General features: G+C 43.9%; 1 protein-coding gene across 1 annotated transcript; it reads left to right on the top strand.

Moving 5' to 3' along the window:
- Positions 1–37,874: 37,874 nt before the first annotated feature.
- On the top strand, positions 37,875–40,585 carry LOC109771743 (chitin elicitor-binding protein). The gene is made up of 4 exons (XM_020330443.2): positions 37,875–38,680; positions 39,692–39,809; positions 39,920–40,110; positions 40,194–40,585. Exons 1-4 carry the CDS (start codon positions 38,011–38,013, stop codon positions 40,325–40,327), a joined length of 1,113 nt encoding a protein of 370 aa, XP_020186032.2. The 5' UTR covers positions 37,875–38,010; the 3' UTR covers positions 40,328–40,585.
- Positions 40,586–72,089: the final 31,504 nt, after the last annotated feature.

Here is a 72,089-nt window from a genome sequence, read left to right on the forward strand (position 1 = left end):
CTTTTATGCCATCCAGAAATTCTACATCATTTCCAATCAACAATATGTCATCCACATATAATATTAGAAATGCTACAGAGCTCCCACTCACTTTCTTGTAAATACAGGCTTCTCCAAAAGTCTGTATAAAACCATTTGCTTTTATCACACTATCAAAACGTTTATTCCAACTCCGAGATGCTTGCACCAGTCCATAAATGGATCGCCGGATCTTGCACACTTTGTTAGCATCCTTTGGATCGATAAAACCTTCGGGTTGCATCATATACAACTCTTCTTCCAGAAATCCATTCCGGAATGCAGTTTTGACATCCATTTGCCAAATTTGATAATCATAAAATGCGGCAACTGCTAACATGATTCAGACAGACTTAAGCATCGCTACGGGTGAGAAGGTCTCATTGTAGTCAACTCCTTGAACTTGTCGAAAACCTTTCACAACAAGTCGAGCTTTGTAGACAGTAACATTACCGTCAGCGTCAGTCTTCTTCTTGTAGATCCATTTATTCTCTATGGCTTGCCAATCATCGGGCAAGTCAACCAAAGTCCATACTTTGTTCTCATACATGGATCCCATCTCAGATTTCATGGCCTCAAGCCATTTCACGGAATCTGGGCTCATCATCGCTTCCTCATAGTTCGTATGTTCGTCATGGTCAAGTAACATGACCTAAAGAACAGGATTACCGTACCACTCTGGTGCGGATCTTACTGTGGTTGACCTACGAGGTTTGGTAGTAACTTGATCTGAAGTTACATGATCATCATTGCTACCTCTTGAGCATGCGTTGGTTTTCCCTTGAAGTGGAAAGGGTGATGCAGCAAAGTAGCGTAAGTATTTCCCTCAGTTTTTGAGAACCAATGTATCAATCCAGAAGGAGATAACACACAAGTCACCTAGTACCTGCACAAACAATCAAGAACCTTGCAACCAACGCGATAAAGGGGTTGTCAATCCCTTCACGGTCACTCGCAAAAGTGAGATCTAATAAAGATAGTAGGATAATATTTTTGGTATTTTTGTTGTATAGATTGGAAAGTAAAGATTGCAATAGTAAACGAGATGCGATGTAAATAAAAGATATGCAATATAATAGGAAAGAGACCTGGGGCCATAGGTTTCACTAGTGGCTTCTCTCAAGATAGCATATAATACGGTGGGTGAACAAATTACTGCCGAGCAATTGATAGAAAAGCGCATAATTATGAGAATATCTAGGCATGATCATGAATATAGGCATCACGTCCGTGTCAAGTAGACCGAAACGATTCTGCATCTACTACTATTACTCCACACATCGACCGCTATCCAACATGCATCTAGAGTATTAAGTTCATAAGAACAGAGTAATGCATTAAGCAAGATGACATGATGTAGAGGGATAAACTCAAGCAATATGATATAAACCCCATCTTTTTATCCTCGATGGCAACAATAAAATACGTGTCTTGCTGCCCCTACTGTCACTGGGAAAGGATACCGCAAGATTGAACCCAAAGCTACGCACTTCTCCCATTGCAAGAAAGATCAATCTAGTAGGCCAAACTAAACCGATAATTCGAAGAGACTTGCGAAGATATCAAATCATGCATATAAGAATTCAGAGAAGAACCAAATATTGTTCATAGATAAACTTGATCATAAATCCACAATTCATCGGATCTCGGCAAACACACCGCAAAGAGTATTACATCGAATAGATCTCCAAGAACATCGAGGAGAACTTTGTATTGAGAATCAAAGAGAGAGAAGAAGCCATCTAGCTAATAAATATGGACCCGAAGGTCTGTAGTAAACTACTCACACATCATCGGAGAGGCTATGGTGTTGATGTATAAGCCCTCCGTGATCGATTCCCCCTCCGGCGGAGCGCCGAAAAAGGCCGCAAGATGGGATCTCATGGGTACAAAAGGTTGCGGCGGTGGAAAAGTGGTTTCGTGGCTCTCCCCAATGTTTTTATGGTATAAGAGTATATATAGGTGAAAGAAGTACATCGGTGGAGCTCCGTGGGGCCCATGAGGGTGGGGCCGCGCCTACCCCCCTGGGCGCGCCCTCCTGCCTCACGGAGTTCCAGACTTCAACTCCAAGTCTTCTGGATTGTGTTTGTTCCAAGAAAGATCCTCGCGAAAGTTTCATTCTGTTTGGACTCCGTTTGATTTCTTTATCTGCAAAACACTGAAATAGGCAAAAAAAACAGAAACTGGCACTGGGCCTTCGGTTAATAAGTTAGTCCCAAAAATAATATAAAAGAGCATATTAAAGCCCATTAAACATCCAAAACAGATAATATAATAGCATGGAACAATCAAAAATTATAGATACGTTGGAGACGTATCAATCATCATTAGCTTCCTCACTAATTGGTGTAGGGATCACAGGAACTGATTTCTGTGATGAACTACTTTCCAATAAGGGAGCAGGTACAGTTACCTCATCAATTTCTACTTTCCTCCCACTCACTTCTTTCGAGAGAAACTCCTTCTCTAGAAAGGATTCATTCTTAGCAACGAATATCTTGCCTTTGGATCTGTGATAGAAGGTGTACCCAACAGTTTTCTTTGGGTATCCTATGAAGACACATTTCTCCGATTTGGGTTCGAGCTTATCAGGTTGAAGCTTTTTCACATAAGCATCGCAGCCCCAAACTTTAAGAAACGACAACTTGGGCTTCTTGCCAAACCACAGTTCATAAGGTGTCGTCTCAACGGATTTAGATGGTGCCCTATTTAACGTGAATGCAGCCGTCTCTAAAGCATAACCCCAAAACGATAGCGGTAAAAGAGACATCATAGATCGCACCATATCTAATAAAGTGCAGTTACGACGTTCGGACACACTGTTACGTTGTGGTGTTCCGGGTGGCGTCAGTTGCGAAACTATTCCGCATTGTTTCAAATGAAGACCAAACTCGTAACTCAAATATTCTCCTCCACAATCAGATCGTAGAAACTTTATTTCCTTGTTACGATGATTTTCCACTTCACTCTGAAATTCTTTGAACTTCTCAAATGTTTCAGACTTATGTTTCATCAAGTAGATATACCCATATCTTCTCAAATCATCTGTGAAGGTCAGAAAATAACGATACCCGCCGCGAGCCTCAACATTCATCGGACGGCATACATCAGTATGTATTATTTCCAATAAATCTGTTGCTCGCTCCATTGTTCCGGAGAATGGAGTTTTAGTCATCTTGCCCAAGAGGCATGGTTCGCAAGTACCATGTGATTCCAAAAGTCCATCGGTATGGAGTTTCTTCATGGGCTTTACACCAATATGACCCAAACGGCAGTGCCACAAATAAGTTGCACTATCATTATCAACTTTGCATCTTTTAGCTTCAATACTATGAATATGTGTGTCACTACTATCGAGATTCAACAAAAATAGACCACTCATCAAGGGTGCATGACCATAAAAGATATTACTCATATAAATAGAACAACCATTATTCTCTGATTTAAATGAATAACCGTCTTGCATCAAACAAGATCCAGATATAATGTTCATGTTTAACACTGGCACCAAATAACAATTATTCAGGTCTAAAACTAATCCCGACGGTAGATGTAGAGGTAGCGTGCCGACGGCGATCACATAGACTTTGGAACCATTTCCCACGCGCATCGTCACCTTGTCCTTAGCCAATCTTCGCTTAATCCGTAGCCCCTGTTTCGAGTTGCAAATATTAGCAACAGAACCAGTATCAAATACCCAGGCACTACTGCGAGCATTAGTAAGGTACACATCAATAACATGTATATCAAATATACCTTTCACTTTGCCATCCTTCTTATCCGCCAAATACTTGGGGCAGTTCCGCTTCCAGTGACCAGTCCCTTTGTAGTAGAAGCACTCAGTCTCAGGCTTAGGTCCAGATTTGGGCTTCTTCACTTGAGCAGCAACTTTCTTGCCATTCTTCTTGAAGTTTCCTTTCTTCCCTTTACCCTTTTTCTTGAAACTAGTGGTCTTTTTTACCATCAACACTTGATGCTCCTTCTTGATTTCTACCTCCGCAGCCTTTAGCATCACGAAGAGCTCGGGAATTGTCTTATGCATCCCTTGCATATTATAGTTCATCACGAAGCTTTTGTAGCTTGGTGGCAGTGATTGAAGAACTCTGTCAATGACACTATCAACCGAAAGATTAACTCCCAGTTGAGTCAAGTGATTGTGGTACCCAGACATTTTGAGTATATGTTCACTGACAGAACTATTCTCCTCCATTTTGCAGCTGTAAAACTTATTGGAGACTTCATATCTCTCAATCCGGGCATTTCCTTGAGATATCAACTTCAACTCCTGGAACATCTCATATGCTCCATGACGTTCAAAACGTCGTTGAAGTCCCGGTTCTAAGCCGTAAAGCATGGCACACTGAACTATCGAGTAGTCATCAGCTTTGCTCTGCCAGACGTTCATAACGCCCGGCGTTGCTCCTGCAGCGGGTCTTGCACCTAGCGGTGCTTCCAGGACGTAATTCTTCTGTGCAGCAATGAGGATAATCCTCAAGTTACGGACCCAGTCCGTGTAGTTGCTACCATCATCTTTCAACTTAGCTTTCTCTAGGAACGCATTAAAATTCGAAGGAACAGTAGCACGGGCCATTGATTTACAACAACTTAGACATGCAAAATACTATCAGGTACTAAGTTCATGATAAATTAAAGTTCAATTAAAGTTCAATTAAAATTCGCCGTTTGACTTTCGTTGCTTCATTTGATTCGATTCTTTTTGCAAACCGGATTTCTTAAGTTGAACTTTCTGGTTAGATCTTTATTTGAGTTTTACCTGTGCATTAGATTAGTGCTTATTGTTTGCTTGTTTGTTTGCAATAGAGTACCCGGAGTGCGCCGCTTGCTACTTCGAATCTCTAACTTTCACGGATCATCAGCAAGGCAAGTAACACTTTGATCATACCTCTTTTACTACCCAGTTTTATTGCATTAGACAAATCCTCAAACAATTGCATGATTAGGATCTAATTAAATTGTGGGTATTGGGAAGTAGTTGAGGTAGTACCTATTACCTGTTTTGTTATCAAACCTTGGGAGTTACTTCTACGTTTGCTCATATTGCTATGCTATGCTAGTAGACGTGGATTGGGTTTGAGTGTTACCATGACAGATGTGAGATTGTTAATTAATGGTCAACCTTAAGGTGGCAACTAAAACTCACATCTGGGTGGATTGAGGTACCTGGGTATTCCAGGATTGCCTGTTTTTCTTTTGGACCGCCACCCAGGTTCAAAGGGATCATGAGATTATTCATGATAGAAACTTCCGTGTGTAGCCACAAGCTATTATGGGCTCTAGCATAGTTGATTAAGTTGTGTGAACTCTTACAGTGGTAGACTAGCAGATGTAGGGGATGTAGGTGTACCGGTCTACCCATCGTAAGGTGCTAACGCTTCTGAAAGACTGTGTCTCGATCATCCGTTTCTCAAACATCATGTAGTGCGAGAATCAAGCAGAGGCGATCGAGTCTTGTGGGGAAAAGTGCACAAACCTCTGCAGAGTGTACAATCTAATCATGGTTAGCCGTGTCCCCGGTTATGGATATCTTGAGTATCTAGTATTTGGATTATCATGTGAATCTCATCATGTTACTCTAATTAATTCTGTTGGGTTAATGATGATACTTAATTGGGATTGGGAATGCTGTCAACCATTCTCAATGTTTAACAACCACCATGATAGTTAAATAAAATTTATTCCTTTGCAGTAGGGAAAAATTGGCTTTCGCAAAACTGTAACCATAGAGCCTTCTACCAGCCATATATGCATGTAGTGATAGCATCATTCTGTTCATTACTCTCTATGTGTTACATTGCCAGCATATTCCATGTGCTGACCCGTTTTCGGGCTGCAACGTTTCATGTTGCAGACTTTTCAGACGACGAGTAAGGTGCCTTAGGTCGTGGTCTTATACTCAGTGATGCCATTGGAGTTGATGGACTCACTCATCTTCCAAGTCTTCCGCTGTTATCGTTTTTAGATGGCCTTAAGCCATATTTGTCATACTTATTTCTCTCTTGAGATACTCGTTGTAATAAGTGTGTGATTGCTACTCTGTTATAAATCCTCCATTTGTACTATGCGTGTCAGCATTACTGATCCAGGGATGACACTGGTGCACAGCAGCACAGACTGTTTGAGGTCTGGTCGCTACAAAGATGGTATCAGAGCACACGCTGACTGTAGGACACGACCACTAAGCTTAAACCCTAGAACACTACTCTCTTCTCATTTCTGACTCCTCTCCACTTTCTACTCTTTTAGGAATGGCGGATGCAAGGACCAAGTTCATGCAACCGGATGAAGATACACCTTTTGGACAACACTTGAAGGAAGTCACTAAGTACCTGAACATTGGAATACCAAGCTTCATCGGGACTTACAAAGCCACACTACCAGAAGAGGAGGGCTGGAAGATTCAAGTTCAAGTTCCAGGAAGGACGTTTACGCCAGTCACTGAACCTAGAGAGTTTTCCTTTGATGCACCAACCTGGAGTTTAGGGAAGAGCATGGCAGCCCACATCTCTATGGGACGCATTGCAGAAGTCTACCACAGGGAGCTTAAGGATACTATTTATCAGATTTGTGGACGCCGAGATGAGCAATGGGAGATGATCAGCACCAAGAAGGATGGATCAATTGCAGCTTTCATCCAGGAGCAAAACCAACACATTCGTCGCCAGGAGAACCAGATCTGCACAGACATGATAGATCTGAAGAAGGCATTGACCAAGATCACGGAGTTGGAGGAAGAACTCAAGTCTACGCGCGATGGATATGAGGAGGAGATCGCCACGTTGTTGGAAAAGAATGACGACCTGATAAAGAAGATCGGAGTATTCATGGGAGACCCAGCACCAGGAGGAGAAGATGACGATTCTACTTGCCCGGATAACTACATCATCATCGACGACACCGACTCGGACCCCAGTGAAAATGACTTTGTTGATGAAGCTGGAGCAGATATCATGGAGTCTTCGACTGATCAAAATTTCTAGTAGACCACCATATCAGTAGTAGTATTTCCCCCATGTATATAGTATAGTCCGAGCACTTTGTAACGATAGTTAGATCGATTGTATGCCTTGTTTGATTGACTGATATTGTTTGTGTTTGTCTCATATGCATATGGGTAGTGTTTTCCCTCTAGACCTCATTCTATTCTAAATTCTCATCTTTTCTAAACCTATCAGATGCCTCCGAGACGCGACACCGGATTTGTTTTCCCACCGGAGATCACTCAGTTGATTCAGCAGCAGAATGCCCTGATGCAAGTGTTAGTACAAAACCAAGGCAACAACAACAACAATCCACCACCACCTGTTGATCACTTAGCCCGTTTCTTGAGGCTAAATCCGCCGGTGTTTTCCAGCAGCACCGAGCCGATTGTTGCAGATGATTTGGTCCGCAAAGTTGGAAGGGAGTTGACCACTGCAGGATGCACAGATGCAGAGAGAGTGCGATTTGCCGCACATCAGCTTGATGGACCCGCAGCATCATGGTGGGAGAATTACACAGCCACACACCCTATTGACACTGTCACATGGGACCAGTTTCAGCAAGCTTTCCGTACTGCCCATGTTTCAGCAGGAGCTATGGCCATGAAGAAGCGTGAGTTTCGCAACCTACGCCAAGGAGGACGCACCGTAGGCCAGTATGTGGAGGACTTTAGTAAGTTAGCACGTTATGCTCCAGATGACGTTGCTACAGATGCAGCCAAGCAGGAGAAGTTTCTGGAAGGACTGAATGATGAGCTGAGTATGCAGTTGATGGTAGCAACCTTCAACAACTACCAGGAATTGGTAGATAGAGCTCTCATGATTGAAGGGAAGCAACAGCAGATTGAAAACCGTAAGAGGAAGTATGGACAAGGGAAGTACAATTCTGGAGCTCAGCAGAAGGCACGTTTTACCCCGAAATCGGGAGGACAGTTTCAGCATACCCATGGAGGAGGTAGTTCGCACAACCATAATGGCCCCAAGAATGGTAATGGTAATGGAGGAAGCAACGGCCAGAACTGTACCAACCCTTCAACCCCAGCTAAGAGAGACCCGAGCCAAGTCACTTGCTTTAAGTGCCAGAAGACTGGACATTATGCCAATGAATGTCTGGAAGCCCAGAATGGAAATGGCAATGGAAGCTCTGGGAAGAAGCCGAACCCTTTCAACAAAGGACATGTGAACCACGTTAGCGTGGAGGAGGTTGAAGCTCAGCCAGATGCAGTAATAGGTATGTTTTTGGTTAAGTCATTTACTGCACTCGTTCTTTTTTATACTGGTGCATCGCATTCATACATATCAAGGGGATTTGTGGATAAGTATAAACTGCCCACCAAGGTTCTTAAAACACCTATGTTAGTAAGTTCACCAGGAGCAGAGTATATGGCAAGCCAAGGATGTTTTCAGATGCCATTGGCCATAGGTAGGCATGTTTTCCCCTCAGACTTGATAATCTTGGAGTCGCAAGGTTTGGATGTGATTTTGGGTATGGATTGGCTATCGATGTACGGAGGAAACATCGATTGCGCCAGTAAGACGATTATGCTTACCACCCCAGAAGGGAGAAGGATTAAGTATGTATCCCGGCATGTGCCGAAGAGGACTCAAGTAAATTCCTTATCAGGAGTTGTACAGGAAGAAGTACCAGTGGTGAAGGATTACCCGGATGTATTTCCAGAAGAGTTGCCAGGCATGCCACCAGATAGAGACATAGAGTTTTGATTGAACTTTTGCCAGGCACAGGGCCGATATCTAAGAGACCGTACAGGATGCCCGCTAAGGATTTGGAAGAAATTAAGAAGCAGATTAAGGAGTTACTGGATAAAGGCTATATTCGCCCAAGTTCTTCACCTGGGGGATCACCCGTACTTCTAGTGGAGAAGAAAGATGGATCGTTGAGGATGGTTGTTGATTATCGAGGATTGAATGAAGTGACCATCAAGAACAAGTACGCACTGCCGATGATCAATGATTTGTTTGACCGATTACAAGGAGCTAAGGTATTTTCCAAGATCGATCTACGATCAGGATACCATCAGTTAAAGATTCGAGAGCAGAATATACCTAAGACGGCTTTTACCACCAGGTATGGGCTATATGAGTATACCGTTATGTCATTTGGTCTGACTAATGCACCTGCCTATTTCATGAACCTGATGAACAAAGTGTTTATGGAGTTTTTGGATAAGTTCGTCGTAGTGTTCATTGATGATATTTTGGTCTACTCAAAGAATGAAGAGGAGCATAAGGAACATTTGCGTTTGGTACTTGAGAAGCTCAGAGAACATCAGTTATACGCCAAATTCAGCAAATGTGAGTTTTGGTTGAAGGAAGTTGGATTCCTCGGACATGTTATATCCGGAGAAGGAATAGCAGTAGACCCCACCAAAGTCGACACTGTGACAAACTGGGAATCATCTGCATCAGTTGGAGAGATCCGGAGTTTTCTTGGACTTGCAGGATACTACCGGAGGTTCATTGAGAATTTCTCGAGGATTGCTAAGCCCATGACAGAGCTGTTAAAGAAGGACACCAAATTCAATTGGACTGAGGAATGCGTAGCTAGTTTCCAAGAGTTGAAGAAACATTTGGTTACATCACCAGTGGCGATTCTGCCAGATCAACGCAAGGATTATGAAGTATATTGCGACGCTTCACGTCGAGGACTTGGAGCAGTGCTAATGCAGGAGGGAAGAGTTGTTTCATATGCTTCACGACAACTTAAACCCCATGAGAAGAATTATGCCACCCATGATTTGGAGTTAGCAGCCGTAGTGCATGCATTGAAGACATGGAGACATTTTCTCATCGGAAACCACTGTGAGGTGTACACGGATCACAAGAGTTTGAAGTACATTTTCACGCAAAAGGAGTTGAATCTCAGGCAAAGGAGATGGTTGGAGCTCATTAAGGATTATGATATGAGATTGCATTATCACCCCAGGAAGGCTAACGTAGTAGCAGATGCGTTGAGCCGCAAGAGCCATGTCAACACACTCGTGACCGGAGAGTTACCAAAATTATTAGCCAAGGATCTTCGCGAGCTATGTTTGGAGATAGTTCCAAGAGGCTATTTAGCAACGTTGGAGATTCAGTCTACCTTGATGGAAAAGATCAGAAAAGCTCAGAAGACAGACAAGGAGATTGACGAGATAAAGGAAAGGATGAGCAAAGGAAAAGCCAAGGGATTTCGTGAGGATGAGCACGATACCTTATGGTTTGAGGACCGCGTTTATGTGCCCAATGATCCGGAGATCAGGAAGTTGATCTTGCAAGAGGCCCATGATTCACCGTATTCGATTCACCCAGGAAATACCAAGATGTATTTGGATTTGAAGGATATTTTCTGGTGGACCGGAATGAAGAAAGATATTGCAGAGTATGTAGCAGTTTGCGATGTATGTCAGAGAGTGAAGGCAGAGCATCAGAAGCCAGCAGGATTGCTACAGCCATTGCCGATACCCGAATGGAAGTGGGATAAACTAGGCATGGATTTTATCACGGGATTGCCTAGGACTCGTTCAGGCTATGACTCAATATGGGTTGTAGTCGATCGTTTGACGAAAGTAGCTCATTTCATCCCAGTGAAGACCACTTACACCAGTGCTAAGTTGGCAAAGATATACATGACCAGGATCGTATGTCTGCATGGAGTTCCGAGGACCATTGTATCAGATAGAGGAACCCAGTTTACTTCAAAGTTTTGGAATCAGTTACATGAAACTTTGGGTACCAGGCTAGAGTTTAGTACAGCCTTTCATCCACAGACAGACGGACAGGCCGAGAGAGTCAATCAGATTTTGGAAGATATGCTGAGAGCTTGTGCGCTAGATTATGGATCTAGTTGGGACGACAATTTGCCGTATGCAGAGTTTTCTTACAACAACAGTTACCAATCCAGTTTGAAGATGACCCCTTTCGAAGCTTTGTACGGAAGGAGGTGCAGAACATCCTTGTTGTGGAACGAAGTTGGAGACCGCCAGTTGTTTGGACCAGATTTGATTAAAGAGTCTGAACGGAAAGTGAAGTTGATTCGCGATAGGCTCAAGGTAGCCCAGTCCAGGCAGAAGAGTTATGCGGATTCTAAACGCAAGGAGACAGTTCATGAAGTCGGAGACAGAGTTTATCTTCGTGTATCACCACTTCGAGGAGTGAAGCGCTTTGGAGTTAAAGGAAAGTTAGCGCCACGTTTTGTCGGACCATACAAAATTTTGGAGCGTATGGGAGAAGTTGCTTACAAACTGGAATTGCCTGAAGGATTGTCAGGAGTTCATGATGTATTTCACGTTTCCCAGTTGAAGAAGTGCCACGCAGGGATGGCTGAGATACCACTGAGAGATACGGTGCCATTGGAAGCGATTCAGCTGGATAGTGACTTGACCTATGAAGAGAAACCAGTTAAGATTCTTGAGTATGCCAGCCGAGTCACCCGCAGCAAGGTTATCAAGTTTTGCAAAGTTCAGTGGAGTCACCATACCGAGGACGAAGCCACCTGGGAGCGAGAGGAAGATCTACGGAAGAACCACTCTCACCTATTTTCTAGCCAACCCGAATCTCGAGGGCGAGATTCATCTTAAGGGGGGTAGGTTTGTAACATCCTAAATTTTCAATTTGGAATGTTATACATTAGATCATCATTGCATAGCATATTTTATTGCATTTTGGCAAAATCCTCGAAAATCCTAAGCAACTCAAGGACCCTCGGAGAGAGTTGGGGAATTTTTCGCGGTTTTCATATTTGATTTTTATCAAATAATGAAACGAGGATTTTTGGTTTAATTTATTTTTCTCTCCGAAAAATATTTCATGTTAAAATAAATGAGAGGAGAAAATATGACTTCTCCAAAATAATTGAAATATTGGAGGAAAAATATTAAAATCAAATATTTGATTTTATTCGGATTTTATTTGCAATTTTAATTGCATTAGAAAATTGCATGTTTTCAAAACTGCATTTTTGGGCCAAGAAAATGTTCATCTCGTTCTAATTATTTTAATTAGACGGCGAAAATTTGTTTTGGCATTTTTGGATTTTTATTTATTTTTCTATGATTTTTCTTAGGTTCGGCGAAATTATTTTTAAAAAACGATCCCGAGCGCGCCGACTGGGCTGAAGCCCAGCCGACGGCCCAGCTGCCCCGCCCGAGCCGTCTCCCTCCTGGAGACCTAGCTCCCGCCGCCGCCCGAGTCCCGGTCGGGGACGACGCCGCCGCCGCCTTACCCCTTCCCTACGGCACCCCCCTCCTTATATACTCCCCAGCCCCGCCGCCCTGTCCTCACCTCATCCCGACCCCGCCCCGCACCCGACGCCGCCCGGAGGAGCCGCGCCGGAGCCGCCTATCACCGCCGCCTCGGGAAGCCCTGACGCCGCCGCCCGCCGCCCCTCGCCGTCGCCCGTCGCCTCCCTGAGCCCCGCTGCCCCTCGCCGCACCTCCCGAGCCCCGCCGGAGCCCGTCCCGAGCCCCGCCGGAGTTGCCCCGACGAGGTAGCCGCAGCCGCCGCCGAACCGTCCGGTTTTGTTTAAAAACCGCCTCGGTTTATTTATTTTTTGAAACCCTAGATTTTTTTATAGATCGGTTTATTTTTTTCGGTTTAGTTACTTAGTGAACGTTCACCGATCCGTTCGTTTTAACGAACGTGTTCACCGGTTAGCCGCAGTTAACGAACGTCCGTTCGTTTGACGGTTCGTCAGTTTTCTTTTTCGTCGGATTTTCCGCGATTTCCCAGATCGCGATTTCTGATGTGTTTTTCGTTTTAGTTTATCTTTTAGCTTGTTTATCGGAATCAGGCGATTCAAGCGCCTAGAGTTTCGTCTCGAAATTCTCTTTTCATTTAACCTATTCAAACAAGTTTTTGCTACTGTAAAATTTGACTTAGATCCAGATTAGTAAACGAAGCCTGTTTCCTTCGCCGTTTGACTTTCGTTGCTTCATTTGATTCGATTCTTTTTGCAAACCGGATTTCTTAAGTTGAACTTTCTGGTTAGATCTTTATTTGAGTTTTACCTGTGCATTAGATTAGTGCTTATTGTTTGCTTGTTTGTTTGCAATAGAGTACCCGGAGTGCGCCGCTTGCTACTTCGAATCTCTAACTTTCACGGATCATCAGCAAGGCAAGTAACACTTTGATCATACCTCTTTTACTACCCAGTTTTATTGCATTAGACAAATCCTCAAACAATTGCATGATTAGGATCTAATTAAATTGTGGGTATTGGGAAGTAGTTGAGGTAGTACCTATTACCTGTTTTGTTATCAAACCTTGGGAGTTACTTCTACGTTTGCTCATATTGCTATGCTATGCTAGTAGACGTGGATTGGGTTTGAGTGTTACCATGACAGATGTGAGATTGTTAATTAATGGTCAACCTTAAGGTGGCAACTAAAACTCACATCTGGGTGGATTGAGGTACCTGGGTATTCCAGGATTGCCTGTTTTTCTTTTGGACCGCCACCCAGGTTCAAAGGGATCATGAGATTATTCATGCTAGAAACTTCCGTGTGTAGCCACAAGCTATTATGGGCTCTAGCATAGTTGATTAAGTTGTGTGAACTCTTACAGTGGTAGACTAGCAGATGTAGGGGATGTAGGTGTACCGGTCTACCCATCGTAAGGTGCTAACGCTTCTGAAAGACTGTGTCTCGATCATCCGTTTCTCAAACATCATGTAGTGCGAGAATCAAGCAGAGGCGATCGAGTCTTGTGGGGAAAAGTGCACAAACCTCTGCAGAGTGTACAATCTAATCATGGTTAGCCGTGTCCCCGGTTATGGATATCTTGAGTATCTAGTATTTGGATTATCATGTGAATCTCATCATGTTACTCTAATTAATTCTGTTGGGTTAATGATGATACTTAATTGGGATTGGGAATGCTGTCAACCATTCTCAATGTTTAACAACCACCATGATAGTTAAATAAAATTTATTCCTTTGCAGTAGGGAAAAATTGGCTTTCGCAAAACTGTAACCATAGAGCCTTCTACCAGCCATATATGCATGTAGTGATAGCATCATTCTGTTCATTACTCTCTATGTGTTACATTGCCAGCATATTCCATGTGCTGACCCGTTTTCGGGCTGCAACGTTTCATGTTGCAGACTTTTCAGACGACGAGTAAGGTGCCTTAGGTCGTGGTCTTATACTCAGTGATGCCATTGGAGTTGATGGACTCACTCATCTTCCAAGTCTTCCGCTGTTATCGTTTTTAGATGGCCTTAAGCCATATTTGTCATACTTATTTCTCTCTTGAGATACTCGTTGTAATAAGTGTGTGATTGCTACTCTGTTATAAATCCTCCATTTGTACTGTGCGTGTCAGCATTACTGATCCAGGGATGACACTGGTGCACAGCAGCACAGACTGTTTGAGGTCTGGTCGCTACAAAGATGGTATCAGAGCACACGCTGACTGTAGGACACGACCACTAAGCTTAAACCCTAGAACACTACTCTCTTCTCATTTCTGACTCCTCTCCACTTTCTACTCTTTTAGGAATGGCGGATGCAAGGACCAAGTTCATGCAACCGGATGAAGATACACCTTTTGGACAACACTTGAAGGAAGTCACTAAGTACCTGAACATTGGAATACCAAGCTTCATCGGGACTTACAAAGCCACACTACCAGAAGAGGAGGGCTGGAAGATTCAAGTTCAAGTTCCAGGAAGGACGTTTACGCCAGTCACTGAACCTAGAGAGTTTTCCTTTGATGCACCAACCTGGAGTTTAGGGAAGAGCATGGCAGCCCACATCTCTATGGGACGCATTGCAGAAGTCTACCACAGGGAGCTTAAGGATACTATTTATCAGATTTGTGGACGCCGAGATGAGCAATGGGAGATGATCAGCACCAAGAAGGATGGATCAATTGCAGCTTTCATCCAGGAGCAAAACCAACACATTCGTCGCCAGGAGAACCAGATCTGCACAGACATGATAGATCTGAAGAAGGCATTGACCAAGATCACGGAGTTGGAGGAAGAACTCAAGTCTACGCGCGATGGATATGAGGAGGAGATCGCCACGTTGTTGGAAAAGAATGACGACCTGATAAAGAAGATCGGAGTATTCATGGGAGACCCAGCACCAGGAGGAGAAGATGACGATTCTACTTGCCCGGATAACTACATCATCATCGACGACACCGACTCAGACCCCAGTGAAAATGACTTTGTTGATGAAGCTGGAGCAGATATCATGGAGTCTTCGACTGATCAAAATTTCTAGTAGACCACCATATCAGTAGTAGTATTTCCCCCATGTTTCGCCTCCCAACCTTTTACCTCAAGGGTAATGTCAACAATAATAATTCATGCTCAAATATATTTGAATGGCCATATATGCTTAGATCTTTCCATCACATGATGCTTGCCAACTAAAGAGTAGGTTGGAATGAGAAGGAATACTACTGACTCTTGCATAAAAGTAAAAGATAGGCCCTTCGTAGAGGGAAGCAGGGATTTGCAGAGGTGCCAGAGCTCGAAGCAAAAACAGAGATGAAAATAATTTTGAGAGGTATGGTTTCATTGTCAACATAACGACCAAGAGTTCCTGATATCTTCCATACTACATACATTATAGGCGGTTCCCAAACAGAAAGGTAAAGATTTTACTCCCCCTCCACCAACAATCATCAATCCATGGCTTGCCCGAAACAACGGGTGCCTCCAACTAACATCAATCCTGGGGGAGTTTTGTTTGCAATTATTTTGATTTGATTTCGATCTTTTGATCATGGGACTGGGCATCCCAGTTACCAGCCTTTTTCTCGTGAATGATGAGCGGAGTCCACTCATCGTGAGAATAACCAACCTAGCATGGAAGATACTGCTAGCCCCTAGTCGCTACATGAGCGATTCGGGCATACAAAACAGATTATTATTTGAAGGTTTAGAGTTTGGCAGATGCAAATTTACTTGGAACGGCAGGTAAATACCGCATATAGGTAGATATGGTGGACACTCATGGAAGAAACTTGGTTCAAGGGATTTGGATGCACAAGCAGTATTCCCGCTTAGTACAGATATTTTGGCTAGCAAAGGATTCTAAATAGCAAGCACCACATGTTAGAGGATCCAAAACAATATAACTTATACAAATATACCCAAGCATATTTCATTATGTTGTCTTCCTTGTCCAACTTCAATGAATTTGCTCAGGTTTGAAAATAATTAATGGGGCTCACAATCATAGAAGATGTCCAAGATAGTATATTTATATGTGTAATCTTTCTTCCTTCAATATTCTTCATGAATTGTTCAAGTGACCAATACAATGTTTGCTAACCTTCAATAAATTTACCACCTCTACTTCTTATATGTGAAGGTATTACTCCCCATGGGATAAGCATATGAAACATATATAATTTCAGATTTATGACATTCAAATTATTCAACCATTTACTCATAGGATATAAGTGAAGCACACGAGTAAAAGACAAACTACTCCAAAAAGATATAAGTGAAGATCAATGAGTAATTAAATAATTATGTAGCTATGTGAAGACTCTCTCTTATTTAAGAATTTCAGATCTTGGTATTTTATTCAAACAGCAAGCAAAGCTAAAGAAAATAAAATGACACTCCAAGCAAAACACATATCATGTGGTGAATAAAAATATAGCTCCAAGTAAAGTTACCGATGAACGAAGACGAAAGAGGGGATGCGTTCCGGGGCATCCCCAAGCTTAGGCTCTTGGTTGTCCTTGAATATTACCTTGGGGTGCCTTGGGCATCCCCAAGCTTAGGCTCTTGCCACTCCTTATTCCATAGTCCATCGAATCTTTACCCAAAACTTGAAAACTTCACAACACAAAACTTAACAGAAAATCTCGTGAGCTCCGTTAGCGAAAGAAAACAAAACACCACTTCAAGGTACTGTAATGAACTCATTCTTTATTTGTATTTGTGTTAAATCTACTGTATTCCAACTTCTCTATGGTTTATAAACTATTTTACTAGCCATAGATTCATCAAAATAAGCAAACAACACACGAAAAACAGAATTTGTCAAAAACAGAACAGTCTGTAGTAATCTGTAACTAACGCAAACTTCTGGAACTCAAAAAATCCAGAAAAAATAGGATGACCTAAATAATTTGTTTATTGATCTTCTGCAATTGGAATCAATATTTTATCACGTTCTGGTGATTTTTAACAAATTTTTTCGTGAACAGAAAGTTTCTGGAATTTTCAGCAAGATCAAATAACTATCATCCAAGAAGATCCTATAGGTTTAACTTGGCACAAACACTAATTAAAACATAAAACCACATCTAAACAGAATCTAGATGGATTATTTATTACTAAACAGAACCAAAAAGCAAGAAACTAAAATAAAATTTGGTTGCCTCCCAACAAGCGCTAACGTTTAACGCCCCTAGCTAGGCATGATGATTTCAATGATGCTCACATAAAAGATAAGAATTGAAACATGGAGAGAGCATCATGAAGAATATGACTAGCACATTTAAGTCTAACCCACTTCCTATGCATAGGGATTTTGTGAGCAAACAACTTATGGGAACAATAATCAACTAGCATAGGTAGGCAAAACAAGCATAACTTTAAAATTTTAAGCACATAGAGAGGAAACTTGATATTATTGCAATTCCTACAAGTATATATTCCTCCCTCATAATAGTTTTCAGTAGCATCATGAATTAATTCAACAATATAACCAGCACCTAAAGCATTCTTTTCATGATCTACTAGCATAGAAATTTTATTACTCTCCACATAAGCAAAATTCTTCTCATTTGGAATAGTGGGAGTATCATAAGAGACTTGAATACTATAAATTGTTTCCACATTAAAAAGAGTAATGTTCAGAGAAAGGGTACTCATAATTATGACAAGTTTTATAAATATAATCATCACTACTCTTTATAGCATAAGTTTCATCACAATAATCATCATAAGTAGCAACTTTGTTCTCATCATAATCAATTGAAACCTCTTCCGAAATAGTGGATACATCACTAAATAAAGTCATGACCTCTCCAAATCCACTTTCATAAATATTATAAGATTCAACATCCTCCAAAATAGCGGGATCATTACTTCCTAAAGTTGACACTCTTCCAAACCCACTTTCATCAATATAATCATCATAGGTAGAAGGCATGCTATCATCATTATAAATTTGCATATCAAAACTTGGGAGACTAAAAATATCATCTTCATTAAACGTAGCATCCCCAAGCTTGGGACAAACATTAATTGCAGCAAATATATTCTCAAAAACATCATACTCCTCAAACATAGCATCCCCAAGCTTGGGCCTTTTCATATCATAAGCATAATCACTCTCATCATTAATAGTATGGATAGCACCAATAGTATAGCAATTATCATATTCTTCCAAGCAAGTGCAAAAAAGATTTTCAAGATCATAAGGAGTATCATTATCTTCCCAATCATAATCATCACAACAAGCAATAGGCATAACGAGATCATCATCAAGTGCATCATCTTCATTTTCATGAGGCACAACAATAATAGGAGCAACATTATTTGGGAGAGATATCTTTTTACCTCTCTTCCTTTTTCTTTTCTTCTTCTTCACCTCATGTGTGGGTTCAATCCTCTTTTTGGAGCTCCTTATTAATGAGATTGGTTGAATAGAAGGCTCCTCCTCGTTACCTGATTCATCATAAGAAATAATAGGAGAATATTTGGAAGTCTCTTCCCTTTTGTTAGCATTCTCTTCATCTTCTATTTGTTTTCTTTTCTTTATGTGGTTGGCAATATAAGGATTTTCAATGCAATTCACCGTGTAATACATATAAATTTACTCTAGATCAAAATGAAGAACTCTATCAAGGGCAAATTCTGGAATGTCCTTAGTTATACGTTTCATTTCTTCATAACCCAAGAGCAAACTAAAATCAACTCATCACAATTTTTGGACACGATACGATCATGAAACAATTTGCATTGGGTACTGAAATGATCACGTTCATTGCAAAGTTCACAAGTACGGCTAAGAAAGTTTAAATTTTCAGCACAAACATCTAGCCTCTCTTGCAACCATTTAGTTTCTAAGTGCTTATGCCTCTTGCAATATCTATCTTCCCTATTTGGTGTGTACTTGCAAACCCAATGCACTCCACAAAAATTGACATGTTTATAGGAGACATTTTCATCATAACTAGTGTAATCATCATTAGTACTATGGATATTCAAGGAGTTCATACTAACAACATTGCAATCATGCTCATCGTTCAAAGATTTAGTGCCAAACATTTTAATGCATTCTTCTTCTAACACTTTGGCACAATTTTCTTTTCCATCATACTCACGAAAGATATTAAAAAGATGAAGCGTATGATGCAAACTCAATTCCATTTTTTGTAGTTTTCTTTTATAAACTAAACTAGTGATAAAACAAGAAACTGAAAGATTCGATTGCAAGATCTAAAGATATACCTTCAAGCACTCACCTCCCCGGCAACGGCGCCAGAAACTGCTTGATGTCTACTACGCAACCTTCTTCTTGTAGACGTTGTTGGGCCTCCAAGTGCAGAGGTTTGTAGGACAGTAGCAAATTTCCCTCAAGTGGATGACCTAAGGTTTATCAATCCGTGGGAGGCGTAGGATGAAGATGGTCTCTCTCAAACAACCCTGCAACCAAATAACAAAGAGTCTCTTGTGTCCCCAACACACCCAATACAATGGTAAATTGTATAGGTGCGCTAGTTCGGCGAAGAGATGGTGATACAAGTGCAATATGGATGGTAGATATAGGTTTTTGTAATTTGAAAATATAAAAACAGCTAGGTAACTAATGATAAAAGTGAGCGTAAACGGTATTGCAATGCTAGGAAACAAGGCCTAGGGTTCATACTTTCACTAGTGCAAGTTCTCTCAACAATAATAACATAATTGGATCATATAAATATCCCTCAACATGCAACAAAGAGTCACTCCAAAGCCACTAATAGCGGAGAACAAACGAAGAGATTATGGTAGGGTACGAAACCACCTCAAAGTTATTCTTTCCAATCAATCCATTGGGCTATTCCTATAAGTGTCACAAACAGCCCTAGAGTTCGTACTAGAATAACACCTTAAGATACAAATCAACCAAAACCCTAATGTCACCTAGATACTCCAATGTCACCTCAAGTATCCGCGGGTATGATTATACGATATGCATCACACAATCTCAGATTCATCTATTCAACCAACACATAGAACCTCAAAGAGTGCCCCAAAGTTTCTACTGGAGAATCACGACAAAAACGTGCGCCAACCCCTATGCATAAGTTCATGGGCGGAACCCGCAAGTTGATCACCAAAACATACATCAAGTGGATCGATAGCATACCCCATTGTCACCACGGGTATCCCACGCAAGACGTACATCAAGTGTTCTCAAATCTTTAAAGACTCAATCCGATAAGATAACTTCAAATGGGAAACTCAATCCATTACAAGAGAGTAGAGGGGGAGAAACATCATAAGATCCAACAATAGTAGCAAAGCTCGCGATACATCAAGATCGTGCCAAATCAAGAACACGAGAGAGAGAGAGATCAAACACATAGCTACTGGTACATACCCTCAGCCCCGAGGGTGAACTACTCCCTCCTCGTCATGGAGAGCGTCGGGATGATGAAGATGGCCACCGGTGAGGGTTCCCCCCTCCGGCAGGGTGCCGGAACAGGGTCCCGATTGGGTTTTGGTGGCTATAGAGGCTTGCGGCAGCGGAACTCCCGATCTATTCTGTTCCCCGATGGTTTTAGGGTATATGGATATATATAGGCAGAAGAAATACGTCAGGGGAGCCACGAGGGGCCCATGAGGGTGAAGGGCGCGCCCCCCTGCCTCGTGCCTTCCTCGTTGCTTTCTTGACGTGGACTCCAAGTCTCCCGGGTTGCTTTCTTTCCAAAAATAACTTCTCCAGAAGGTTTCATTCCGTTTCGACTCCATTTGATATTCCTTTTCTTCGAAACACTAAAACAAGGGAAAAAACAGGAACTGGCACTGGGCTCTGGGTCAATAGGTTAGTCCCAAAAGTAATATAAAAGTGCATAGTAAAGCCCAATAAACATCCAAGATGGATAATATAATAGCATGAATACTTCATAAATTATAGATACGTTGGAGACGTATCACATATCACATCACATCATGCCCTGCAAAAACAAGTTAGACGTCCTCTACTTTGTTGTTGCAAGTTTTACGTGGCTGCTACGGGCTTAGCAAGAACCGTTCTTACCTACGCATCAAAACCACAAAGATTTTTCGTCAAGTTTGTTGTTTTAACCTTCAACAAGGACCGGGCGCAGTCACACTTGATTCAACTAAAGTTGGAGAAACAGACACCCACTAGCCACCTGTGTGCGAAGCACGGCGGTAGAACCAGTCTCATGAACGCGGTCATATAATGTCGGTCTGGGCCGCTTCATCCAACAATACCACCGAATCAAAGTATGACCTGCTGGTAAGCAGTATGACTGTTATCGCCCACAACTCTTTGTGTTCTACTCATGCATATAAATCTACGCATGGAACTGGCTCGGATGCCACTGTGGGGGAACGTAGTAATTTCAAAAAAAATCCTAGAAACACGCAAGATCTATCTAGGTGATGGATAGCAACGAGCGGGAGAGTGTGTCCACGTACCCTCGTAGACCAAAAGCAGAAGTGTTAAGTAACGCGGTTGATGTAGTCGAACGTCTTCGTGATCCAACCGATCAAGTATCATACGCACGACACCTCCGCGATCTACACACGTTCAGCTCGGTGACATCCCTCGAACTCTTGATCCAGCTGAGGCCGAGGGAGAGTTCTGTCAGCATGACGGCGTGGTGACGGTGATGATGAAGTTACCGGCGCAGGGCTTCGCCTAAGCACTACGACGATATGACTGAGGTGTAAATCTGTGGAGGGGGGCACCGCACACGGCTAAGAAATCAACTTGTGTGTTCTAGGGTGCCCCCCACCCCCCGTATATAAAGGAGGGAGGAGGGGAGGGCCGGCCGGCCCCTAGGGCGCGCCCCAAGAGGGGAATCCTACTAGGACTCCAAGTCCTAGTAGGAATCCACCAAGAGGGAGAGAGGGGGAAGGAAAGAGGGCGCCCCCCCCCTTCCCTTGTCCAATTCGGACTGAAACGGGGGGCGCAGCCTGCCCTAGCTTCCTCCCCTCTCTCCAATGAGGCCCATGGTGGCCCATTAATTCCCCCAGGGGTTCTAGTAACCCATTCGGCACTCCGGTTTGACCCGAAACCATCCGAAACATTTCCGGTGTCCGAATAACATGGTCCAATATATCAATCTTCATGTCTCGACCATTTTGAGACTCCTCATCATGTCTGTGATCTCATCCGGGACTCCGAACAACCTTCGGTACATCAAAACACATAAACTCATAATACTGATCGTCATCGAACGCTAAGCGTGCGGACCCTACGGGTTCGAGAACTATGTAGACATGACCGAGACTCATCTCCGGTCAATAACCAATTGAGGAACCTGGATGCTCATATTGGCTCTACATATTATATGAAGATCTTTATCGGTCAAACCGCATAACAACATACGTTGTTCCCTTTGTCATCGGTATGTTACTTGCCCGAGATTCGATCGTCGGTATCACCATACCTAGTTCAATCTTGTTACCGGCAAGTCTCTTTACTCGTTCCATAATGCATCATCCCGCAACTAACTCATTAGTTACATTGCTTGCAAGGCTTATAGTGATGTGCATTACCGAGAGGGCCCAGAGATACCTCTCCGACAATCGGAGTGACAAATCCTAATCTCGATCTATGCCAACTCAACAAATACCATCGGAGACACCTGTAGAGCATCTTTATAATCACCCAGTTACGTTGTGACGTTTGATAGCACACTAAGTGTTCCTCCGGTATTCGGGAGTTGCATAATCTCATAGCCATAGGAACATGTATAAGTCATGAAGAAAGCAATAGCAATAAACTAAACGATCATAGTGCTAAGCTAACGGATGGGTGATACGTCTCCAACGTATCTATAATTTTTGATTGCTCCATGCTATATTATCTGCTGTTTTGGACAATATTGGGCTTTATTATCCACTTTTATATTATTTTTGGGACTAACCTATTAACCGGAGGCCCAGCCCAGAATTGCTGTTTTTTGCCTATTTCAGAGTTTCGCAGAAAAAGAATATCAAACGGAGTCCAAACGGAATGAAACCTTCGGGAGCGTGATTTTTGGAACGAACATGATCCAGGAGACTTGGACCCTACGTAAGAGAAGCTTCCAGGAGGCCACGAGGTAGGGGGCGCGCCCACCCCAAAGGGCGCGCCCTCCACCCTCGTGGGCCCCATGTTGCTCCACCGACGTACTTCTTCCTCCTATATATACCTACGTACCCCCAAACGATCAGATACGGAGCCAAAAACCTAATTCCACCACCGCAACCTTCTGTACCCACGAGATCCCATCTTGGGGCCTGTTCCGGAGCTCCACCGCGGGGGCATCCATCATGGAGGGCTTCTACATCATCACCATAGCCTCTCCAATGAAGTGTGAGTAGTTTACCTCAGACCTTCGGGTCCATAGTTAGTAGCTAGATGGCTTCTTCTCTCTTTTTGGATCTCAATACAATGTTCTCCCCCTCCCTCGTGGAGATCTATTCGATGTAATCTTCTTTTTGCGGTGTGTTTGTTGAGACCGATGAATTGTGGGTTTATGATCAATATTATCTATGAACAATATTTGAATCTTCTCTGAATTCTTTTATGTGTGATTGGTTATCTTTGCAAGTCTCTTCGAATTATCAGTTTGGTTTGGCCTACTAGATTGATCTTTCTTGCAATGGGAGAAGTGCTTAGCTTTGGGTTTAATCTTGCGGTGTCCTTTCCCAGTGACAGTAGGGGCAGCAAGGCACGTATTGTATTGTTGCCATCAAGGATAACAAGATGGGATTTTTATCATATTGCATGAATTTATCCCTCTACATCATGTCATCTTGCTTAAGGCGTTACTCTGTTTTCATGAACATAATACTCTAGATGATGCTGGATAGCGGTCGATGAGTGGAGTAATAGTAGTAGATGCAGGCAGGAGTCGGTCTACTTGTCTCGGACGTGATGCCTATATACATGATCATACCTAGATATTCTCATAACTATGCTCAATTCTGTCAATTGCTCAACAGTAATTCGTTCACCCACCGTAAAATACTTATGCTTTTGAGAGAAGCCACTAGTGAAATCTATGGCCCCCGGGTCTATCTTCATCATATTAATCTTCCAACACTTTGTTATTGTCTTTGCTTTTTACTTTGCTTTTATTTTACTTTGCATCTTTATCATAAAAATACCAAAAATATTATCCTATCATATCTATCACATCTCACTCTCGTAAGTGACCGTGAAGGGATTGACAACCCCTTATCGCGTTGGTTGCGAGGATTTATTTGTATTGTGCAGGTGTGAGGGACTCGCGCGTAGCCTCCTACTGGATTGATACCTTGGTTCTCAAAAACTGAGGGAAATACTTACGCTACTTTGCTGCATCACCCTTTCCTCTTCAAGGGAAAACCAATGCAGTGCTCAAGAGGTAGCAAGAAGGTTTTGTGGCGCAGTTGCCGGGGAGGTCTACGCAAAAGTCAACATACCAAGTACCCATCACAATCCCTTATCTCCCGCATTACATTATTTGCCATTTTCCTCTCGTTTTCCTCTCCCCCACTTCACCCTTGCCGTTTTATTCGCCCTCTCTTTTTCGTTCGCCTCTTTTTCGCTTGCTTTTTGTTTGCTCGTGTGTTGGATTGCTTGTTTGTCATGATGGCTCCAGATAATACCAAATTATGTGACTTTACCAATACCAACAATAATGATTTCCTTAGCACTCCGATTGCTCCTCTTACCGATACTGAATCTTGTGAAATCAATGCTGCTTTGTTGAATCTTGTCATGAAAGATCAATTTGCCGGCCTTCCTAGTGAAGATGCCGCTACTCATCTAAATAGCTTCGTTGATTTGTGTGATATGCAAAAGAAGAAAGATGTTGATAATGATATTGTTAAACTGAAGCTATTTCCTTTTTCGCTTAGAGATCGTGCTAAAGCTTGGTTTTCGTCTTTGCCTAAAAATAGTATTGATTATTGGAACAAGTGCAAAGATGCTTTTATCTCTAAGTATTTTCCTCCCGCTAAGATCATCTCCCTTAGAAACGATATTATGAATTTTAAGCAACTTGATCATGAACATGTTGCACAAGCTTGGGAGAGGAGGAAATTAATGATATGTAATTGCCCTACTCATGGTTTGAATTTGTGGATGATTATACAAAAAAATTATGCCAGATTGAATTTTGCTTCTAGAAATCTTTTAGATTCAGCCGCGGGAGGCACTTTTATGGAAATCACTTTGGGAGAAGCTACTAAACTCCTAGATAATATTATGGTTAATTATTCTCAATGGCACACTGAAAGATCTACTAATAAAAAAGTGCATGCGATAGAAGAAATTAATGTTTTGAGTGGAAAGATGGATGAACTTATGAAATTCTTTGCTAGTAAAAGTGTTTCTTCTGACCCTAACGATATGCCCTTGTCTACTTTGATTGAGAATAATAAAGAATCTATGGATGTGAATTTTGTTGGTAGGAATAGTTTTTGTAACAACGCGTATAGAGGAAACCTTAATCCTAGGCCTTATCCTAGTAATTCCTCTAATAATTATGGTAATTCCTACAACAACTCTTATGGAAATTTTAATAAGATGCCTTCTGAATTTGAGACTAGTGTTAAAGAGTTTATGAATTTGCAAAAGAATTTTAATGCTTTGCTTGAAGAGAAATTGCTTAAAGTTGATGAATTGGCTAGGAAAGTTGACAGAATTTCTCTTGTGTTGATTCTTTAAAGCTTAGATCTATTCCTCCTAAGCATGATATCAATGAGTCTCTCAAAGCCATGAGAATTTCCATTGATGAGTGCAAAGAAAGAACCGCTAGGATGCGTGCTAAGAAAGATTGCTTTATGAAAGCGTGTTCTTCAAATTTCTATGAAAATAAAGATGAAGATCTAAAAGTTATTGATGTGTCCCCTATTGAATATTTGTTTTGCAATATGAATCTTGATAATGATGAGACTGAATATGATCCACCTTTACCTAGAAGGCGTTCCAAAAATTCAGAGTTTTTAGATCTTGATGCTAAAATTGATAAAAGTGGGATTGAAGAAATCAAAACCCTAGATGTTGCTAAACCCACTATTTTGGATTTCAAGGAATTTAATTATGAAAATTGCTCTTTGATTGATTGTATTTCCTTGTTGCAATCTATGCTAAATTCTCCGCATGCTTATAGTCAAAATAAAGCGTTTACTAAACATATCGTTGATGCCTTGATGCAATCTTATGAAGAAAACTTGAGTTGGAAGTTTCTATCCCTAGAAAACTTTATGATGAGTGGGAACCAACTATTAAAATTAAGATTAAGGATCATGAGTTCTATGCTTTATGTGATTTGGGTGCTAGTGTTTCCACTATTCCCAAAACTTTGTGCGATTTGCTAGATTTCCGCGATTTTGATGATTGCTCTCTAAACTTGCACCTTGCGGATTCCACTATTAAGAAACCTATGGGAAGAATTAATGATGTTCTTATTTTTGCAAATAGGAATTATGTGCCCGTAGATTTTATCGTTCTTGATATAAATTGCAATCCTTCATGTCCTATTATTCTTGGTAGACCTTTCCTTAGAACGATTGGTGCAATTATTGATATGAAGGAAGGGAATATTAGATTCCAATTTCCATTAAAGAAAGGCATGGAACACTTCCCTAGGAAGAAAATAAAATTACCATATGAATCTATCATGAGAGCCACTTATGGATTGCCTACCAAAGATGGCAATACCTAGATCTATCCTTGCTTTTATGCCTGGCTAGGGGCGTTAAACGATAGCGCTTGTTGGGAGGCAACCCAATTTTATTTTTATTTTTTTTGCTTTTTGCTTCTGTTTAGGAATAAATATTTGATCTAGCCTCTGGTTAGATGTGTTTTTATGTTTTAATTAGTGTTTGTGCCAAGTTAAACATATAGAATCTTCTTGGATGATAGTTATTTGATCTTGCAGAAATTTTCAGAAACTTTCTGTTCACGAAAACAATTATTAAAAATCACCAGAACGTGATAAAATACTGATTCCAATTGCTTCTGATCAATAAACAAATTTCCTAGGTCGTCCTATTTTGGCTGAATTTTTGGAGTTCCAGAAGTTTGCGTTAGTTACAGATTACTACAGACTGTTCTGTTTTTGACAGATTCTGTTTTTCGTGTGTTGTTTGCTCATTTTGATGAATCTATGGCTAGTAAAATAGTTTATAAAACATAGAGAAGTTGTAATACAGTAGGTTTAACACCAATATAAATAAATAATGAGTTCATTACAGTACCTTGAAGTGGTCTTTTGTTTTCTTTCGCTAACGGAGCTCACGAGATTTCTGTTGAGTTTTGTGTTGTGAAGTTTTCAAGTTTTGGGTGAAAGATTTTGATGGATTATGGAACAAGGAGTGGCAAGAGCCTAAGCTTGGGGATTCCCATGGCACCCCCAAGATAATCTAAGGACACCAAAAAGCCAAAGCTTGGGGATGCCCCGGAAGGCATCCCCTCTTTCGTCTACTTCCATCGGTAACTTTACTTGGAGCTATATTTTTATTCACCACATGATATGTGTTTTGCTTGGAGCGTCTTGTATGATTTGAGTCTTTGATTTTAGTTTACCACAATCATCCTTGCTGTACACACCTTTTGGGAGAGCCATACATGATTTGGAATTTATTAGAATACTCTTTGTGCTTCACTTATATATTTTGAGTTATATAGTTTTGCTCTAGTACTTCACTTATATCTTTTAGAGCACGGTGGTGGATTTGTTTTATAGAAACTATTGATCTCTCATGCTTCACTTAGATTATTTTGAGAGTCTTAAATAGCATGGTAATTTGCTTAAATAATCCTAATATGCTAGGTATTCAAGATTAGTAAAAACTTTCTTATGAGTGTGTTGAATACTAAGAGAAGTTTGATGCTTGATGATTGTTTTGAGATATGGAGGTAATAATATCAAAGTCGTGCTAGTTGAGTAGTTGTGAATTTGAGAAATGCTTGTGTTGAAGTTTGCAAGTCCCGTAGCATGCACGTATGGTAAACGTTATGTAACAAATTTGAAACATGAGGTGTTCTTTGATTGTCCTCCTTATGAGTGGCGGTCGGGGACGAGCGATGGTCTTTTCCTACCAATATACCCCCCTAGGAGCATGCGCGTAGTGCTTGGTTTTTGATGACTTGTAGATTTTTGCAATAAGTATGTGAGTTCTTTATGACTAATGTTGAGTCCATGGATTATACGCACTCTCACCCTTCCATCATTGCTAGCCTCTTCGGTACCGTGCATTGCCCTTTCTCACATTGAGAGTTGGTGCAAACTTCGCCGGTGCATCCAAACCCCGTGATATGATACGCTCTTTCACACATAAACCTCCTTATATCTTCCTCAAAACAGCCACCATACCTACCTATTATGGCATTTCCATAGCCATTCCGAGATATATTGCCATGCAACTTTCCACCATTCCGTTTATCATGACACATTCATCATTGTCATATTGCTTAGCATGATCATGTAGTTGACATAGTATTTGTGGCAAAGCCACCGTTCATAATTCTTTCATACATGTCACTCTTGATTCATTGCATATCCCGGTACACCGCTGGAGGCATTCATATAGAGTCATACTTTGTTCTAGTATCGAGTTGTAATCATTGAGTTGTAAATAAATAGAAGTGTGATGATCATCATTTTCTAGAGCATTGTCCCAAGTGAGGAATATAAAAAAAAAAGAAAGGCCATAAAAAAAGAGAGAAGGCCCAAAAAATGAGAGAAAAAGAGAGAAGGGACAATGTTACTATCCTTTTTTCCACACTTGTGCTTCAAAGTAGCACCATAATCTTCATGATAGAGAGTCTTTTGTTTTGTCACTTTCATACACTAGTGGGAATTTTTCATTATAGAACTTGGCTTGTATATTCCAACAATGGGCCTCCTCAAGTGCCCTAGGTCTTCATGAGCAAGCAAGTTGGATGCACACCCACTTAGTTTCTTTTGTTGAGCTTTCATACATTTATAGCTCTAGTGCATCCGTTGCATGGCAATCCCTACTCCTTGCATTAACATCAATCGATGGGCATCTCCATAGCCCATTTATTAGCCTCGTTGATGTGAGACTTTCTCCTTTTTTGTCTTCTCCACATAACCCCCATCATCATATTCTATTCCACCCATAGTGCTATGTCCATGGCTCACGCTCATGTATGCGTGAAGGTTTATAAAGTTTGAGATTACTAAAGTATGAAACAATTGCTTGGCTTGTAATCGAGGTTGTGCATGATGAGAGCATTCTTGTGTGACGAAAATGGAGCATGACTAAACTATATGATTTTGTAGGGATGAACTTTCTTTGGCCATGCTATTTTGAGAAGACATAATTGCTTAGTTAGTATGCTTGAAGTATTATTATTTTTATGTCAATATGAACTTTTATCTTGAATCTTTCGGATCTGAATATTCATACCACAATTAAGAAGAATTACATTGAAATTATGCCAAGTAGCACTCAGCATCAAAAATTCTGTTTTTATCATTTACCTACTCGAGGACGAGCAGGAATTAAGCTTGGGGATGCGTGATACGTCTCCAACGTATCTATAATTTTTTATTGCTCCATGCTATATTATCTACTGTGTTGGACAATATTGGGCTTTATTATCCATTTTTATATTATTTTTGGGACTAACCTATTAACCGGAGGCCCAGCCCAGAATTGCTGTTTTTTGCCTATTTCAGAGTTTCGCAGAAAAAGAATATCAAACGGAGTCCAAACGGAATGAAACCTTCGGAAGCGTGATTTTTGGAACGAACATGATCCAGGAGACTTGGACCCTACGTAAGAGAAGCTTCCAGGAGGCCACGAGGTAGGGGGCGCGCCCACCCCCCCAGGGCGCGCCCTCCACCCTCGTCGGCCCCATGTTGCTCCACCGACGTACTTCTTCCTCCTATATATACCTACGTACCCCCAAACGATCAGATACGGAGCCAAAAACCTAATTCCACCACCGCAACCTTCTGTACCCACGAGATCCCATCTTGGGGCCTGTTTCGGAGCTCCGCCGGAGGGGGCATCCATCACGGAGGGCTTCTACATCATCACCATAGCCTCTCCAATGAAGTGTGAGTAGTTTACCTCAGACCTTCGGGTCCATAGTTAGTAGGTAGATGTCTTCTTCTCTCCTTTTGGATCTCAATACAATGTTCTCCCCCTCTCTCGTGGAGATCTATTCTATGTAATCTTCTTATTGCGGTGTGTTTGTTGAGACCGATGAATTGTGGGTTTATGATCAAGATTATCTATGAACAATATTTGAATCTTCTCTGAATTCTTTTATGTGTGATTGGTTATCTTTGCAAGTCTCTTCGAATTATCAGTTTGGTTTGGCCTACTAGATTGATCTTTCTTGCAATGGGAGAAGTGCTTAGCTTTGGGTTCAATCTTGCGGTGTCCTTTCCCAGTGACAGTAGGGGCAGCAAGGCACGTAATGTATTGTTGCCATCAAGGATAACAAGATGGGGTTTTTATCATATTGCATGAATTTATCCCTCTACATCATGTCATCTTGCTTAAGGTGTTACTCTATTTTCATGAACTTAATACTCTAGATGCATGCTGGATAGCGGTCGATGAGTGGAGTAATAGTAGTAGATGCAGGCAGGAGTCGGTCTACTTGTCTCGAACGTGATGCCTATATACATGATCATACCTAGATATTCTCATAACTATGCTCAATTCTGTCAATTGCTCAACAGTAATCCGTTCACCCACCGTAAAATACTTATGCTTTTGAGAGAAGCCACTAGTGAAATCTATGGCCCCCGAGTCTATCTTCATCATATTAATCTTCCAACACTTTGTTATTGTCTTTGCTTTTTACTTTGCTTTTATTTTACTTTGCATCTTTATCATAAAAATACCAAAAATATTATCCTATCATATCTATCACATCTCACTCTCGTAAGTGACCGTGAAGGGATTGACAACCCCTTATCGCGTTGGTTGCGAGGATTTATTTGTATTGTGCAGGTGCGAGGGACTCGCGCGTAGCCTCCTACTGGATTGATACCTTGGTTCTCAAAAACTGAGGGAAATACTTACGCTACTTTGCTGCATCACCCTTTCCTCTTCAAGGGAAAACCAACGCAGTGCTCAAGAGGTAGCAATGGGTCTTGTCCATCACATCATTCTCTAATGATGTGATCCCGTTCATCAAATGACAGCACATGTCTATGGCTAGGAAAGTTAACCATCTTTGATTAACGAGCTAGTCAAGTAGAGGCATAACAGGGACACTCTGTTTGTCTATGTATTCACACATGTACTAAGTTTCCGGTTAATACGATTCTAGCATGAATAATAAACATTTATCATGATATAAGAAAATATAAATAACAACTTTATTATTGCCTCTAGGGCATATTTCCTTCAGTGGTCGTACAAAAATATTGTATCTCAAACACACATTTAAAGGAAACTTGAAGAAGCAAAAGGTTGTAGATAAAGACCAATTTATTTTACAATCAAGGGAAACAAAAAAAAACACTAAATTTGATTTGAAAGTACCATCGACTTTATAAGTAATTTGAATTTTCTGCTTTTGTCTATTTTTATTTGTTTATTGAATTTAATTTATTTTTTGGTAAATTGGGAATATGTTGTTTTAAGACTACTCTAGTATTTTCCATTTTTGTGATTTTTTAAAGTTTTAATTAGCATATTTTTCTTTATTTCTTCATCATTTATTGACACTTTTTTTGTTCCTGTGTGACCCATATATTTCTGAAATTCATTTTTGGAGCAAATGATGATGTGATAGTGATGTGGCCCACATGTTGGCCATGTGTCCATCAAGACCACTTTAAGGGACCAAAATTAAACGCTTATTAAAGTTCAAAGGAAAAGCATCCCAATTTAGGGTTGAGAGATAAATTTATGTTCAAAGGAAGTTAAAGGACAACAAATAAAGTCGTTTATGTTTGATATGCCAATATCGTTTATTCAAGGTTGCACCTACAATTTTCAAGTATCAAAACTAAATATATAAGAAGATAGATGTGCAAAAGCTCCCCCACCCCCCCCCCCCCCCCCCGCCCCAAAAAAACTAGCACAACAACTATAAGGGCTTTTCTCCAGTCTGTCGAAAATCTATGAGAAATGAACTTACATTTTCATAATACTAGAGGGTACCCTGCGCATTGTCCCAGGAATTGGTTGATGAAAATATAAGAACCAAAATTGAAAATGCATATGACTTATTATATTTCATCTCTACTACTATAGTACACACTTCTTTGAATATTTGAATCAACCTTCTTCTAGCCTGTTTACCCGCAACTTACAGAACAGATTCATCTGTAGCCGTCCACTCTATTAGATCGAACGGCCCATGTCTCCTGGATTCGCCACCCACGTGATCCCGCCAAACCTGGAAAAATGAGTCGCCCTTCTGGAGAACTCCACAACACACGGCCGCCTTCCAGCAAATCGATTGCCGCCACCAACCTCCCTCCTTTCATCTCACGGTGGTCTGCTGAAGCCTCCCCTGATGCTCTCTGTACGCAATTTCTCTAGCCCGTGCGTCACACACCACCACCTCCACCGGTTCATCCCCTCAGTCGACACCCCCAGAACATGTGAATTACCTCCACCTCCAGATTGCAGATCCACCCTGTCTCCTTGCAGGTTCTGACTTGCTTTGAAATTCCTGGTGAGTCCAGGCTCACGGGAGCTGAACATCCTTCTACGGCCAGCTGGCCACAAGCAAGCTAGCCCATCCTTTTCTGTTACTTTGGGAATTTTGTGACGATTTTTTCTATGAGAATGTTGCCAAGTGATTCTTCTTGCCAATGTTGATGTGATATACAGTTATACATATCCACTGGTCTGGTTGTAGCTTGCTGATTTTTTCGACTTTTCTTGCACGCAAGGTGTTTGTATTTTTGTCCAAACTGCTATCTGTTGGTAGACCATAAAAGGCAGTGCTATATGAACATAAAGCACATGTCCTCATTGTGTTTATACTCATAGCTATTTGTAAATTTGTATATGCTTTAGTTAATTTTCTCAGATTTAGCAACCTAAAAAAATCATGTAATGCTTATACCGTAGGTCGTGTGCTTATAGCAATCAAGAATCGAAGTCATAACCACAAGCCATCCAGTAAAATCCACAATATGGAAGGCCATGTTCTTGCCAAAGATATTACAAATGTTCACTGGACGAATCAATGTGCGTGTTTTTTTTACTGGCGCCTAATTATTATCCTTATCGATCTTTGCCTTGATATACCATGTGTTTTTGTGCTGTTTTGTTTGGTGGGGAAATAGTAGATGTCGCTGGAAAGCATAAAGATCCTTTACATGAAACCAGAAGTGCTATGAAAATGAATTCTTATCATCCTAAGCATTTCCGCGACCGGGATAGATCTGCAAATGACTTCATATCAGAGGGAAGCCTATTTGCAAAGAAATAGTGATTATAAAAGAATGAGACGTGAGTCCAGTACAAGCTGTAACAATGCACAACCAGCTGCACAGTAGGAAGATTCAAGAGCTAATAAGAACATATACATGACAGGTTTCAGTCATTAGCTTGTCCTTGTGAATGTTCTAGACCAAAAGATCTATTTGCGTGGTACTAGATTCTAGCACATACAATACTTAAATCTATAGATTTACCACTCCTTTATGAGTTATAGCATATAACAGAAATCTAGCAACAGAAGTGAGCACATGTATTTTTTATGATATAGAGCCGTTAGGCTTCACATGTATGTGCAAGATACAAATATTTTTCAGTTTTAACATAGAACAGAAACATCCTATTAACAGAAGTGAACGCATTCCTTTTCTAAATGAAGAGCATTCTTTACTCATTCGGAATCAGAGTTACAGAGTCATTGCAAGCCAACTCAACAATGGTGGGACATGCTCCATCCATAGATTAGTAATCCTAATTTGATGTCCAAATGATGGAGAATGCTAGGAGAAGATTACATTTGAACAAATTTTGATCCCATGATGTGACTTACCACTTTGAGAATATTAACTTTGAGTTTGTAAAGTAAGTGTTAAGCAAAATTACTCTTGACATGTTTTGGAAATTAAAAAAAAAACAATTTGTTCAGGACCACTGTAACTCGGCAAGAGGTTGTGAAGCTAAAACTCCATAGACAAAGTGCTTGGCTTGTACTTAAATTTTTTTTGTTTGCATAAAATTGTAATGAACATTGCACACGTGCAAAGCACGTGCCTTCGACTAGTTATATATAGTTGTAAAATATTTATTGAATATAAGTAGAATAATTGAATGGAAAACACTTTCCCATGCATGGTTGATGTTGAGGTGGGGTTTTCACATCCATGATTGCATGTTGAGGTGGGCTTATCTTATTCATAATTAAATGGTAAGATGGCATGCTTGCATGTTGAGATAAATAAGTTGGTGGTGATGACTCTCTTTGGTGCATAGGATTCATATTATATGAACAGAAATAATACGATTCGATAAATTGCAAATCGGCTTGGTTGTTCTCACAAGTAAATTGCCTGCTAGAAATTTTGATCTCAAGTAGATTTAAAATCTGAACCCAAGCATTAAATTTAGAAAAAGGCCCATTTTACTACCCTGAACAAAGTCGATAGTTCACATAACCCGCAGAAGTTCAAAATGGTTCACTTAACCCCTTCATAAAACCAATACCGTTCAACAATCAGCCAAAGTGGATTTGGTCAGGTGATTTTGCTGAGTTGGACTCGGTCAAGGTTGTTTTGTTGACCGTAGGGCCTCCTGCTCCTTCCATGTGTAGCCTAGGGCCTCTCCGGCCGGCAACGCACGTGGCCTGGCCACCAGCGGCGACAGGTGTGGGGAGCTGGGGGTCACCGGCGGCGACCAGTACGTTGGGCTGGGGCTGAACTAGGAGCACCGTGGCTCATTCTTTCCCTATCTCTCTCAGATTCGAGCACCGGATCAAGTACCACAGAGCGCCACCAGCCGTCGACGTAGCCACCGGCGACCCCTCGCCAAACCACTATGTCCAAAGCCTCCAAAATCTCACGCCGGTCCTCTGCACCAAAGGATTCAAGCCCATACTCCCGGAGTCAACCCATCGGGTTGTCTTCTCCGACTGCAGCCACTGGACACTGATGAATGCTTTGTCGCACATAGACGAGCCCCAGCCTAGCCTTCACCACCGTTAGACTCGCGGTGAGCCTCTCTCGGTTCTTCCTCTCCTTGAGAGCTAGCACTCGTGTTGTAGTTGTCGTCCACGCAAGCTCAGCGTCGCCGTTCTCCTCATTGCTGAGCTCCCCTTGTGTCGTTATGCTACCTACAGTACCCCCATAGGTCCGTAGATTTCGCCCAGCTGCTTAGTTCGCTTGGGTTCGTGCCGTAACACCGACGTTGTCAGAGCAGTGCCTCTGCCGCCGCTCAGCTCCTGTTGACGTATAATGTGCTGCCTAGTCTCTTCCATCAGATCGGTCTTTTGGTTGCATTGGCTAGAGCATGCACTTCTACATGGTATCGGAGCCAAGAGGTCTTGAGTTCAAGACCCGGCTGGCGCAATTAAATTGCAGCCCACTTTCGGTCCACGTTTAGGCCTGAGGGAGCCGCACGTGAGGGGGAGTGTTGACGTATAATGTGTTGCCTAGTCTCTTTCATCAGATCGGTCTTTTGGTTGCATTGGCTAGAGCATGCACTTCTACAGCTCCATCAGTAGCCTGCTTCCAGCCATCCCATGGCCTCCTACAAACACCCATGGATGCGCGCGAGCGCAAGCTATGCCTTGGTAGCCTCCAATGCCACCGTCGTGGCCTCCGGCGGAACACCGCCATGATTTGAGGTCGTCGGCAGTTAACCCCGACCGTGCAGACATGCGGTGTCATTAGTTTTGGTTGATTAAGGTTAGTTCGAGACAGTGACATGTGGGTCCCCCACTGTTAATGTAGTTAGGGCTAAATAAATACCCTGTTAGTTTATGTGCCACTGAGATGTGGGCCCCATGTGTCATATTTGACCAGCACAGTCAGCGTTGACCGGACCCAGCAGTCAGTGAGAGTGGCGAGGAGAGAGGGACTCACCTCAGGTCCTAAATATATGTTTCCTAAAGCATGATCATTGGAGCTTAAGACCGAAATCTCCGGTCTCATCCACAAACTCCATTTCCCTTAATAAGTTAAACCATTGCAATTCATCTGTTCCATTTGCACGGGGGGAGGGGCTACCACTTCAACTTGTTCCATTTGCATGGTGGAGTCTTGCAAGTCTCCTAAAGCATGATCATTGGAGCTTAAGACCGAAATCTCCGGTCTCATCCACAAACTCCATTTCCCCTAATAAGTTAAACCATTGCAATTCATCTGATTGATCAGAAACAATCAAGTCCAGCAGCTCTTTCCTAGAGGCTTGCAAAGATGGAGGGATACTATCTTTGAGCTGAGGGCAAAGATAGAACATGCATGATGCTCACTGGTCTGGGTAGCATTGGAGCTAATTTCGAGTCCACGTCTGTAAGCAGGCCAAATACAGAGGTAATCTGGTGAAAGATAAGCCATTCACACCATCTTGGATTCATAGCTCTGATTTGCACCCAGACTTGTTGCGCCTTGGAATGGTCATGAATCCCGGCTTTCAACACTTGTACATTTACCATCACATCCTCTTTGACAAGACCAAAGCAAGCATAACCTGAGAGCGAGAGCTGTGGAGGCAAACCAAACAGCCCCTGTTTTGGCACGGATCACGTGCAGTTCAGTGCAGAGTATCGTGTATTTTGTGTGTGTGTGTGTGTTTTTTTGATAAAACGAACAGCTGAGCTTGGTGGAACGGAACAAAGGCAAACATTGGTTTGGTATATAAATGCGATGGATGCCCGCTTGTGAGAGCAATGGAGTCGGACGAGTAAAAAACAAGGGGGTTTGTTATTACAGTATCGTTTACCGGTGGTACGATCGATGTTGTTGGCCTCGAGGTTTGGACGGTTCGTATGATCGTGTGCGTATGGGCACGAATCTTTCTCTCTTTTTTGCTCGCCCGACGGACAGCCGGTTTCAACGGGTCCTGCCTGTTCTTGGGGGGCGGCCTGCATAGGACCATGCATGGATGCGCCGTGCCAAGTGCGTGTCGATCCCTGGTGCCACAGAGTTCCTTTGGTAAACAAACGTTGACGAGTACATACGATCAGCTACAAGTGCTCGTGGCGGAGAGGCCAAGCACGGTGCACCCATGCATGACATTAACATCACGGTGCCACGCGGACATTAACATCACGAATTCATTTCACCCGCAAAAAAAAAACATTACGAATTCATTTATTTTATTTACGATCCACTTCCTGTTTGAAATACTACTCGTAGTACTACTACAAGGCGCAGCGTAGTGTACAAACTTGGGGCCTTTCACGTAGGGTAGGAGGAAAACTGCAATAAATGGACGCCGATATGAGGAAAGGCCGCGCCTGCCTGCCACCGTGCGTGACAGGCGGCAAGTGCTCCGGCCAGTGGACGCGCGCGCGCGGGGCCCACTTGCTACAAGCCCATGCCGGCCTACACCGTGCGACCAGAATCGCACGGCCCTGGTTTGATCACCCGTCAAACCAGGCAATGACCACCCCACCGCCCACCTCGCCCCCGCGTGCCGCCGTGCAGGCGCACTGCCCCACGCCACGGACTCTCTCACCGCCACCCCACCGCTCTCCTCCTCTACCTCCGCGCCATTGCGCCTCCCCAACATTTAAACAGCCACGCCAAACAAATCCACACACGCCGCCCCGTACTGCTCCACTGTACCACCACCACCCGCACTGCTGCAACACAGTCCCACTCTCCCACTATCCCCCAGCTCCAGCTCCAGCCGAGCTAGCTCCCATCGCCGCCACGCCGGCAATGGCGACCCCGTGCCCCCTCCCCGCCCTCCTCCTCCTCACCCTCGCCGCGCTGTCCCTGTCCCTGTCCCCCACCCCGGCCGCGGCGGCGCGGTTCGCGTGCAACGCCACGGCGCCGCGGGCATCCACCTGCCAGGCCCTGGTCTCCTACTCCCCGCCCAACGCCACCACCCTGGCGGCCGTCCGCGCGCTCTTCCAGCTCCGCTCGCACCGGGCGCTGCTCGCCTCCAACAACCTCCCGCCCTCCACGCCCACCACCGCCCCGGCCCCGTCCCCGGTCCGCGTCCGCCTGCCCTGCCTCTGCTCCGGCGGGGCCGGCGCCACCTTCCAGCGGCCCACGTACAAGGTCCGCGCGGGCGACACGCTCGACGCCGTGGCCCGCGGCGCCTTCGCGGGGCTCGTCACCTACCGCGACATCGCCGCCGCCAACAACGTGTCCGACCCCAACCGGGTCGCCGTGGGGCAGGAGCTCTGGGTGCCCCTGCCCTGCAGCTGCGACCCCGTCGGGGGGGAGCCCGTCGTGCACCTCACGTACGTCGCGCCTGCCGGGAGCTCCGTCGCCGGGATAGCGGAGGAGTACGGGACCACGGAGGAGACGATACTGGCGCTCAACCGCATGCCCGACGCCAAGAGCCTCCTCGCCGGCCAGGTCCTCGACGTGCCGCTCCGAGGTAATGCCGCCACAAAGATCTCTCTCCTTTTGCTATGCATTTTCGCCTCCTCTTTTTGTGTTGTTCTGTTCAGTGATAAACCGTTAGGATATCTCTTCTTTTTGCGATAGTTTGCTACTGATTGTACATTGTGCTTGTGCTATATGTAGTTCTTTATTATTGGTGCATCCAACAAATTATAGGATGCAATGGCGGTTGCTGATGTGAAGCTGCATCTATCAAACATTTTCTGAACTCTTTTTAGGTTCTTTCTGCTGGTAAAAGTGGAGGGAGCCATGGAGGTGCTTTGCCAACACAAAGTTGAAAGTTCTATCTCTTTTCTTGACCCTCTTTGACTCTTTGTAGATTGTAGTACGAGTAGTAGTACTTTTTCACAATGTCCCGAGGTTGCTTTTCAGATTGTTTGCCCTGAAAAGTTGTGCTTGTGATGGGCAAAAAGGGGGTTTTCTACCTTGCAAGTTGCAACACATATCATACTACCTTGGTTCAGATTAGAGTCTTGGATATGCTGCCACTTGAATCTGAAGTTATGAACAGTTAACATTTCCCGTATGGTATGGTTGATTCCAGGAGGTTAACCCATCTTCTTTCTCTGAGGAAAAAATTGGACCAAAAGAATTGTAGTACTACTAGCCGGGTTAAATTATCGTAGCAGGACCAAATGACTCAGTCAAGAATCTGTCTGTCTTTTAATTTGCAAGTCATTCAATATGTTCATACATATGCGACCTGGTTAATTTGCGTTCTCCCATTCATGACAATGCCTGTATATGTTGAGATGCTCGTTACAGTTTACTTTCTGCTCTTTATCTCTCTGAATTTGACTGAACTGCTGTCATCAAGCTTAACCTGTCATAGTGTCATGAACGTTGTAACGCTTCCGCAAGTTAATACTCTCCATATCATATACTTTTTGTTTGCGAGGGACATCGTATACCTTCGAATTGTACAGTTACTCATACAGAGTTCAGTTTAGGAATTCTGGTTTAACATACCGTGATACTTGTGCAGCTTGCTCTTCTGCCATTAGCAGCTCGGCCATCGACCGCAACCTCCGCGTCCCGAACGCGAGCTACATCCTCACGGCCAACAACTGCATCATGTGCGGCTGCAGCTCCACCACTTGGCAGTGAGTAACTTCGTGGGCTAGTCAGCTTCTTGTCATTCCTACTAAATCATAATGTACATGCCACTGAAACTGACGAAATCTGAACTTGGCAATGCTCTGAAAATGTTCAGGCTGGACTGCCAGCCGACGCAAGGGTTGACACCCTCCTGCCCGGCGGCGAAATGCGGAGACCTGTTCCTGGGGAACACGTCGACGTCCGCGACCTCGACCTGCGAGAGCACGACGTGCTCCTACGCCGGCTACACGAACAGCTCCTCGTTCACCATCCTCGCCAACCTCACCACCAGCTCCGTGTGCAACGGTGAGCGCTAGCCATTAGCTGTACATTTTCATTGTTGTGTACAAATGCCATTGTCATTGACACCGGCTTGTTGGTTGTGGCAGCTGCTGGGATATCGCCGGCCGCGCAGCCGTCCCACTCCTTGGCGTCCAGATTGGGGTCGCCGGCGCGGTGGTCGGAGCTGATCGTCGGGCTCCATGTCGCTCTACTGTGCCTCGGGTTTCTGCGCCGTGATTGAGTAGCAATTCAGATTCTTGTCGCTGGACGTGTAGTTCTGTCTTGTGAGTAATTTGGGACGCGCTGCATGTGCATGTGCGGCTCCGGTTTGCAGGATGTGTTAGAAGGCAGACGTTAGGGGAACACTCGCTCTGTGTTAGAAGGTGCTCGTAGATCAGATCGGGGCAGATTTGTAGTGCCGAACAGTATTTCCAGCGTTCTTGGTTTTGGCCTGGTGTTATCACTGTTTTGCTATAAAATGGGGACCCTCTTTGTTTTAGGATTTCGCTACAAACCGAACTCCAGGCTTTTAACCATCCGAACTCCACGCTTTTAACCATGACAAATTAAACGTGTTTTTAGGATGGCAATTCCTTTTAGCAAGCATGGCAATTCCTTCAGTTTTTGGCAATGATTTGCTATGCTTCTTAGAGGGAATTTTCATCCTTGTGTCAACATAATTTGCCATTAAAAAGGCGTTCACTATGGATTCTTCGCGATTAAAGACACATAAGAAATTAGATTCGGGGAGATAAGTGGCTAGTCAATGCTAGACTCAGAGAACAATATCTGGCTCTATATAATATTGTACATCATGTTGAAAATATGAGCAAATTATGATGAGATTTAATCCGAATAAACACAAAATAAATCAAGACAGCAATAACACAGATTTCATTAATCATGCGGACTAGCATAGTAGATGAACAGACCGAATCTAAGGCATAGACCAGAATCATGAATTCTACCATGATCTCGAACAAGAGGGATAAAATCACATACGGTGCAATGGGAGCAGAACCGTTGGCACTGGCGTTGTCGCCCATGTCGTTGAGGAAGAGGTTGGCGAGGTCGGGGAAGAAGTCGTCATTGCCAGCAGTCGCGCGAGTGCGCTTCCAAAAACCTGATCGTCCCTCTCCCGTAAAGGATCACGTGAGGCGGGGTTCAGGAGGCCTGTTGTCCCTTCTCACGGTGCACGCCGGAAGGAGGGATGGAGAAGACTTGCGTGGCGGCGCAATGATCTGAAACGGTGCGAAACCATATGATGCGACGGCGGCTAGGGTAGACGTCTGTCTTACTATATAATGCGGGCCGGGTAGGTCGTGGGAGTAAACCCCATGCCCAAGTCGTGATCCAAAAGAATCGGAACGATTCCGTAATTAACGCGTCTGTTAATTATTAATTAATGACGCATTACTTTTCCCGAGCATCAAAAATATAGATAACGTGCATAGCTTTGTTCTCGACTCGGCTTATTCCCGAAACGCAAGTGCGGCGCGGTGAGGAGGAGGAGGGGCACGCGTGTAGGTCTCCTCTTCTCATGCTCATATAAGTGTTAGAAGAGTTCACCTTATGAAGAGGTGCAACTCCCATTCAACTTCCGGGGTGGAACCAAACTTTAGTCCCACTCACACCACTCACGGCCATGCATGAATGGGCCATGAGAATTTCAGATTTTTAATTGGGCTTTGGGCCAAAGGCCTACTAACAAATTTCAACAATCCCTCACAAAATCTCATTGGCACATGTCATCATTTAGTTCCAAAACATTGTTTATATACCGGTGTTTAGTGGAGACTGTTAAGTTGAACTTTCACTTAGAATTTTATGCTACACTAGACCACAACTTGAATAGTGGACTATGCCTTGAACTACAAGTTTTCTGCGGGACTAGTTTCACACAAATTCTTGACCGATATTGGGCTGCCGCAAGGTTTTCCCGCGGGTGGAGCATATACGTCATACTCCAGGGCCTTTCATGAAATTTATTAGAGAACACCCAATTCTCACACACTGCAACGTTTAACAGTCAAATTCATTTAGGTATGTTCCTCAAGAGATGCTCTGCAGGACAGCATCTCTGTTTACTAAAATAAGCCACTCAGAATACAATAAGATAACTATCAACCTGCCATGCAGATCAGGAGAATATTGCATCTTCACGGAGTGGGATTATTAATATTGGGATACTCTCCTCTTAGCTGACCAACAGCTTGTCTCCCACTTCTACTTCATGGGATCTCTGATCACTTAGAGTGGGTTACCACTGTGGACAACTCATACAGTGGGTCTCAAACCCATCTCCATCGAGCATTATCTATCACATTACCTGATAAACCCTTTGTGAAGGGATCTGCCAAGTTTTTTGAAGTTTGGATATAATCCAACATAATAACTCCGGATTTCTTCAATTTCTGACAGATATTAATCTCCCCTTCACATGCTTCGGGGACTTAATATTATCCTTAGAACTGTTTATCTTAACGATCACAGTTCATCGGGATAGGGGGTATTCGTTTTTCAACCATAGGTAAGTCCATCAAGAGCTGATGAAGCCACTCTGCTTCAACAGTGGCAATGTCTAATGTTGTGAGTTCTGCTTTCATAGTTGACCTCGTTAAGATGGCCTGCTTGCAAGACTTCCAGGAAACAGCGCCGCCACCAAGTGTAAAAACATAACCACTTGTGGCCTTAATCTCATCAGCATCAAATATCCAGTTTGAGTCACTATAACCCTCCAGTACGCTTGGATACCCGGTGTAGTGAACCCCATAGCTCGCAGTGCCTTTCAAATAGCTCATAACTCTCTCAAGCGCATGCCAATGATCATCTCCCGGTTTTGACACAAACCGGCTCAGTTTGCTCACAACAAACAAGATGTCAGGCCTCGTGGCACTCGCCAGATACATAAGCGAGCCAATAATCTGAGAATATCATAGCAATCCGTCGATTCTTTCGAAGTAACGCACTAGCATCATATGGGGTTGGAGAGGGCTTGTAGTCAGTATACCCAAAACGACTCAAGACCTTTTCCACATAGTGAGATAAGCAGTGTAATCCCACCATTCTCATCCCTCAACAACTTGATGTTCGGAATAACATCAACTACTCATAGATCCTTCATCTCAAAACAGCGAGATAAGAAATCCTTAACCTCCTTGATTAAATCAAGTTTGATTCCAAAGATTAGTATGTCATCGACATACAGAAAAAGAAAACTCCTTCGCCCCCACCATGGCGATAGTACACACACTTGTCACCTTCGTTTAGAACAAAGCCTGTAGCAGTTAATGTTCTTCCGAACTTCTCATGCCACTCCTTAGGAGCTTGTTTAAGGCCATATAAAGACTTTAATAACTTGCACGCCTTTCCTTCCTGACCAGGTACTAAAAAACCATTTGGCTGATCCATGTAAATTTCCTCGTTCAACTCTCCATTGAGGAAAGCCGTCTTAAGGTCCATTTGATGAACGAGAAGACCGTGTGAGGCAACCAATGATAGTAGCACCCGAATAGTGGTTAGTCTAGCCGCAGGTGAGTAAGTGTTAAAGAAGTCTTCTCCTTCTTTCTGGGTATAACCCTTGGCCACAAGCCGTGCCTTGTACTTTTCAATCGTACCATCAGGTCTAAGCTTGAACACCCACTTACATCCTACAGGTTTACACCCATAAGGATGATTAGTGATTTCCCAGGTTCCATTAGTTAAGATGGAATCCATCTACCTACGGACAGCTTCCTTCCAGTAGTCAGCATCAGGAGATGCATAGGCTTCTGAAATAGTCCTGGGTGTGTCATCCACGAGGTACACAATGAAATCATCACCAATGGACTTTGCAGTCCTCTTATACTTCTTGAGCTTGCGTTGGTTTTTTCCTTGAAGAGGAAAGGGTGATGCAGCAAAGTAGAGATAAAAGATAGACTGCACTTGTTCTTTTCTTGTAACTTCAACGCCAGAATTTGGAACTATCTCCAGATTGACTGGTCTGGTGGCTCCAATGTCCATCAGTGCATCACATTGGCTAGGAAGAGATTTGCTAGAAGCTTCTTTTTTGAGGTGGTCTTCACAACTGCTTGGAACATATGGATTCTTAGGAATGGCAGGACCTTCAGAGGGGAAAGAGCTACTTCTAGTGCGTGGTGTGGTAAATTTGTACATGATCTAACCCTGCTCTCTCATAGGGTCAAGGCTCATATTAGACCTCACCTTTTAAAATGGTTGGAGGAGCTTCACTGAGCTTTGTAATACATAGGTAGGTTTAGGTGAGTTTGGACTCTTTAACTTTTCTCCTTTTTAGCTTAGCTTGTACAGTTAACTTGTATTGGACTTTCTTTGTTTGAATAAAAGACTATGGGGCAGTGCCCTGCAGTAGTTAGTCAAAAAAAGTAGAGATAAGTATTTCCCTCAGTTTGAGAACCAAGGTATGAATCCAGTAGGAGACAACGCACAAATCACCAATACACGCACAAACAATCAAACACTTGCACCCAACCTAATAAAGGGGTTGTCAATCCCTTCACGGTCACTTGCAAAAGTGAGATCTGATAGAGATAGATGAAACTAAACAAAAGGTAAAGTAAATGTTTTTGGGTTTTTTGGTTTATGGAACGGAAAGTAAAAGATTGCAAAATAGTAGATCGGAAACTTATATGATGGAAAATAGACCCCGGGGCCATAGGTTTGAAGGAAATATGCCCTAGAGGCGATAATAAAGTTGTTATTTATATTTCCTTATATCATGATAAATGTTTATTATTCATGCTAGAATTGTATTAACCGGAAACTTAGTACATGTGTGAATACATAGACAAACAAAGTGTCCCTAGTATGCCTCTACTTGGCTAGCTCGTTAATCAAAGATGACGATTTATTATGAGTTATGTGATTTGATGACCGAAGTTTGTTCGGAATCCCGGATGAGATCACGAACATGACGAGGAGTCTCGAAATGGTCGAGACATAAAGATTGATATATTGGACGATGTTATTGGGACACCAGATGAGTTCCGGGAGGTACCGGATAATTATCGGAGTGCTGGAGGGTTATCGGAACCCCCCGGGGGAACTAATGGGCCTCGATGCGCCTTAGTGGGAAGAGTGGAAGGGCCAAGAGGGGCTGGCCGCCTCCCCCCCTTGGGTCCGAATTGGACTAGGGGAAGGGGGCGGCGCCCCCCTTTCCTTCCCTTCCCCCTCTTCCTTAGGTGGAAACCTACTAGGACTTGGAGTCCTAGTAGGATTCCCCTCTCCTGGCGCGCCCTAGGGTGCTCCCCTGCCCCCTTCCTCCCCTCCTTTATATACGGGGGCAGGGGAGCACCCCAGAACACACAAGTTTCTCTTAACCGTGTGCGGTGCCCCCCTCCATAGTAACACACCTCGATCATATCGTCGTAGTGCTTAGGCGAAGCCCTGCGCCGGTAACTTCATCATCACCATTGCCACGCCGTCGTGTTTACGGAACTCTCCCTCAGCCTCAACTGGATCAAGAGATTAAGGGACGTCATTGAGCTGAACGTGTGCTGAACGCGGAGGTGCCGTACGTTCGGTGCTTGGATCGGTTGGATCGCGAAGACGTTCGACTACATCAACCGCATTACTAAACGCTTCCGCTTTCGGTCTATGAGGGTACGTGGACACACTCTCCCCGCTCGTTGCTATGCTTCTCCTAGATAGATCTTGCGTGATCGTAGGATTTTTTTTTGAAATACTACGTTCCCCAACAAGGTTTCACTAGAGGCTTCTCTCAAGATAGAAAATATTACGGTGGGTGAACAAATTATTGTCGAGCAATTGATAGAAAAGCGCAAAGTTAAGATATCTAAGGCAATGATTATGAAAGATAGGCATCACGTCCGTGTCAATTAGACCGACTCCTGCCTGCATCTAGTACTATTACTCCACACATCGACCGACTCCTGCCTGCATCTAGAGTATTAAGTTCATAAAGAGCAGAGTAACGCATTAAGTAAGATGACATGATGCAGAGGAATAAACTCAAGCAATATGATGTGAACCCCATATTTTATCCTTGATGGCAACAATACAATACGTGCCTTGCTGCCCCTACTGTCACTGGGAAAGGACACCGCAAGATTGAACCCAAAGCTAAGCACATCTCCCATTGCAATAAAAACCAATCTAGTTGGCCAAACTAAACCGATAGTTCGAAGAGAATTACAAAGATATCAAATCATGCATATAACAATTCAGAGAAGATTCAAATAATATTCATAAATAAGCTGATCATAAATGCACAATTCATCGGATCTCGACAAACACACCGCAAAAGAAGATTACATCGGATAGATCTCCAAGAACATCGAGGAGAACATGTGAAAGATCGTGGATGTCGCCTAGAGGGGGGGTGAATAGGCGCTTTAAAATAATTACGGTTTAGGCTTGAACAAATGCGGAATAAACCTAGCGGTTAATTTGACAATCACAAAACCTACAACAACTAGGCTCACCTATGTGCACCAACAACTTATGCTAAGCAAGATAAACAACTAAGTGATAGCAAGATATATGACAAGAAACAATATGGCTATCACAAAGTAAAGTGCGTAAGTAAAGGGTTCGGTTAAGAGATAACCGAGGCACGTGGAGACGACGATGTATCCCGAAGTTCACACCCTTGCGGATGCTAATCTCCGTTTGGAGCGGTGTGGAGGCACAATGCTCCCCAAGAAGCCACTAGGGCCACCGTAATCTCCTCACGCCCTTGCACAATGCAAGATGCCGTGATTCCACTAAGGGACCCTTGAGGGCGGTCACCGAACCCGTACAAATGGCAACCCTTGGGGGCGGTCACCGAACCCGTACACTTTGGCAACCCTTGGGGGCGGTCACCGGTACCCGTCAAATTGCTCGGGGCGATCTCCACAACCTAATTGGAGACCCCCGACGCTTGCCCGGAGCTTTACACCACAATGATTGAGCTCCGAACACCACCAACCGTCTAGGGCGCCCAAGCACCCAAGAGGAACAAGCTCAAGGGCACCAAGCACCCAAGAGTAATAAGCTTCTCAACTTGTAACTTCCACGTATCACCGTGGAGAACTCAAACCGATGCACCAAATGCAATGGCAAGGGCACACGGAGTGCCCAAGTCCTTCTCTCTCAAATCCCACCGAAGCAACTAATGCTAGGGAAGAAAATGAGAGGAAGAACAAGAAGGAGAACACCAAGAACTCCAAGATCTAGATCCAAGGGGTTCCCCTCACATAGAGGAGAAAGTGATTGGTGGAAATGTGGATCTAGATCTCCTCTCTCTTTTCCCTCAAAAACTAGCAAGAATCCATGGAGGGATTGAGAGTTAGCAAGCTCGAAGAAGGTCAACAATGGGGGAAGAACACGAGCTCAAGAGATAAGGTTCATTGGGAAGAAGACCCCCTTTTATAGAAGGGGAAAAATCCAACCGTTATGTGCTCAGCCCGCACACGAGCGGTACTACCGCTCCACGAGCGGTACTACCGCTCTGGCGGAAGAAGCAGGGAAAAGGAGCAACCAAACATGAACCTTGGGGCGGTAGTACCGCTTATAAGCGGTACTGCCGCGCACACCAGCGGTACTACCGCTGGAGGAGCAGAACACGGGACCAAAAATGCAGTAGCGGTACTACCGCCCGACCGGAGCGGTACTACCGCTTACAGGCGGTACTACCGCCCATCGGGGCGGTACTACCGCTTATAGGCGGAACTGCCGTGCCTTACTGCCGTGCAACTACTGCAAAACTCGACACGAAAAATGCAAGACCCAAAATCGAGGCGGTACCAGCGCGGAACCGTAGCTGTACTACCGCTTATGGCCATAGGCGGTACTACCGCTTTGGACAGCGGTACTACCGCTTGGGGCGATAAGCGGTACTGCCGCTCTGGCCGCGGTACTACCGCAGGGAGAAAACCAGAACTGCCATAACTTCTTCATATGAGCTCCGAATTGAGCAAACTCAAGCTTGTTGGATACAAGACGATGAGTAGCATCAAAACAGCGAGTGGTTATAGTAAGAAGAGGCAGGGGAGGTATGCCAACAAATAGAGGAGTGAAACCTCCAACCGAGAAGAACCGGCATAACCTCCAACATCGAAAACATCATAGAAGATGCGAGTGAACTCCGTTTTCGATGAACTCGAGCTTGTCATCAAGATGACCATAAGCTCCAAAACTCACAAAGAGAAGAACCAAACAAGAACCAACACAGATGATGCAAGGATGCAATGGTTTGAGCTCTCTATGAACGATATGATCAAGCTACTCATCGAGAGCCCCCCTTGATAGTACGACAATCGATCCTATAACCCGGTCTCCCAACTACCATCATGAGACCGGTAAAATAGAAAACCTATCAAGAGCAAACCTTTGCCTTGCACATGGTCCACTTGAGCTAGATGATGACGATCTTGACTCCCTCAAGATGGACCACCTTTCTTGGTTGTGTTGGCTCGATGAAGTCTAGTTGATTGCTCCCCCATACTCCACTATGGGTGAGCCACTCTTCCGCACATCTTCACCAGTCCATTGTCACCACAATGGACGGCAAGCTTCAAGCATTTGATCTCTTCATGATGCTTCACTTGAACTTGCACACCGCAACCTAACCCCACAAAGAACTCTCACGAAGATCATGGGTTAGTACACAAAGCGTAATTGACAATGCTTACCACACCATGGGATCGCTTGATCCCTCTCGAAACATCTTGTGCGCTTTGTGTGTTGATCAACTTGATTCACTCTTGATTTAGTCTTGATCAACCTTGACTCTTTCCAACTCTCTTCATTTGGATGATGTCTTGAAGGTAAACATGAATGATCACACAATCTTCTTCTTCAAGACATGCTTGCAATAAGCTCTACTCTCACATGACCAATCTTTCGATAATTCCTTAATAACACCTTGGTCACCACATAAACTCCTTGAAACCAACACATGGACTTCAAGAAAAGCCTATGGACAAATCCTTCAAATATAACCCAAGGCAACCATTAGTCCATAGAGATTGTCATCAATTACCAAAACCAAACATGGGGGCACCGCATGTTCTTTCAACATGGTATTGAGAATCAAAGAGAGAGAAGAAGCCATCTAGCTACTAGCTATGGACCCGTAGGACTGTGGTAAACTACTCACGCTTTATCGTAAGGGCAATAAAGTTGATGTAGAAGCCCTCCGTGATCGAATCCCCCTCCAGCAGGGTGCCGGAAAAGGCCCCAAGATGGGATCGCACAGGAACAGAAGATTGCGGCGGCGGAAAAGTATTTTCGTGGATGCTTCTGAGGGTTTTCAAATATATGTGAATTTATAGGACGAAGAAGTGGGTCGGTGGAGTCACGCGGGGCCCACAAGGCAGAAGGCGCGCCCTCCCACCTTGTCGCCACCTCGTGGCTCCTCTGACTTGAACTCCAAGTCTCCGGGCTGTCTTCTGGTCCAAGAAAAATCATCACGAAAGTTTTATTCCGTTTGGTATTCCTTTTCTGCGAAACTCAAAAACAAGGAAAAAAACAGAAATGGGCCCTAGGCTCTGGGTTAATAGGTTAGTCCCAAAAATAATATAAAATAGCATATTAATGCATATAAAACATCCAAAACAGATAATATAATAGCATGGAACAATCAAAAATTATAGATACGTTGGAGACGTATCAAGCATCCCCAAGCTTAATTCCTGCTCGTCCTTGAGTAGGTAAATGATAAAAACAGAATTTTTGATGCGGAATGCTACCTAACATATTTATCCATGTAATTTTCTTGAGAAAATTCCTTATTTGACACTGTCTTAAAATCTGGTTCCTTATTTGACACTTGAAAAGTTTTTCTTCCCTATTTGACACTAGTCCTAAATTTTATTCCCTATACGACACTTCCATCCATTTTGAGCCTAAATGACACTTGAAAAGACGATTTTGCCCCTCATGCGGTATGTGTGTGCGCGTGCGTGTGTGCTGTTGCGTGTGTGGGTGCACGCGCACATGTGTGCTGCTGCTGCATGTGTGTGTGCATGTGTGCTGTTGCGTGTGTGTTTGCTTCTACGTGTGTACGTGCGCGCGCGCGTGTGTGTGTGATGTTGCGTGCCTATGTGGTGCCTGCGTGTGTGCTGCTGCTGCGTGTGTGTATGTGCGTGTGTGTTGCTGCGTGTGTGTGCGCGTGCATGTGTGTTGCTGCGTGTGTGTGTGTGTGCACGCGCGCGTGCGTGTTGTTGCGTGTGTGTGCGCGTGCGTGTGTGTTGGTGCATGTGTATGTGTGCTGCGTGTGTGCTCCTTCCCTCGCACTGATGCTGCGTGTGTGCGCTATTGCCCCCCACGCACATACCACATGAGGGGCAAAAGAGTCTTTTCAGGTGTCATTTAGGTTCAAAATGGACGGAAATGTCATATAGGGAATAAAATTTAGAACTTGTGTCAAATAGGGGAAAAAAACTTTTCCAGTGTCAAATAAGGAAGCAGATTTTAAGATAGTGTCAAATAAGGAATTTTCTCAATTTTGTTTATTGTGCCATGAATGTTCAGATCCATAAAAATCAAAACAAAATTTTAATATTGACATAAAAATATTAATACTTCAAGCATACTAACAAGGCAATTATGTCTTCTCAAAATAACATGGCCAAAGAAAACTTATCCCTACAAAATCATATAGTCTGGCTATGCTCCATCTTCATCACACAAAATATTCAAATCATGCACAACCCCGACGACAAGCCAAGAAATTGTTTCATGGTGTTCTCAAACCTTTTCAACTTTCACGCAATACATGAGCGTGAGCCATGGACATAGCACTATAGGTGGAATAAAATATGGTGGTTGTGGAGAAGACAAAAAGAAGGAGATAGTCTCACATCAACTAGGCGTATTAACGGGCTATGGAGATGCCCATCAATAGATATCAATGTGAGTGAGTAGGGATTGCCATGCAACGGATGCACTAGAGCTATAAGTGTATGAAAGCTCAGAAGAAAACTAAGTGGGTGTGCATCCAACTTGGTTGCTCATGAAGACCTAGGGCAATTTAAGGAAGCCCATCGCTGGAATATACAAGCCAAGTTCAATAATGAAACATTCCCACTAGCATATGAAAGTGACAACATAGGAGACTCTCTACAATGAAGATCATGGTGCTACTTTGAAGCACAAGTGTAGAAAAAGGATAGTAACATTGCCCCTTCTCTCTTTTTCTCTCATTTTTTCTTTCTATTTTCTTTCTTTGGCTTCTTTTGCCTCCCTTTTTTATTTCCTCACATGGGACAATGCTCTAATAATGAAGATCATCACACTTTTATTTACTTACAACTCAAGAATTACAACTCATTACTCAGAACAAAATATGACTATATGAATGCCTCCGGCGGTGTACCGGGATGTGCAACGACTCAAGAATGACATGTACGAAAGAATTATGAAAGGTTGCTTTGCCACAAATACGATGTCAACTACATGATCATGCAAAGCAATATGACAATGATGGAACGTGTCATACTAAAACGGAACGGTGGAAAGTTGCATGACAATATATCTTGGAATGGTTATGGAAATGCCATAATAGGTAGGTATGGCGGCTGTTTTGAGGAAGGTATATGGTGGGTGTATGGTATCGGCGGAAGTTGCACGGCACAAGAGAGTCTAGCAATGGTGGAAGGGTGAGAGTGCGTATAATCCATGGACTCAACATTAGTCATAAAGAACTCACATACTTATTGCAAAAAACTTTTAGTCATCGAAACAAAGTACTACGCGCATGCTCCTAGGGGGATAGATTGGTAGGAAAAGATCATCGCTCGTCCCCGGCTGCCACTCATAAGGAAGACAATCAAAAAATACCTCATGCTCCAACTTCATTACATAATGGTTCACCATACGCGCATGCTACGGGAATCACAAACCTTAACACAAGTATTTCTCCAATTCACAATTACTCACTAGCATGACTTTAATATCACCATCTCTATATCTCAAAACAATCATAAGGAATCAAACTTCCCATAGTATTTAATGCACTTTATATGAAAGCTGTTATTATATCTCTCTTGGATGTCTATCATATTAGGACTAAATTCATAACCAAAGAAAATTACCATGCTGTTTAAAAAGACTCAAAATAATATAAGTGAAGCATGAGAGTTAAATAATTTCTACAAAATAAAGCCACCACCGTGCTGTAAAAAGATATAAGTGAAGCACTAGAGCAAAATTGCCTAGCTCAAAAGATATAAGTGAAGCACATAGAGTATTCTAATAAATCACGATTCATGCGTGTCCCTCTCAAAAGGTGTGTACAGTAAGGATGATTGTGGTAAACTAAAAAGTAAAGACTCATATCATACAAGATGCTCCAAGCAAAACACATATCATGTGGTGAATAGAAATATAGCCTCAAGTAAAGTTACCGATAGACGAAGACGAAAGAGGGGATGCCTTCCGGAGCATCCCCAAGCTTAACCTCTTGGTTGTCCTTGAATATTACCTTGGGGTGCCTTGGGCATCCCCAAGCTTAGGCTCTTGCCACTCCTTATTCCATAGTCCATCAAATCCTTACCCAAAACTTGAAAACTTCACAACACAAAACTCAACAGAAAATCTCATAAGCTCCGTTAATATAAGAAAATAAATCACCGCTTTTGGTACTGTTGTGAACTCATTCTTTATTTATATTGGTGTAATATCTAATGTATTCCAACTTTTTCATGGTTCATACCCCCCAATACTACCCATAGATTCATCAAAATAAACAAACAACACATAGAAAACATAATCTGTCAAAAACAGAACAGTGTGTAGTAATCTGGATACTTTGAATACTTCTGTAACTTCAAAAATTCTGAAAAATTAGTAAAATAGAGGCAATTTGTATCAATCTTGTGTAAAAAATTCAGATCAAAAGCACATTTCTATGAGTTTTAAAAATTATTTTACTAGGCGCAAAAGTTTTTGTTTTTCAGCAAGATCAAACCTACTATCACCGTAAGCTATTCCAAAGGTCTTACTTGGTACAAACACTAATTAAAACACCAAAACACAATTACTATAGAGGTAATAATGTGTAGTTTATTCAAGAACATTAGCAAAACAAAAAAACACAAAAATAAAATTGGGTTGCCTCCCAACAAGCGCTATTGTTTAACGCCCCTAGCTAGGCATAAAAACATAGATAGATCTAGGTATTGTCATCTTTGGGTTTTATCTTTTTAATGGAATTATGCTCAAATCCGGGAGGTTCTTTGCGTTTCTCCTCATATTCGGAAATCTTTAGATCTAGAGCATCCAACTGCTTATTGCAAAGAGTGATCAATATATTCATGCGGTGGAGGTTTCCACTAACATTTTTGAGGGGTCCAAGGGATTTTTGCAAAAAATTCTGTACTTCACATAGTTTCTCAAAAACTCGTGTTCCCTCTTGGGTCTGATGTAATCCCTTCCGTGGGGGTAATATTCCCACCACTCCTTCTATTATATCGTAAGCAATATTGGGATCAATTTCAATAAAAATTCCCTTTAGCAGCGAAATCCAAAAGTTGCCTATGAGACATGGTTAGTCCCACATAAAAATTATGAAGCAAAATCTTGAAATCCCCCTCTATAGTGCAGTTATGATAAGACTCTATCATCCTATACCAAGCATCCTTTAAATTTTCTCCTTGCTTCTGTTCGAAGTGAAGAACTTCAAAGTTGGAAGACAAAGGAGGGGTAAAAGTGTTGGTGATAGTGGAAGACGGTAAAGACGTAGCAAGCAATCCAACACACGAGCACACAAAAAGCAGCAAAGAAGACGAACGGAAGAGGGGCAAAAGAAAAGGGAAAATCTTTTCGAAAATTGTTTTAGAAGTGGGGAAGAGGAAAACGAGAGGCAAATGGCGAATAATGTAATGCAAGAGATGAGAGTTTTATGATGGGTACTTGGTATGTCTTGACTTGGCATAGATCTCCCCGGCAACGGCGCAAGAAATTCTTCCTACTACTTCTTGAGCTTGCGTTGGTTTTTCCCATGAAGAGGAAAGGGTGATGCGGCAAAGTAGAGATAAGTATTTCCCTCAGTTTGAGAACCAAGGTATCAATTCAGTAGGACACAACGCACAAATCACCAATACTTGCACAAACAATCAAACACTTGCACCCAACGCGATAAAGGGGTTGTCAATCCCTTCACGGTCACTTGCAAAAGTGAGATCTGATAGAGATAGATGAAACTAAACAAAAGATAAAGTAAATGTTTTTGGGTTTTTTGGTTTATGGAACTGTATGTGCATCTAGTGCCCCTTAGTGAATTTGGTGTATTGAAGACTTATAGGTTAAGGAAATAATGCGTTTGTGAGTGTACACAGGTCTATAAGTCTATGAGGAGTTTGATATTTACAGAGAAAGTCGACCCCTAAAAATGAATGTCATCAACTCAGGACTTTGGCTTTCTGAAGACTTTGGAAGAAATTTGTGTGACCGTGAAGACTTGGTATTCATGCGAGAAATATGAAGCGTGAAGACTTTTGTTTTCTTTGTTTCGTTTTCTCCTTCTTGAGTCATAGGAAACATCATACTGTTAAAGGGGTCGAGGTAAAACTAAGGAAAAGTTTCAAAGTGATGCTCATCTCAAATCCTACACCTACCCAATCCTTTCGAGTGAAGCCATTGGAAATCTCATACAGTTTAGTCAATTTCTTCAGTGACAGAGACAAAGATCTTCTGGTCTTTGAGTAATTTGTTCCGACTGAGGAGTTAGGAATTTGCCAGTGTGGATTGCCTACAAGTGAGGAACATGATAGCCCTGAGGAATTTTATACTCAAATTTTCGACCGTTGTTGTGATATGCGCCAGCTGCCCCAAAATATCTACCCACCTAACGGTCATATCATTGAAGGGCATTTATGTCTTATCAAGTCGAGCTGCTCCCTAGGCTATAAATAGCAGCCCCCTACAACCACTAGTTGGTTGGCTGCTCCGAGAGAAACTGACACTTGTCATTGAGAGGAACCCAAACCCAAACACCTACAAACCCAAAGTGATTGAGCATCACTGAAGAGATTGTTCCTGTGTGGAACCGATGCTTGTTACCTTTGAGGACTATGCATTCTCCAGACGGTTAGGCTTCATGGTCTAGAGCATCCAAGAGGAAATTGTGGATCGCCGAGTGACCGAGTCTGTGAAGGTTTGGAAGTCACCTGAAGACTTACCATGAGTGATTGGGCGAGGTCTGTGTGACCTTAGCTCAAGGATAATACGGTGAGGACTATGTGTCTGGGCCTGTGTGTCCTCAGGTTTAAATACCTAGCCGCTCAAACCAGACGTACGACTGTCACAACAGTTGGAACTGGTCTACCAAATCACTGTCTTCACTGAGCTACTGGTTCTATTTCCTCAACCCTTTGATTTCCTCATTCATGGGTTGATGAACTTGATCGTTACTGTTTGAAGACTTTGACTGAAGACTTTCTCAATTTCCTCTGTCCTAATTCTTCACTCACTTTGTCTTCAGCCTGCTTATCATGTGTTTACGCTACTTTTACTTTGTGCTTGTTTTCATTTCATCATGATGATTGTGCTACTACTCTATTATGCTTGCATCTGAGTACTTACTCCGCTAATAAGTAGTTCGTTGCTTAGGAATTTCCTTACCCTGAAATTACTCGGTGACGAATTCGTAAAAATCGCCTATTCACCCTCCCCTCTAGTCGATATAACGCACTTTCAATTGGTATCAGAGCAAGGTACTCCCTTGTTCTGTGTGATTTTGGTTTAACCACCTACAGTTTTAGTTATGTCAACTGCAGGCATGATCAAGGTCTCGCCTGGGTGTCCTACTTTCGATGGGACGGACTACCCCTACTGGAAGAATAAGATGCGCATGCATCTTGAGGCAATTGATAACGATCTCTGGTACGTTGTGGAAAATGGCGTTCCCTCTGTCACACCTTCCGTGAACGCTGCTGATGTGAAGAGATTCAAGCAACTCGACTCTCAAGCGAAGAATATAATATGTGGCCATCTGAGCAAAGGACAGTATGGCAGAGTGAGTGCTTTGGAGACAGCAAAGCTTGTCTGTGATAGGTTGTCCAAGGTCAATGAAGGAGTCTCAACCCAACATGACTCTCGAGTTGACGTTCTTCGCAATCTCTTCAACCGCTTCAAAATACACGACAATGAAAATGTTCAGCAAACCTTCGATCGCCTTACTGACATCTCAAATGAGCTTCAAGCACTTGGTGCCACTGACATCACCGACCATGAGGTGGTGAAGAAATTGCTGAGATCGCTCAATTCCTCATTTGACACTCTTGCATTGATGATTCAAGAGCGTGGTGACTACAAGTCTCTTGATCCTACTGATATCCTCTAGAGGCTAAATACTCATGAGTTCCAACTTGCTGAGAAGAGAGATCTCTATGACCGAGCTATGGCAGATCACGCGCTCTGAAGGCCAAGGTAGTCTCTGAATCTGAAGGTGAGGATTCTGGTAGCAGCCTTGGTGATCCTGAAGAACCGAGTCAGGAGCTAGCAATGCTCGTGAGGAAATTCCAGAAGTTCTCAAGGCGTGGTCGCTTTGGTAAATCCTCGAGAGGTGATGACATGAGATCAGATTCCTCATCCCGTGACTACAAGAAGAGAACTTGCCACAAATGCAAGAAACCTGGTCACTACATTACTGATTGTCCTCAGTGGGAGAAGGAATCAAAGAAGAAGAAATACAAGGAATACAGCTCTGATGACTCAAAGAAGAAGAAGAAAACTTCAAAGTCTTCATCATCAAAATCTTCGAAGTCTTCATCTCACAAGAAAAGCAGCTCCAAAAAGGCTCGGGCATTCATTGGCAAGGAAATGGACTCTGAAGCTGAATCTGAGGAAAATGAGGAAGAGGAGGCATCTCAGGAGTCAGACTATGGTGTGGTGAGCCTAGCCCTCACTACTGGTTTTGTCAGCAAGTCCATCTTCAACTCCGAGGAAAATGACTTCCCCAACACTGCTGACGATGGCGATGATGACTATGCTCCCACCTATTGCTTCATGGCAAAAGGTGCCAAGGTACTCAAATACCCCTCCTCTGAATCAAGTGAGGATGAATCTGATGAAAACCTCAAGCCTAGATATTCTAAACTTGCTAAGATTGTTGTGAGACAACAAAAGGCTTTTGAAAAGGTTCAAAATATGCTAGACAAAAGCGATGACCTGTTGGGTGAAGAAATGGATCAAACTCAAACTCTGACTGATAATCTTAAGAGACTTCAGTCTAAGTTTGACAACTTTCAAAGTCATCATAACACTCTCTTAGCCGATCATGAGAAGCTTTCTTATGAATTTCTTCAAAGAAAGCAGGATCTTGAAAAGCTAAGGGTGAGTTATGAAGATCTTCAGAAGGAGCGTCATTCATAGCTTGCTCAACAAATCAGTGCCGCTCGGGATGAATTCATTCCACTACAAAAAAAATAAACTTTCGTGATGGTACGTGTTTGTCACAGTAGGTCGCGTTTTTTGTCATGCATGTACATCCATGACAAATTTATGACAGAATCAAGATAGTCATACCTGTGCTGTCGTAGAAGTGTTCCATGACATTACCAAAATTATCATCACGGAAGTGTCCACTTCCATGACGATAAATCGCGTGTCACAGAAGTGCTTTCGTCAAGGGTGACCGACACGTGGCATCCACCGTAACGGAACGCCGTTAAGCTATCGGGTCGGGTTTTGGATCCGATAACCCGTTAATAGCCCCGACCAATGGGGATTTTCCACGTGTAAAATCATCATTGGCTGGAGGAGACACGTGTCAGGTCCGCGTTGGCACAGGTGTCACTCATCCAATGGGTGAGACGTGCCTATGATATGCTGACACGTGGACCGGCCCATCAAGTTTAAATGGGCCCGCCCAACTGAAGGCCCACAAGATTTTGCGGACCATAATGGGCCGGCCCAGCTAAAGGCCCACGAGATTTTTGCGGACCATAATGGGCTAGCCCAGCTAAAGGCCCACAAGATTTTGCGGGCCATAATGGGCCGGCCCAGGTAAAGGCCCACAAGATTTGTGTGTGCCATAATGGGCCGGCCCAGGTAAAGGTCCACAAGATTCTTGCGGATCATAATGGGCCGGCCCAGCTAAAGGCCCATGAGATTTCGCCGACATTAATGGGCCGGCCCAGCTGTAGGCCCACAAGATTTTGAGGACCCTAGTAGGCCGGCCCATTAACTGGCTGCCCTGTTTTGGGCCAAACGCCGGCCCATATTTGATCTGGTCCATTAATGGCCTGCCACGCTCCGGGCCTAATAGTGGCCCATATGAGATCCGGCCCTTTAAAAGCCTACCACGTTCTGGGCCAAATTACGGGCCAGATCAGGTCCGGCCCTTTAAGAGGCTTTGGGCTCAATTATGGCCCATATCATATCCGGCCCGTCAACTGGACACTATGCTTTTGAGCCCACTTGCTAAAGGCCCACTTAGTAATTCGGCCTGATATTAGTTTTGGCCTGTTAAGGGCCCGTTTAACATTTTGGCCCTATATTAATTTCAGCCTGTTAAAAGCCCGTCATATAGTTGGGCCTAACTACGGCCCGGTTTGCATCCGGCCTGCTCGCAGCCGATATCTGACTGGGCCAAACAAGGACCGAGACAATTTTGGCCTGTTAAAAGCCCGTGATTTGATTCGCACAATCATGGGCCGGGGTTCATTTCGGGCTGCTGCCGGCCCGTGAGCTGTTCGGCACGTTTCAGGCCCAACCTACATCGTGATTGCATGACGGCCCGATTATGTACCGTAATTTTACGGTTTGGCCGGTTTACTGCGAAGACAGGATATATATACAGTAAAATAACTGCAGCATCGTGAATAAGAAAAAACTTAGACTATACAATAAAGAAATTACGGCATATTACATCCACTGGGCATCAAAGTTTGCCACTATGATAATAAAGCACAAGCAGACAACAGATTACATACACTGGGCATCAAAGATCGCCACCAGTGCAAATAAACACGCCGACAAAATAATATACAAAACCGACAGCACTTCAATAGAGTTCAAGAAAGGTTAGCTGTGACGCCCGGATAATCAAGCTACAGTAAACCTCTGCTAATGGTGCCACGTCACCTCGGTTACTGTTGATAAACTCGAGTTAGTTCAAAAACGATCCAAGTTAAAATTTAAAATATAGGCAAACAATAAAAGTTTTCAAATAAAGAAAACTAAACTAAAAACTGAAAACTAAATTGTTCAAAATTTAGAAAATAAATCATGGGTGATTGTGGTGGAGAAACCACATTTGGATAAAATGTTTATATGCAAGAAATTAATTAAAACAGGGGCTAAAAATAATTACTTAAATGCTTTTAAATAGCAAACAAATATAAACCTATTTTATTAAAGTGTGAAACTTCTTGTGGCAGAGGGGTAATTTAAAACACTAATTTAAGTGTTGGTCTCATATTTTTATAAAACTAAAATCTACTAGTAATAAAATAAAACAGTAAAGAAAAAAAGAAAAGAAACAAACAAAAAAAAGAAGAAAAAGAAAAAAAGAACCCCCCTCCCCCGCAGGGCCTCGGCCCAGCCAGCCTTTGGGCCAACCAGGCCGGCCCAGCCTCCCCCTATAACCCCCCTGAGCCACCACCGAAACCCTAGCCACCTACCGCAGCACCCACTCGCCCCCCACTCACCCACGCCGTTTTCCCCTCCTCTCGATCCCATCTGGATCGGGGAGGGGCTCGACCTCGCCGCGACGACCACGTCGCCCTTCGCCCGAGCCGACCGCGTCGCCCACTACCCCGACGCTGCTGGACCCCGCCGCCCGTCTTCGTCCTCCGCCTCGACCACATCTCCTCGCCGGACTCCTCCCCTGCGTCGAACCGTCCCCGTCGTCCTCCCCACGCCCCGCTGCCCAGTCCCCTACGCCCCGCGGTGAGGCTCCGGCCTCCCTCCCTCTCTACCCATTTTCTTCTTCACCGACATCGCCCACCGCGTGCCGACCGCGCTCGGCCCCGCACCTCGTCGTGATCCTCCGCGCCCCCGTACGCGCACGCCCTCGCCCGCTCACGGCGCTCCCGCCCCCTGCCTCGAGCATGCCGCCCTGCGCGTCCTGGACGCGCCCGTGCTGTGCTCCCCTTGCCCGCTCCGGTCGCTTCCTCCCGCAGCCCTCAGGCTCACCCGCGCCCGCCGTTCCCCGCGCTGCTCTATAGCCGCCCACACGCGCCGGGCTGCGCCCAACTCCTGCTGCCCGCGCACGTTTGCCTCCTCGCGCTCACCACATCCGCTGCCGCCCTCGCGCCTTCACAGCCACCGGTGCCGTGGCGGCGCTCGCCCCGCGCTTACCGCTGCTCCTCGTCGCGGAACCGCTGCTGTGCTCCGCCCGTGGTTCGCCTGACCCTCCTACGCGCGCGCCCACGCGCTGCCTCGCCGTCGTGCCGCGCTCGTCGCCGGCGCTCCGCCCCTGCTCGCCCCCTCGAGCGGCCTCCCCCGCTCCGACCGGGTCCTGGCACCCGCTGCGCCTGTTCGGGCGGCGCCCGCAACGCCCGCACCCTCACGTTCCGGCGCCCACCCGCGCCCGTGTGCCCGATAAGGCCCCCAGGGCCTATGGCACATGGGCCCCTACACCCAGAACGAAAAAAAATTGATTTAAAATAATAATAATAATAAATTAATTAATTAATAAATAAATAAATAAATAAATAAAAATAATAATTAATTAATTAATTAGTTAATTAACCCTGTTTAAATTAATCTAATTAATTAGTTAATTTAATTAAACAGTAATTAATTAGTTAACCCTAATTACCCTAATCAGTCAATGACAGGTGGGTCCCGCACGTCAGTTTGACCCAGTCAACGCCCTGTTGACTGCTGACGTCATGCTGACGTCAGCAGGCACTATTCTGGATAATGTTGAATTAAATAAATTTATTAATTCCAGAAAATTTAAATTCTTTTGAAAATCATATCTTTTAATCCGTAACTCGGATGGAAATACTTTGTACATGAAAGTTGCTCAGAACGACGAGACGAATCCGGATTCGCGGCCCGTTCGTTCACCACACATCCCTAACCTATCGAACTCGCAACTTTCCCCCTCCGGTCCGTCTGTCCGAAAACGCGAAACAGCGGGAATACTTTCCCGGATGTTCCCCCCTTCACCGGTACCACCTACTGTCGCGTTAGGACACACCTAGCACTGCTCATTGTCATGTCACGCATCGTCATGCTTATGTTTGCATTATATTTACTGTTTCTTCCCCCCTCTTCTCTCCGGTAGACTACGAGACCGACGCTGCTGCTGCCCAGTTCGACTACAGAGTTGACGACCCCTCCTACTTGCCAGAGCAACCAGGCAAGCCCCCCCCTTTGATCACCAGATATCGCCTATTCTTCTCTATACTGCTTGCATTAGAGTAGTGTAGCATGTTACTGCTTTCCGATATCCTATCCTGATGCATAGCCTATCCTTGCTACTACTGTTGTTACCTTTACCTGCAATCCTACATGCTTAGTATAGGATGCTAGTTTTCCATTAGTGGCCCTACATTCTTGTCTGTCTGCTGTGCTATACTATCGGGTATACTTATATACTAAATACATGACACCTGTGGTGACTAAAGTCGGGTCGGCTCGTAGGAGTACCCGCAAGTGGATCTTTGTGGCGGAGCGACAGGGCAGGTTGAGACCGCCTAGGTAAGAGGTGGGCCTGGCCCTGGACGGCGTCCGCGGTTACTTCGACATAACACGCTTAACGAGTTCTTGGTATTTGATCTGAGTCTGGCCATTTGGTCTATACGCACTAACCATCTACGCGGGAGTAGTTATGGGTATCCCGGCGTCGTGGTATCAGCCGAAGCCTTCGTGACGTCAGCGACTGAGTGGCGCGCGCCGGATTGGACTGGAACGCCACTAGACTAGGTCTGCTTCCGGCCGCGTACGCAACGTGCAGGTGTGCATAGGGCGATGGGCCCAGACCCCTGTGCGCATAGGGTTAGACCGGCGTGCTGACCTCTCTGTTGTGCTTAGGTGGGGCCGCGACGTGTTGATCTTCCGAGGCCGGGCATGACCCAGAAAAGTGTGTCCGGCCAAATGGGATCGAGCGTGTTGGGTTATGTGGTGCACCCCTGCAGGGAAGTTTATCTATTCGAATAGCCGTGTCCCTCGGTAAAAGGACGACCCGGAGTTGTACCTTGACCTTATGACAACTAGAACCGGATACTGAATAAAATACACCCTTCCAAGTGCCAGATACAACCCGGTGATCGCTCTCTAACAGGGCGACGAGGAGGGGATCGCCGGGTAGGATTATGCTATACGATGCTACTTGGAGGACTTCAGTCTACTCTCTTCTACATGCTGCAAGATGGAGGCTGCCAGAAGCGTAGTCTTCGACAGGATTAGCTATCCCCCTCTTATTCTGGCATTCTGCAGTTCAGCCCACTGGTATGCCCCTTTACACATAAACCCATGCATATGTAGTGTAGCTCCTTGCTTGCGAGTACTTTGGATGAGTACTCACGGTTGCTTTTCTCCCTCTTTTCCCCTTTCTATACCTGATTGTCGCAACCAGATGCTGGAGTCCAGGAGCTAGAGATCTCGAGGATGATTCTACATGGAGTTCGGCTTCGAGGAGTAGTTAGGAGGTCCCAGGCAGGAGGCCTTGCCTTTTCGATCGTTGCTACTTTTGTGCTAGCCTTCTTAAGGCAAACTTGTTTAACTTATGTCTGTACTCAGATATTGTTGCTTCCGCTGACTCGTCTATGATCGAGCACTTGTATTCGAGCCCTCGAGGCCCCTGGCTTGTATTATGATGCTTGTATGACTTATTTATGTTATAGAGTTGTGTTGTGATATCTTCCCGTGAGTCCCTGATCTTGATCGTACACATTTGCGTGCATGATTAGTGTACGGTCAAATCAGGGGTGTCACAAGTTGGTATCAGAGCCGACTGCCTGTAGGAATCCCCCTTTCCAACTCCTTGGCCGAAGTCGAGTCTAGTCATTGAAAAACTTTTACTAACATGGTTGTGTGGCTTACGGGCCCACGTCGCCATTGGGTGGTATTAGGATCTTTTACTCCTTGTCTATACTCTGGGACTCTGATCTCTCTTCTATTCGGGTAAGTGAATTTTTGCTAAATCTAACATTAGGGTCTCGTTATCACTTTCACCCGGAGAGCCCCTTATTGCTGATGATCGTCTGCTGCACGTGAAGACCCTGAAGACACTCTCCACTGTTAACCCGAGAACTTGTGTTCATCGCTTTTGCAATTCCCTTTCATCGATAAACTCCTATGGATAACCACGTATACTCGCTATTCATACAATGTTTCCCAGTTGATCTTGTTATTACAAGATACCCCGAAATTCTCTCTGTTGTTACGAGAATCCTTTGAGCTTACTGCCTTGCTGTTCTTTGTCACCTGAATACCCCTACGGATAATTCTCGCACTTACCAAGTATCCGCTCATCCCCAGTTGATTCAAGTATGTCACAAAAGTGTTCAAAATATCATTCGATCTCCCGAAAATCCTCAGGAGCCTTTTTGCTCTTGAAATTCTTGCTTACTTGCATTATGATTAATCTTAAGTCTCGTAATCTTATTGGCATCTCTTGTCATTATCATTTTGAGTCTGTTGATTCAATTTGTTGCGAATGCTCGCAATCCTCAATCAGATCCTAGAATTCATCCTTCCGGCTCAGACGTCATTTTAAATGTGAGCTGGATCTCGACCAATCAAATTTGCCATCGATTGTACTCGTAAGTTTACTCGACTTATCCATCCCTAATCAGAGCATTGCTTCTGATCCCTTGTCTTGGAATTCATAATTCCTTTGCATTTGAGCTTTTGAGTTAGTCAGTTGTTTCTATAATCTGATATCCTTGCATTCTTTCTTCCTCTGGTTGAGTACTGATGCTCACATCAGATCCCTTGTGGACCACCAGACCCTTTTGTCGGATTTTATCCGACAATGTCCTCCATATTAAATAAGCTTGTGAGCTTTTCCTCGGATACATGATGCCTTTGGTAAATTGTATCCTCTGCTTTGTGAACCATGCTCTACTTTCGAGCTTGTATTATTTACTCCGAAGTTTGTGGTATATGTTCCTAAGATGCCCTGATGGGTTGAACCTACACCTTCCCTAATCCGTGTGAACCTGAAAGATTTCACGGGCCATACTTATCTGGTATTGCATCAGGTAAAAACTTTCGACAACTAATGTCATTTTCGAAATACAAGAGGTAAATGAAAGGTTATGCCTTGAACAAGTGGGAGTCGACCTTGAACCCTGTGTTCATGCCCATGGACACGATGCATAACTTATCATGGAAGCTGCTTGTAAAAAAATAATTACCCCCTTGTAATAAGTTCATCTGGTATCCGTGGACGTGGTTCCGACCATGTTTCTCCTTAATTCCGTTTCTCGTGCAAGTTTGAGCACTTGTCTTCTGCAGGGCAATACCCTAGTCCAACCTTTACCTTGATCTGTCGTCGAGTATTACCCCCTGGTATCTCGAGATTATCATGGAACTGCATAACTTCTTATGAGTTTTTCATCAAGTGCTACATTCTCACTGATTCCAATTTTCCACGGGCTCTGAGTTATTAGTCACTCGAGAACACCGATAAGTGAATCGATTCCGCACTCCGATTCAAAAACTCTAAGTAATTCTTGTTGCTTACGAGTTTAATAATCCTTCAAGTCATTCCTAGCCTCATCGGCTATATCATAATCGTGCAAACTTTTTAACTGTGCTACCTGGTCCTTAACCCCGGAGCACAACTTTCGACGATGAGCTAAGCTTACGTCGATTTTCCTCGTCATATCATTTCGCCTTGAACGGCAAGCTTGATTTCGAGTTTGTGTCAGACCCATGGTTCCAATAACCTTTCGCTTTCATCATTCCTTGGACTTGATGTCATCGTCGATCAATTACATCTTCTTGAAAACCTCTCGACAAATTTGTCGTGATCATTGTCAACAATTTGACTTCTTCCAAGTTGTGTGTCGAAATTTAGGATGAGAAATACCATCCTTGCCCCTCGATGAATTGTGTTATCATCGACAACATTCTTGCCTCCCCTCAACACAAACTTGTTCATATTTTGTGTTGTATCTTGATTTCCCTGCTATCCAACCTATGTTATGTTCTACCGTGGAGTATTACCATCTTTGATGTCAAGAATGTCGTGAGCATTACTCCACCTCTTAAGAATTCTTGGTACAGTGATACTTCTCACCATCACCATTCTTTCTTGGTCCCCGTGTTGTTTCTAAACGAAATACCGACAAATGGTCTGTGACGTGTAAATTCTAAACTTCTAGCAACCCTATTGCTTTGAAGTTATTGGTCTATAGTTTCATTCTACGTCTATGGCTTAATGAATCATCATTCGAACGTTGATCGTGCTACCTAGCCCATATTTCGGGTGCACATTTCAACCAATGTTTAACTGTGTATGTTTTCCTCGAGCATACATCATTAAGTCATTCGATCTAGCTAATGTTATCTCCTTGTTCACATAGTTGTGGAAATCCATCTTTTGGAAATCTCAATGGAATGTCGCTGAGTCCATCAGCCACCTCCTAACCCTCTCTTTGGTTTAATGATGAACTCTGGTTTCGGAACTTGCTTTCATAGTTCATTTCCCGAGAATCTTACAATGTCATCCCGTCAATTTGTGTTGCACTTTTCTTCTCAGACATCCTGAGTATGAGGTATCCTGACACCAATCAGATCCGAATCTCGGTCAGATATGATGGTTGGAACATATTTCCAGAGTTGTAACATTGGTCTATTTATGACCCGGTAAGGTGATGTCATGCCTAACACACCTGGCCGGAGGACCTATTGTTATAAGTTTTCCCTTTTAGCAAGGTTAGCTATTCTTCCATGAGGAAATTGTAAGACTTATTCTATAAGTTGTTCCTGATGGATCCTTTTTGTTTCCAAAGTCTGATCTTCACCTGTTGACCATGTCAATGCTATCTCGAAGCATGTCTATGGTACTCCGATTTTCAACGGGAACATTTGAAGCACAATGCTAAATGTTTCCTGCGCAATTATCCAAACACCGCTGTATGGGTAATGTCATGAAAATTCTCTCCCGTACCTAAAGATTTTTCTACATTATATCATGTCATGGATATCATGCTCTGCTTGTCCTTGGGAAGGATATACCCTTGAAATATGTGTTTAAACACATTTTCCTTTCCATTCTTCTGTTTAATCTGATAATCATATTTTCCTTTCCATTGTTTGGTTTAACCTTTCTGGTGATCTATATGATCTAAGCAGTAATATTCTCCTGCTTATGTAAACACCTCGGTGTACAACTCTGTCAGTAAGACCCTGTTACTATTGTTGGTGACATTTCGGTAACCACCGATGGACGAGAACTTTGCCTAATGGTCCGCCTCGTTTCAACGAGCAGGAAAATGGTTCTCTTCGTCCCTCGCCCTTGGTACCGACGATGTTGCTGACATATAACTGACAGGCTACCCTCTGACATGCCTTGCTATCATGATCGTGCAAGATGTCACCTCCCTTCCTACTTTTAACCCACATGGTGGGCCCATAACCCACAGTTCCACAGGATCGAAACCCGACTCTCCTGTGCACCCCCTGTTCCCAAATTTATTCATCGCGCGTGGCCTCGTATGTAATTCACAGACCACCGTCCTACTGATCTATACTGGCATCAGACATAATACTTATTCCGATTGCTTTGAACCCCTTTCACACTTTGTTTCAGGCTTCGAACGATTGCCTACCCGTTTGAAACTTCTCATGGTACTTTCTTACTTGCTCTCGGCTTTTCTTAAGATTTAGTTCGAGAGTTACTTTCCGCCACCTTCCCCGATGATATTGACCAGATAGTAAACCTTGCAGAGGTCCGTTCTTCCAGAATACCCCCCTTACTCTGTCGTAAGTACGATGGAGTTCCCGAAGAAAGGACGACAACTTTATCATGATGACCTGAAACAGCAGAATGAAGACATCAATGTAATGGATCAACCTCTTCGAGAAGAACAACCAAGACCAAGAACACTCCCTAGAATTTCGTAACCCGAACCTTCCCCCTTTACTTCCCTCTTAAATCTCGGGGCGAGGTTTCTTGTAGTGGAGGAGAATTGTGACGCCCGGATAATCAAGCTACAGTAAACCTCTGCTAATGGTGCCACGTCACCTCGGTTACTGTTGATAAACTCGAGTTAGTTCAAAAAAGATCCAAGTTAAAATTTAAAATATAGGCAAACAATAAAAGTTTTCAAATAAAGAAAACTAAACTAAAAACTGAAAACTAAACTGTTCAAAATTTAGAAAATAAATCATGGGTGATTGTGGTGGAGAAACCACATTTGGATAAAATGTTTAGATGCAAGAAATTAATTAAAATAGGGGCTAAAAACAATTACTTAAATGCTTTTAAATAGCAAACAAGTATAAACCTATTTTATTAAAGTGTGAAACTTCTTGTGGCAGAGGGGTAATTTAAAACACTAATTTAAGTGTTGGTCTCATATTTTTATAAAACTAAAATCTACTAGTAATAAAATAAAACACTAAAGAAAAAAAGAAAAGAAACAAACAAACAAAAAAGAAGAAAAAGAAAAAAAGAACCCCCCCCCTCGCTGGGCCTCGGCCCAGCCAGCCTTTGGGCCAACCAGGCCGGCCCAGCCTCCCCCTATAACCCCCCTGAGCCACCACCGAAACCCTAGCCACCTACCGCACCACCCACTCGCCCCCCACTCACCCACGCCATTTTCCCCCACCTCTCGATCCCATCTGGATTGGGGAGGGGCTCGACCTCGCCGCGACGACCACGTCGCCCTTCGCCCGAGCCGACCGCGTCGCCCACTACCCCGACGCTGCTGGACCCCGCCGCCCGTCTTCGTCCTCCGCCTCGACCACACCTCCTCGCCGGACTCCTCCCCTGCGTCGAACCGTCCCCGTCGTCCTCCCCACGCCCCGCTGCCCAGTCCCCTACGCCCCGCGGTGAGGCTCCGGCCTCCCTCCCTCTCTACCCTTTTTCTTCTTCACCGACATCGCCCACCGCGCGCCGACCGCGCTCGGCCCCGCACCTCGCCGTGATCCTCCGCGCCCCCGTACGCGCACGCCCTCGCCCGCTCACGGCGCTCCCGCCCCCTGCCTCGAGCACGCCGCCCTGCGCGTCCTGGACGCGCCCGTGCTGTGCTCCCCTCGCCCGCTCCGGTCGCTTCCTCCCGCAGCCCTCAGGCTCACCCGCGCCCGCCGTTCCCCGCGCTGCTCTGTAGCCTCCCACACGCGCCGGGCTGCGCCCAACTCCTGCTGCCCGCGCACGTTTGCCTCCTCGCGCTCACCGCATCCGCTGCCGCCCTCGCGCCTTCACAGCCACCGGTGCCGTGGCGGCGCTCGCCCCGCGCCTACCGCTGCTCCTCGTCGCGGTCCCGCTGCTATGCTCCGCCCGTGGTTCGCCTGACCCTCCTACGCGCGCGCCCACGCGCTGCCTCGCCGTCGTGCCGCGCTCGTCGCCGGCGCTCCGCCCCTGCTCGCCCCCTCGAGCGGCCTCCCCCGCTCCGACCGGGTCCTGGCACCCGCTGCGCCTGTTCGAGCGGCGCCCGCAACGCCCGCACCCGCACGTTCCGGCGCCCACCCGCGCCCGTGTGCCCGATAAGGCCCCCAGGGCCTATGACACATGGGCCACTACACCCAGAATGAAAAAAATGATTTAAAATAATAATAATAATAATAAATTAATTTATAAAAATAAATAAATAAATAAATAAAATTAATAATTAATTAATTAGTTAATTAACCCTGTTTAAATTAATCTAACTAATTAGTTAATTTAATTAAACAGTAATTAATTAGTTAACCCTAATTACCCTAATCAGTCAATGACAGGTGGGTCCCGCACGTCAGTTTGACCCAGTCAACGCCCTATTGACTGCTGACGTCATGATGACGACAGCAGGCACTATTCTGGATAATGTTGAATTAAATAAATTTATTAATTCCAGAAAATTAATAAATTATTTTGAAAATCATATCTTTTAATCCGTAACTCGGATGGAAATACTTTGTACATGACAGTTGCTCAGAACGACGAGACGAATCTGGATATGCGGCCCGTTCATCCACTACACATCCCTAACCTATCGAATTCACAACTTTCCCCGTCCGGTCCGTCTGTCCGAAAACGCGAAACAGCGGGAATACTTTCCCAGATGTTCCCCCCTTCGCCGGTACCACCTACTGTCGCGTTAGGACACACCTAGCACTGCTCATTGTCATGTCACGCATCGTCATGCTTATGTTTGCATTGTATTTACTGTTTCTTCCCCCCTCTTCTCTCCGGTAGACTACGAGACCGACGCTGCTGCTGCCCAGTTCGACTACGGAGTTGACGACCCCTCCTACTTGCCAGAGCAACCAGGCAAGCCCCCCCCCCCCCTTGATCACCAGATATCGCCTATTCTTCTCTATACTGCTTGCATTAGAGTAGTGTAGCATGTTACTGCTTTCCGATATCCTATCCTGATGCATAGCCTATCCTTGCTACTACTGTTTTTACCTTTACCTGCAATCCTACATGCTTAGTATAGGACGCTAGTTTTCCATCAGTGGCCCTACATTCTTGTCTGCCTGCTGTGCTATACTATCGGGCCGTGATCACCTGGGCGGTGATCACGGGTATATACTTATATACTAAATACATGACACCTGTGGTGACTAAAGTCGGGTCGGCTCGTAGGAGTACCCGCAAGTGGATCTTTGTGGCGGAGCGACAGGGCAGGTTGAGACCGCCTAGGTGAGAGGTGGGCCTGGCCCTGGACGGCGTCCGCAGTTACTTCGACATAACACGCTTAACGAGTTCTTGGTATTTGATCTGAGTCTGGCCATTTGGTCTATACGCACTAACCATCTACGCGGGAGGAGTTATGGGTATCCCGGCGTCGTGGTACCAGCCGAAGCCTTCGTGACGTCAGCGAATGAGTGGCGCGCGCCGGATTGGACTGGAACGCCACTAGACTAGGTCTGTTTCCGGCCGCGTACGCAACATGCAGGTGTGCATAGGGCGATGGGCCCAGACCCCTGCGCGCATAGGGTTAGACCGGCGTGCTGACCTGTCTGTTGTGCTTAGGTGGGGTTGCGACGTGTTGATCTTCCGAGGCCGGGCATGACCCAGAAAAGTGTGTCCGGCCAAATGGGGTCGAGCGTGTTGGGTTATGTGGTGCACCCCTGCAGGGAAGTTTATCTATTCGATTAGCCGTGTCCCTCGGTAAAAGGACGACCCGGAGTTGTACCTTGACCTTATGACAACTAGAACCGGATACTGAATAAAATACACCCTTCCAAGTGCCAGATACAACCCGGTGATCGCTCTCTAACAGGGCGACGAGGAGGGGATCGCCGGGTAGGATTATGCTATACGATGCTACTTGGAGGACTTCAATCTACTCTCTTCTACATGCTGCAAGATGGAGGCTGCCAGAAGCGTAGTCTTCGACAGGATTAGCTATCCCCCTCTTATTCTGGCATTTTGCAGTTCAGCCCACTGATATGCCCCTTTACACATATACCCATGCATATGTAGTGTAGCTCCTTGCTTGCGAGTACTTTGGATGAGTACTCACGGTTGCTTTTCTCCCTCTTTTCCCCTTTCTATACCTGATTGTCGCAACCAGATGCTGGAGTCCAGGAGCTAGAGATCTCGAGGATGATTCTACATGGAGTTCGGCTTCGAGGAGTAGTTAGGAGGTCCCAGGCAGGAGGCCTTGCCTTTTCGATCGTTGCTACTTTTGTGCTAGCCTTCTTAAGGCAAACTTGTTTAACTTATGTTTGTACTCAGATATTGTTGCTTCCGCTGACTCGTCTATGATCGAGCACTTGTATTCGAGCCCTCGAGGCCCCTGGCTTGTATTATGATGCTTGTATGACTTATTTATGTTATAGAGTTGTGTTGTGATATCTTCCCGTGAGTCCCTGATCTTGATCGTACACATTTGCGTGCATGATTAGTGTACGGTGAAATCGGGGGCGTCACATTAGCCCTGCTGGGGAGCTGCAGCGCAAGCAGCTGAGCAAGATGATGAGACTGCGCTTGTTCAACACTTATATCTTCCTCACTCTGAAAGATAAACAAGCAGACAGATGACAGGTTTTGCACATAAAAGTATCAGTGCTGACAATTCATCACATTTCTTACTGACGAATAAAGTGACACAGTTTAAAATTGCATTAACACAATATGGTATTGTTCAGGTCAAGACATGGCAGGAAATGACATTGTGAAGGAGTTGGCAGCTTCACGACACCACTGGATTACAGATCAAGAACTCATAAGTATCAATGGTTAGTGTGCTGTCAATTTATACCATTTCAGATTGGCAAATAAAGAGACGGTCTAAATAATAGTAGAATGATATGACATTGTTCATAGTTAAGACATTGCAGAATATGACATTGTGATGTAGTGGGTAGGTTCACCACACCACTGGATTACGGATGAAGAACAGAAGCATACATGCAGTGCAAAAGAAGATCACTTGCTCTGTATAGTTTAATTTACATGGTATGAAGAAGGAACTTGGTTGTACAACTGAAAACTTAAATTGAGAAAGGACAAACTTTTGTTTATGAACTACATAATAAACTTTAAACAAGCAATTTGATGCAAACACCAAAAATAAACAGCTGTTGCAGTCATGCCTAACCAAATATTACAACAAAGTTTGAAGGCTTGAGATGGACAAACTTACATTATTGGTGAAGACATGCTCTATAAAGGCCTTGTCCATGCTGATGGTGGGGCAATTCAAGAAGTTTACCACAGAATCTTCTTCAAAAGCATTGCCTTTATTCTACATTTTGTTAAGAGTAAATATAGATGTGATAATATACGAAAAATTGGAGAATATTTAAGATAAGATGAAGAGTGATGCTACATAACCAAGTAGCTATAAACGTAAGTGCAGCGATACAGGCAAAAGGTACAGCCAAGAGCAATGCACAGCTAAACTTCTTCAGTACCAACCTTATGGTAAGAGTAAATATAGATCTGATGTGTAGAAAATGGAGGGCAA

This window comes from Aegilops tauschii, chromosome 5 (assembly GCF_002575655.3).
Source record: "Aegilops tauschii subsp. strangulata cultivar AL8/78 chromosome 5, Aet v6.0, whole genome shotgun sequence".
In the NCBI taxonomy this organism is placed as follows: Eukaryota; Viridiplantae; Streptophyta; class Magnoliopsida; order Poales; family Poaceae; genus Aegilops; species Aegilops tauschii.

Bases quoted from the DNA above. Each gene is read 5' to 3' on its own strand.
- LOC109771743 (XM_020330443.2), top strand. From the start codon at position 38,011: ATGGCGACCCCGTGCCCCCTCCCCGCCCTCCTCCTCCTCACCCTCGCC. The intron at 38,681-39,691 runs GTAATGCCGCCA...ATACTTGTGCAG, and splicing joins CCTCGACGTGCCGCTCCGAG to CTTGCTCTTCTGCCATTAGC. The intron at 39,810-39,919 runs GTGAGTAACTTC...GAAAATGTTCAG, and splicing joins TGCAGCTCCACCACTTGGCA to GCTGGACTGCCAGCCGACGC.